Source organism: Acomys minous, assembly GCF_964271855.1.
Source record: "Acomys minous genome assembly, chromosome: 1".
Taxonomy (NCBI): domain Eukaryota; kingdom Metazoa; phylum Chordata; class Mammalia; order Rodentia; family Muridae; genus Acomys; species Acomys minous.
The window spans coordinates 96,297,031-96,368,838 of NC_140483.1; the positions used below are offsets into that span (position 1 = coordinate 96,297,031).

The window sequence follows — 71,808 nt, forward strand, 5'->3', positions numbered from 1 at the left end:
AAAGCCATGGGTATTTGATAGAGGCATCCAATCAGTTTCTTGAGGCAGCATTCCTCAGAAGGGCAGAGATAGGTCTGGCTCTGTGTGACAGTTATAAACTCGATTTACCATCTTTGCTACTCACCTCAGGCATGTTGCACATCGCTAATAATTTTTTGTTTTGATTAAATCAGGAGAAGCAATTCTTTCACAAGCAGCAACACAAGGCTAATATGGTCCTCTTGTGGGTAGGTCATCTGTGTGGAGTTTTCCGCTTAAAAGTAACATACCTACCATGATACCTGGCCTACTGTTTCACGTGAGGAAACATTTAAAAGACCATAGACTAGCCTTTGTTGGCTATACAGAGCAACCTGGTTGAGCCATGTACATTCTCTGTATGTGGACTTTGGGGTCAAGGTGTGGTGCTCTTACTGTGTGGGCCTGGGACAAAACCTTTAACTTCTCCAAGGCTCAGTTTCCTTATCTGTACAAGGAGGGGAATCGTCATGAAATTGTTGCAACGCTTACGTTTAAACATGTACAAAGACAATTGCTGCCTGCAGCGGTGGCATACGCCTGTATCCTGAGAACTCTGGAAGGCATGAGGCTACATAATGGGACATTGTTAAAAATCCAGGGCTGGGAAACCCTATCAACCACAGAGTGCTGGTATATTATTTACAAAGCCGTGGCCTTCGTCCTTAGTCCTGATGGGTGGGGGTGGGGAAAACCGACTGCCTTAAGCACACCATCTAAATGAAGAGGGTTGGTGCTGACAGTCAATTATCAAAAATTTTAAAAATCTCTTTTAGGCTTATCTAGTACAGGTTTAGCAAATGAGAGCTGCACAATTAGTCACCACTCCAGTTTATCTGTGACCAAAGAACAGGATGGAACTCAAGGACTGTATGGGCGAGAAGGAAATGGCACAGCAGGAACTAATAATGACGAAAAGTGGAGCAAGATAGTAATTCTTAGAGAAGAAAGGGTATGCAGGAGAACTCCAGAAAACAGCAAATTCAACCAGACCAGGTCTTGCAAAGCCATGGTTGGCCGCGACATCAACACCCGGCAGAGCCGAGACCTGAAGGCTGGGTTTCTAGACCTACAGTCCACGCCCGGAGGCCTTAAGGGGGCGGGACTTCCTGTCGGAGCAACCCCATCCCCACCGCTTCCTTACCTCCGGAAGAGTGGAAGAGCCCAGCCCTCGAATTCCAGCCGTGGAGCTTCGTGGTGTGGTCGCGCGAGGTGAGTTGGTTCTGTCCCTGCATCCCCGCGCGACGTTATTCGGTTGCCGGAGCGCGGGTTCTGGCGGGCTGCAAACGAGCTGCAGCCATGCTGGGCCGGGCCGGAGGCCGGGCGCTCCTCCCTGCGGTGCTCTCCGTTATGCTCCGGATACAGCCAAGAGGCTTGGCCAGGCGGTCATCCTTGATCTCTCAGGTTCTTTGTCGCAGAATCAGCCCGACTTTGCCAAAGTCCCCAGGGATCTATATGGCAAGTCACCAAATCACAGGGTTAAGAGATAGGCAGGTCCAGGTCCGGTGACGTCTTGCGTGATGAGCGGGGACAGGTGACCCAGGAGTAGCCCGGTTGTACAGGATAAAAACTGTTTTGTTCCCAAAGTGAAGGCTGATAGAGTATGACCCTGCGAAAACAAGTCCTGAGGCAAAGAAAAGGGTTTACTGAACCATCTCAGTCTACTAACCCGGAAAAGGACCAAGATTTGGGGCACATTTTGTAAACTGCCAGCAACAAGGCTAAATAAAAAGTGCCTCTGAGATCTATAGCTAACAGTAATTTTGGATTTCAAGGCACGGGCTTTTAAATTCTCCATTCTTGTCCCCACCCCACCCCACCAAAAACAAAACAAAAAACAAACCCCAAACAACTGTTACCAAATTGACTTCACATACCTTTTCCCCTCTTCTGGACCTCTGTAAATTTTAGGGCATCTCAGAAATGTTGATTTATCAGCAACCCCCCCCCCCCCTTTCCTCAAGGAATATTCAGACTGATTGAGAAGATACAGCATGCATACCAATGACTAAGTGCAGTATAGCAACAGCAGTTTTTCTTCAAGTGTCTATTGGTTGATATCTGTTGGGCCAGAGAGAATGCCTTGGAAGATACAATGAATAACTTTTGGAATGGTTTTGGCGAATTGGTAGGTGTTCTGGCCATGTTGTCGTGATGTGGCCTGTGATTGGCTCTAGCAGTTTCTGGTGAGGAAGCAGGCCCAGTCTAAGAGTGTCCAGTTGTGACAAGACAAAAAGAAAGCAATAAGAATAAAGTTTGGGCCGGGCGTGGTAGCGCACGCCTTTGATCCCAGCACTCGGGGAGGCAGAGGCAGGCGGATCACTGTGAGTTCGAGGCCAGCCTGGTCTACAAAGCAAGTCCAGGACAGTCAAGTCCAGGACACAGAGAAACCCTATCTGGCCCCCCCCCAAAAAAAAAGAATTAAGTTTGGAAACCATTCTTGAAGGGCTCTAAGGAGTGTATTCTATAACTGTAGCCTTTTATACAGTTACTTGAATACTTCTGTCCCAAGGAAAGGGCGTTTGAAGACTGAGCCAGGATGGCCAAGAGTTTGAAGCCAACCTTACATCAAGTGAAAAGGAGAAATAAAGCAGCACCCAGCCAAAGAGGGTGCATCTGTTCTGTCTCCCCTGTGCTTCTCTTCCTGTGCAACAGGGTGGAGGTGCCATCTACTCCTAAAGAGGATGCTGGGTTCTCAGTTGTGAAGGAGCAGAGCTAGTGTGGCTTTAAAAAGAAGGCCCCCTTTCCTGGGTGTCACAGCTTCCATGCGTCCCTGTGCTAGGAACCAGTGTCAGTGTGTGGTCAAGCCTGTGAGTGTCTGAGGCCAGCGGAAAGCTGCAGGTCACACGGTTATGCTGCCTTCCCCTCCCTGCTCCCCCCACCCCCACCCCACAGCCAAGGACATCAATGGCACCTTTGCTTTTATAATTGTATTTTTAGACCTGGACTTTTCTTCCTTCAGAATGGTGCATCAGAGAGCAAGGCCCTTTCAAATGAAAGTTAAGTATGCATTCTGTAAAATCTGCCCATATAACATGGGCAAAGCATTTCTAATCTGTGCACCTTAAATTCTTTACAAGCTCATTTTTTAAAAATTCCATGTACAAAGCATTCAACTTTCTGGAGTTCAGTTAACACAGACACCTTTTGTTCCTTTCTCTTTAACAGCACTTTTAGTCCAGACCTCTCAGTGTTCTTTATCTTATTCCTCACCCACGCATACACGTAACCTTCGGACTATTTCTTGGCTTCATCTGATACCTAAGGTTCAGTTGGACCCCACAGCCCCACACAGTGTGATATGGTATGGCTACTCCCCCAAATGTGGTATTGTGCAGATGCTTTGGGAGACAACCTCATAGAACACTTTTGCCATGACAGTACTTCTGTTAAGTTGGGTATAGTGGCACATGCCTGTAATCCTAGCTTGGGAAGTAGAGGCAGGAGATCAGGAGTTCAAGGCCAGCTTTGGCTATTTATCGAGTGTGAGACCAGCCTGGACAGTGAGACATGGACTTAAAACAACAACAGTGACAAAAAGTTTCTGCTATAGAGGTGAAATGTATGATATTTCAAAATGATTTTTACTGGGCCTGCATCTCGTGGGGGGTGGGGGGGAGGAAACATTGAACTGAAAACTAGGGATGGGGTGAGTCAGAAAGAAAGTTGTTGCTAATTGAGATGCTGTGTAAATGAATGCTTGCAGGGCTTGTAACTGTTTTGTGCTGATCTGTTTTCAATATGTGTAGAAGATGGCAGACCCTTGGCAGGAGTGCATGGATTATGCCGTAACCCTCGCAAGACAAGCCGGAGAGGTATGCGCTACGGTGTCAGTGCCATAGTGTGCAGATACTGCAGTGTGGCCTTGTTCACGAAAGCCCGCTTGGATTAGTCTACATTTTCTATGTTACATGTTACTGAACACTTTAAACACAGTGAAAACTGTGTGTTGTGTGTGTGTGTGTGTGTGTGTGTGTGTGTGTGTGTGTGTGTCACCAGGGATGGGACCTAGGGCTGTGCGTGTTAGGCAGGCACTGGCACTGCATGGCATTTCAGTTTGTGTAGTTGAGCTTTTGTGATGAAAGCCGTGAATCTAAAATAAGACATGAAATTATGTAATATTTTACCTAGAAGGTCATAACTCTAAAATGTCTTATTCATGGGTATTTTTGGCAGAAAAAAATTAAGAACACCTAAGACTGATGGAACGCTTTAAGTTGTTTTTATAATTTACCATCTTGTTTGGTTTACAATTACCTACATCTTTTTTACTTGCTTTCCCCAAACCATCCTTTTAGATGATTCGTGAAGCTCTAAAGAGCGAGATGAATGTCATGATTAAAAGCTCTCCAGCTGACTTGGTAACAGTTACCGACCAAAAGGTTGAAAAAATGCTTCTCTCATCTATAAAGGAAAAGTACCCGTCTCACAGGTATTTATTTCTTATACCACTTTAAAGTTACAAAGTTACACATAGATTGGAATTTGGGCATGAGGCAGATGTTGTTTCTAGGTACAGAGTTGTAAGTGAGTTGGCTGAAGCTTGAGAAGGAGCTTAGCTTGAGGGTCTGGGGTGGCTCAGGCCAGGGGTTTAGGAAGGAAAAAGACATGCCTGTGGGTGCCATCTGGGCTGGTGTATGTGGTCTGGATCTTGTCCCATGGCGTTGGCTGTTTCTTTTACCTCAGTAGTTAAGATCCTAAGCAGGGGCGCGAGTGCTGAGCTAGTTTGATTGCCTGTGCTGTGGTTCTGGGGGATACAGAGGAGGGGATCTTTGGCTTCCGTCATGACAGGAGGAATGTTTGGATGGCAGAAGCAATTGTCTGCTCCCCTAGGCACAATGGAAACACTCAGCTAAACTCCCTGCATGGCAGAGTTTCATGTGTGAGAGGAACGCTAGCATCAGGGAGTCTGATGGACAATCCTAACATTCAGAGCTCTTCACAGGCACCTACGTTTGGCAGAAACACTGTTGTCAGCCAGGCAAGGTGGCAGATGCCCCTCGTTCTGGCACCCAGGAGGTGAAGGTGAAAGGCATGCAGATGTGTAGCCAGCTGGGGCTACTCAGGGGGGCCCCGTCTCAGGGAACTGCAGGCTGGAAACGAGGTCAGCAGTAGAGCAGTGCGTGTGCTAGTCCCCGATCTGAGCCAGAACCTTGACAATCTAAAAGTTATCCTTTGAAGGTGTGATGCTGGGGTTGGGGATGAAGTGCAAGGCCCTGGGTTTGCTCCTCAGCTCTGGAAGAAAATAAAAAGGAAAGGAAATGGTATGCTGCAAGGCCATTTTGTCTTCTTCCTTGTGACTGTTCATTGTCAATCTTTTAGCCACTGAGAAGGAAAAATGTTTAAAGTTGTGACAGAACATACTTCCTTCTAATAGAAAGGCTCAGAAGTAGCTGGGCACTGTGGTTCACACCTTAATCCCAACTCTCTAGGAGGCAGAGGCAGGTGGATCTCTGTGAGTTTGAGGCCAACCAAGGCTACACAGAAAAACCCTGTCTCAAAAAAAAAACAAAAACAAAAAACAACAACAACAAAAAAACTTGGAACTAAGAGAAAAAGGAAAAGGAGGACAAAATATTTATTAGGAGAGTTCAGTGTCAAGTGATAAAAAAAAATAGGAAGAAGAAAACCAGTGAATTAGACACTGTTCATAAAATTGGCATATAGTTGTACACAGCCATTTTGGTGGGCAGTTCCGTTCCCATGGCTGTACCGGCTGTTCTTTGTTATCCATTACTCCTTTAAAGTAGTTCTCAGTGACAGACACAGTGCTTCACAGTTTTGCTAGGGTTGGGAGTAACTTGGCTGCGTGACCCTGCCTGGGGTCTCTGGGAGTTTTAGTCAGTGGTCCAGAGGAGCAGTCACCAAGGCTGCTGCAGGTCTGAAGGACCCCTTCACAAGTGTGGTTGCTGTGGGTTGCCTGCTGGCAGCTTCCTCAGCACCTCATGTTTGTGGCGTTCTTCTCAGAGCTATGTGGAAGCTGGCCTCTCCTAGGCTAGGGAGGGAGAGACATGAGCAAGATGGCAGCTGCTGGGCCAGTAATGAAAATGTACAGCTCACTCCTGCTGGGTTCGCTGGATCAGAAGTCAGGCTCACACTCAAGAGGAAGAGCTGTGCGGGTTCTGCATCTTGCTAGGGTCTAGAGAATTTGAGGCCTTTTAGTATGTCTTTCAGTTTGTTTGCTTTTAAGACAAAAAATCTAACTGGAGCAGGCTAGCCAGGCACTCATGAGTCTCTCGCCTGTACCTTCCTGAGTGCTGGTATTGTAGGCACGTGCAACCATACCCTTCCTGTGCTCGGTTAGAATCGCTGTATTTCCTTACTTTCTCCTTTTAAGGATGACCTTTTCAGGTGTATGTGTTTTTCTGTTATGCCAGCATTGCGTTTAGAATTCAGGATTCTGTACTGTTCACATGGCTTTGCTCTGGGGGAAATAGAGCTTCGTCGTGCTTATGATAATCATTTTTTATTTTATTTTTTACTTTTTTTTTTTTTTTTTAGAAACAAGCAACAGTAGAGTAATAGTCTAGACTTGGCTTGTGCTTCATATAGACCCTGTAGCTAAGGAACTGAGGCTGAAAGTCTTGAATCCAGTGTAGAGGCTAGGAGTTTGCATTTCTTGCTAGGAGTTTGCGTTTCTTGCTTTCAGTTTCATTGGTGAAGAATCTGTGGCAGCAGGGGAAAAGACAGTCTTCACGGACGAGCCCACGTGGATCATTGATCCTATTGACGGGACAACTAACTTCGTGCATAGGTATGCCTTTAATTCCAGTGTAATTACCGCTGTGTGTGAACCAGATGGGTCTCTGCTCAAGGCGACACATACTTTAGGAACTGTATAAATTGTTTGTGCTTCTTTATTCTAAGAAACTGTATACTAAATGTAGTGGCGGAGCTAGCTGTTAGGCAGGTCTTTTCTAAGATGTGGATGAAATGAAGGAGTGGGACTGGTTGGACTTGTGATGTGACCGCCTGGGTCACCGTTCTTTTTCTCACTGTGAAGACTATACAAAAATGCGAGGGAGTCACACGGGCAGTTTAGATCAGTGAAGAAATTGGTACATTCACTGATGGGATACTCAGTGTCCAGTGAGCTCACTGTCAGAGAGAAACGGGTACCAAAAGGGGTACACCCACTGGGATCTACACACTGATATTTGAATCCTGCGGTGGCTATGCGACTTTGGGCAGGGTAGTTTTTCTAAGCCTCAGTTTTAAAAATACCTAAGGCCAGGGCTGGAGAGCGGGCTCAGTCGTTAAGAGCACTGGCTGGCTGCTCTTCCATAGGACCCAGGTGAGATTCCTCTCATGGCCATGTATAACTCCAGCCCCAGGGGACCCAACACCCTCTTCTCATCCTCACAGATCCTGCATGAACACACTACATACACATACAAGTAGGTAGTACACCCAAACACACGGAGTAAGAATACATGTTACAACAGTGATTAAAATCCAAATATTCTAGTCCACTTTCTGTTGCTGTGATAAAAACCATGACCGAAAGCAACTTGGGGAGGACAGGGCTTATTTCACCTTGCTCTATACAGCTCAACATGGAGGGAAACCAAGGCAGGAGCTCAGGGCAAAAGCGATGCACAAAGCATGGAGGACTGCTTCCGGCTTGCTTCCTCTTGCTTCTGTAGCCCAAGCCCACCTGCCTAGCATGACACCATCGACCGTGGGCTGGCCTTTCTTAAATCAATCGGTAACTAAGAAGATGCCCCACAGACATTCCCACAGCCAGTTCCTCAGTTGAGGTGCCCTCTTCTCAGATATGTCTAGGAGTGTGTCAAGTTGACAGAAACTGACCCCAGGGGTGAGAGAATAATCCTAGTACTTGGGAGGTGGAGGCAGGAGGATCATGGACTCGAGGCCAGCCTGGGCCACATACTGAATTCCAGGCTAGCCCAAACTACATGGTAGTATCTTATCTTTAAAAAAGAAAGAAAAAGACCTTATAAGATGGCCATAATAATGGCACCTGCTTCATAGAATTGCTTCTTGTCAGGATTGTACACTATCATAGGAACTTAGTATAATACCTAAGGTCAAAGGTATAGACTAAGGATAGGTGGTCTTGTGGCCGTGTGTGTGTGTGTGTGTGTGTGTGTGTGTGTGTGTGTGTGTGTGTGTTACATACATAAAGCTGTAAGGCATAGAATCTACATGTGATAAGGCTCTTTAGGTTTTAAATGTAGAAAGCTGCTTGAGATATATTGAATAAAAAGATTATAGCGTTTTTATTAAAATAAGAACTCCATGTTAAATGCTGACATTTATTTTCAGTTCAATATTTAAGGTTATTCCAGATCTGTTTACACCTATCTTGCTGAATTAAAACAAAAAACAAAAACAGACAAACTGATTCTCTTATGTGTGAGAATGTTTGTGTGCAAACCGGAAGCCATAAACAGCACTGTGGCTAACAGTTTTCTTTCATTTAGCTCCAAGTTTCATGTTAGAATAAGGAAAAACAAGTTTTTCCTAAATGTACCTGTGTTTATTGCTGGTGGAGCAAATGAAAGGAGCCTTTTTTTTAAAGCTATCACTAATGATAAAGAACTTTAAATTTATATTTTGAAAAAGTGCTTGTACATAGTTGCTTTTTTCACACTGTTTGACATTAAGAGCTAGGATGGTGTGCAGTGTCACTGCTGTCTCCTGGGCACTGAGGGTTCATTTCTGGAAGTGACACTGTCGCCACTTTCCTATGATGACCCCTTCATTCATGTTAATATCTGTAGAAGCATCCAGAGAGGGTGGGGTGTGGTGGGGTGTGGTGGGGTGTGGTGGGGTGTGGTGGGGTGTGAGGGAGAAGGAGCATGTTAGTGTTCTCCGTGCCTCGACCTCCCATCCCTGGTCCATCTTACTTCAGGAGTTAGGAGAATTAATTTAAAAGCAATCCTTTAAGTACTTGTTGAAATTAAATTCTGTCTTGGTTACTTTGTGGATTTTGTTTCTTTTTTTAAGGTTTCCTTTTGTAGCTGTTTCAATTGGCTTCGTTGTAAATAAACAGGTAAGTCTTAAATGTGTGGGTCACAAACACCTTGCTTTCCTTTTCTGAGAAAAAGTAAATCTGTCTTGTGCTTGTGCCACCTGCAAAAGTGAGCTCCAAGGCTGGAGGCGGCTTCACATACATTTCCAGGGGATAAGGCTTGGTTCCTGAGAAGCCAGAATCGGAAAGACAAAGTGAGAGGAGCAAAGGGAACACAAATCACCATTGCGCCTCTGACCGAAGCAGCTGCAGCAGGAGTTGATGTGATGTTGAAATGCCTCAGAGTTGATGTGGGGCATTGCTAAGCATGGCTTCATGGGTCAGGGGCCAAAGGATGGCTGGAAGTGAGGGGTGCACTTAGGAACATAAGACATAATTGGATACTTACATACAAAACCCAGTAGAGTGAAACCCAGAGGCATTGTGGTCCCTTTTGTTCAATTCCTGCTGTTCGGCAGTTTGGCTGCTGTCTGCAGGGAGCTTGTGCACTGCATTTGATCAACAAGGGGGATCTGCTCAAACTGTTGCACTAGCCAAGGACAATACAATAGTAAACACCGAACCCCTACTCTGATCTAGCCAATGGACAGAACATTCTCCACAGGTATGTGGAGAGCAGGGACTAACTCTGACATGAGCTCTGGTGCCCCATATTTGACAGCTTCTCCTTCGTGGGGAGCCATGGTGGCACTCAAAGAAAGAATAGGCAGACTATCAAGATGAGACTTGTTAGCCTGCGACCATAAAGTCGGGGAGGAGGTCCCCCTTTGACATGGACCTAAGAGAGGGTAATAGGGTGGCGTGGGAAGGTAAGAGGAACAGAAGGCTACGAGCGATGGGAGAACAATTGAGTTGTAATCTGAGTAAATTAATTAAAAAAAAAAGAGCATAGAACAGTCAAGACATTTCTGAAATAAAAGCCCAAGGCCAGGTCGTAGAGTATACACACACACACACACACACACACACACACACACACACACACCACACACACACACACACCCCTCTTAGAATATCACATAATCTAAATAAGCCTTTAGCATAGACTCAGCCTGAGCAGTACAGTGCTCTCTGCATTTGGATCCTCTCTGCGGTAGCCGCAGCTGGGTGTCTTATCAGGTAAAGACCGTGTGTAGCAGAAGACAAAAGACTGAGCAGCCCTGCTGGAATGGGAGGCTCTTCATAACAGACGGCATCTGAGAAATTGGCTATATGAGTTGGTACTTAAAAAGTTAGGAATTAGAGGCAGACAGTGGTGGCTCATGCCTTCAATCCCAGCAGGGGCAGGGGCAGGGGCAGGGGTAGGGGGATCGGGATCTTGGTGAGTTCAAAGCCAGCCTAGTCTGTAAAAGTTAGTCCAGGACAGCAAAGACTACACAGAAAAACCCCATCTTGAAAAGCTAACTAACTAACTAACTAACTAACTAAATAAATAAATAAATAAATTAAGTAACTAAGTTATGAATTTGCCTGCTAAAAATAAGAAAAAAGGGCTTCATCAGAAAGAACAGTGTGGCAAAGTTGAAATGATTTTGATCTCTTTGGAAGAAGATTTTGTAAGGCAGTTAGAAAGCATAGATTCCCGCCTGGGATGGGGTTTATGGGAGCTGACGTCATTGGGAGTAGGTGAATCTGCAGACTTGAAAGTGCCGTAAGAATTTATGTGCTAAAAGGGAAATGGAGGCAATGCAAGACGGGTAGAAAGCCTGAGGTGTCGACTTGTAAGGCTCAGGCGGCAGAGAAGGGTCTAGAACAGCGGCTCTCAAGTTCTGGATCCTGCTCACGTGTCTGGGTCACGTGTCAGATCTCCTGCCTATCCGGTATTTACATCGTGATCCGAATCAGTAGGAAAATGACAGTTCTGAAGTAGCAGTGAAGTGACTTCCTAGCTGGGGCTCACCACAGCCTGAGGGCCGTGTGGAAGGGTTGCAGCGTGAGGAAGGGTGATTGAGAACCACTGCTGGCTGAGTGCAGTCAGAGTGAAAACACTCGGGAAACGTGGGGCTGTAGAGTCGGAGAGCCCTGAGGATGGCCACGGCTCTCCAGTTCTTTAGATAAAGCATCTGGGGTCAGTCAGTGTTACTACAGCTGCAGCAGGGTGGCTGGCCAGTGTGGACCTCACACTGTAGGGTCTCATCTGGACACAGCCCCCTAATGCAGAAAGGACAGAACATCGTTTTGTTCTTTGATAGTGAAGGGGGAAGGTGTTGTTAGTGATGCTGGCCTTTGCTGCTTCAATAGAACCCGGGAGACGGTGTCGATAAGTAGAGATATGTTGGCGCACAGCTGTGGGGGCTGGGCTTAAGGTTAGCGTCCAGTGAGGCCATTCTCCCTGGTCTGGCCTGCTGTGAGCTGACTCCTCACAGACAGCGACGTGGACGGCAGGCGCTTCTAAAGGCCACACCTCTCAGTCCCTTCGGTTAACAGTTAGATCCCAACATGAATTTGCAGGGGGAGAGATTTCAAATGAACATCAAGGAAGGAAGCGACTTATTGAGAAGGTACCAGAAGAGAAGAAAGATCAAGGGGGGGATGGCGAGCAGGAATGCTGAGGAGGGAGGACGCAGTGGTCACTGTAGAAAGCACAGAAGGCTGTGTCTGCCTGAGCTAGGACAGGGGCAACATTCTCTGCATCTGGACTTGAGTGGGGAAGGGTTGAAGTCTGATGACTTGTGTGGGGCTGCCCCTTCCCACGGCTCAGCTGTTTGAACATATCTCATCAATGTATTCCCTTGCTGCTTTATTCATAAAATGATACCAGTTGACTGAAAAATACCCAGCCTTGCTAAGAGAGACTTGGTTTCCTATGCAGATGGAGTTCGGAGTTGTGTATAGCTGCGTGGAAGATAAGATGTATATGGGCAGGAGAGGAAAGGGCGCCTTCTGTAACGGCCAGAAGCTTCGGGTTTCACAACAGGAAGGTAGGTTCGTCCTGGGGTGCTCACGGTCTCGGCGAAGGGTGCTTGCACTTTACGTATTTGTATATTGACCTGTGGGTAATCGAGCGTCAGCTGACTCAGGACTGTATCACTTTTCTTCCCCTTCTGACCTCAGTTCTTAGCGTGATAGCTGGGCAGAACAGCGGGCATCACTGAGCATGCACACTCGGGATGTCAGTGCCGTGTGCCTGCGGGCGTCAGGGCTTCTGTTCCGAGCCTTCACAACTTAGTGCTTCAGTTAGTTACACTGTCTCATTCTTCCTAGGGCTTCTTGATTTGACGTCACCCGATTATTGGTCAGTAAATCATAAGTAACACATGTTCAAGCTGAGATCAATTGGGCGTCTTTCTGGAATGCCAACACTCAGCAGGCGGAGGCAAGAGGATCAGGAGTTTGGGGCCAGCCTGGGCAAAGCAAGTTCTAGGGCAAAACTCTATCACAGGGAAAAAAATGTACCTTTTCCCAACAACAAAACCACATGAGAACCCTTAAGGATGAGACAAAGTAGTTTCTCAGTCTCTATCTGAGGGCCAAGTCCCCCAGATAAAATGATGGGTTTGCATATAAGCTGCCCACACGCTCTTGCTTCCTTTGTCTCTAGATTAGTTACGGGTAATACATGCTGTATAAATTGTTGCTATACTCTATGGCCTAGGGAGATAATGGGGACCTCTCAGTATTCAGTAAAGATGCGAGGTTTCTTTTTTTGGGGGCGGGGAGGGTGCCATCTGAGAGCAGTTAAGTCTGTGAATATGGCCCTGGTCTGTGTGAAGCTGGTTTATGTGTGTGTGTGTGTGTGTGTGTGTGTGTGTGTGTGTGTGTGTGTGCGCGCGCACAATGAAGTAGACATTAGAGGTGAACTGTTTCAGTGTGATAGTTGACTGGCATTTTGAGTTACCTATCTATTTTCTAGTTTGTACCTTTAGGGTCCTTTCCATGTAGTAAGAACTTTAAATCTGCAAACAGTCTTGATTTTGGAATCTTTGCAGACTTCATAAACTATTGTCCCTTCCTTCCTTCTTCCCCTCCTCCCCTCTTTTCTACCCTCTCTCTTTCTGGTTTTGTTTGATTTTTAATCAAGGTTTCACTGTAGCTCTTACCAGGAACTCACTATGTAGAGCAGCTTGGTCTTGAACTGAGAAATCCCCCTGTAGTGGGTGCTTGGATTAAAATGGGCAGCACATGACCAGCCCTCACCTTTCTCTTAAAAGCTTAATTTGGGGGAGATTTTTCTTCATTTCCTTTGCTGTTTTTTTTTTTTTAATATTTTTATTTTTTAATTACAGGCTGTGTCAAGCACTATACCTAATTTATAAGTATTTTTAATATTTGAAGCTTGGAAAAAAATAAACTAGGGGAAAAAGGATGTAAATGTCCTACAGACATTGTGTCAGATCTGTTGTAGAGTTCTGGTTATTGAGATCTAGTGGTCATTTGAAATCGCTTCCTTTTGCAGACATTACCAAATCACTCCTGGTGACGGAATTGGGCTCGTCCAGAAAGCCAGAGACATTACGGACTGTTCTTTCCAACATGGAGAGGCTGTGTTCCATTCCCATCCACGGGTAAGGCCAGCTTGTTCCCACCCAGGCATCCAGATAACTGTAAAGGAGTGTGTGTGTGTGTGTGTGCGTGTGTGTGTGTGTGTGTGTGTGTGTGCGTGTGTGTGTGTGTGTGTGTGTGTGTGTGTGTGTGTGTGTGTGCGTGTGTGTGTGTGTGTGTGTGTGTGTGTGTGTGTGTGTGCGTGTGTGTGTGTGTGTGTGCGTGTGTGTGTGTGTGTGTGTGTGTGTGTGTGTGTGTGTGCGTGTGTGTGTGTGTGTGTGTGCGTGTGTGTGTGTGTGTGTGTGTGTGTGTGTGTGTGTGTGTGCGTGTGTGTGTGTGTGTGTGTGTGCGTGCGTGTGTGCGTGTGTGTGTGTGTGTGCGTGTGCGTGTGTGTGTGTGTGTGTGTGTGTGTGTGTGTGCGTGTGTGTGTGTGTGTGTGTGTGCGTGTGTGTGTGTGTGTGTGTGTGTGTGACCAACCATATTCTTTGTGCTTGTGTGGAGGCTAGAGTTGACCTTGGTTGTCTTTCTCATGGTTTTCGATGATTTGGTTGTGTTTCTGGTCTTCCCAGCAGGGTTTTGCTGTGTATCTCAGGCATGCCTTGAGTTCATAGTCCTGTTGTTTTGGCCTTCCCCGTGCCTCAGTTTCCCCTGCCTCAGCCTCCTCAATGCTGGGCTTAGAGGTGTGAGCCACAGTGCCTAGCCTTGGCTATCCAGATGTGTCCCTCCACTGTAAGTTTGTCTCTTGTATAAAGCATACAATGGAGTTTCAATTTGTAAGTCAATTTGTAACCATTTTTTAATAGACAAGATTATTAATGTATTGATACTGTTATTCCACCTTCATTCTGTATTGTCTTGTGATTACTGTCAGTATTATTTGGAGTTACTGTGTTTATTTCATGAGTTCTTGGTTTGTTTAAAAATTTTTGTGTTTATAAATGCTTATATTTTTAGCAGATTTCTTTTTTATTAAATCTTTCTAGAATGTTCTTAATATAATTTTGGGTCTCCTTCTTCTTCTCCTCCTCCTCCTCTTCTTCCTCCTCCTCCTTCTTCTTCTTCCTCTTTGTTTTGTGGAGATGGGCTGTTACTGTGTTTCACGGGCTGTCCTGGAACTTGAGTCCCTCCTGCCTCAGCTTCCTGAAGGCTAGGGTTATATGTCTTAGACTCATGTGAACATTGCTCTCCAGCTTCAGAGTCCTTCATAGGCTATGTCTGTGGAGAAGCCAAAGTGAATATTGCTGGGAGTGATGGCTTATATTAATACTACTGGCTTCTTAGGAGACTGAGGCAGGAGGATTGCATGATTTCAGAAGTTAGGGTTTAGTCTGGAAAACATAGTAAGACCCCAGCTGAAACAGGCTTGTTTCTTTATTTTTGAAGCAAGCACTTATCCTAGAGGTTTTAAGGAAAAGCTGCTGGCTTTATATCCTTAAATTTAATACAGGTATTGGTGTTATGTAAGTAGCATGTCTCTGACCACTAAAAAAGCCAGTGAAGCGAGGCATGGTAGAGCATACCTGTAAGCTTGCCTCTAGGAAGCTGAGACAGGAGGATTGCAGAGAATAGTTCAAGGACAACCTGAGCTACACAGGAAGGGGCTGTCTCACGTGAACGAGGAGTCAGAAGCAGCCAGGCTCTGTACCAGTCGTCTGTCCTTCCAGGCGCTGAGCACGCTGAGACGGGGAGACTGGGTGTGTGGGCCAGCCTGGGCTACATAGCCTCAACGTACATAGTCTTAACATAGCCTTGTTTTCTAGATGAGTTCAGAGGTTCAGGCGCATGAGGTGGCTGCAGGAGATGACTCAGCTCGATGGAGATACAAGTAGAGCCCTGGCTTCCAGATCATTCTTGTTCTTAAATAATTAACTTCTCTCTTAGGAGTTAAGATGGTCCAAGTATGTTTTGACCATGTACAAGCTATGATTTGAGGCTGTAAATCTGTGGTGTGCAGTAAGGAAAATGAGAGGACTGTCACCTAGCTATTGAACCTCCCAGAACGCGGAGCTCTTGAGGCCCATTGAATAATGTCCTTGAGGCAAGAACACTGTGCTTCTTAAAAGCTGCTGCTACAGGTGGCTGTTTTCAAATATGGACTTTAACCATGGCAGTGGAATAGCTGTAAGACAGCTCCAAAGGTTTGTTTCTTTGTTTCTTTTTTCTTTTTTACTAATTTACTCAGATTGCAACTCAATTTTTATCCCATCACTTGTATCCTCCCGTTCCTCCCTTGTTCCTGCTTTCACCCTATTCCCCTCCCCTAGGTCTATGACCGAGGGGGACTTCCTCCCCCTCTATATGGTCATAGGCTATCAAGTCTCTTCTTGGTAGCCTACTTATTCTTTCTTTGAATACCCTCAGGCCTCCCCACCCAGAGGAGGTGGTCAAATATGGAGCACCAGAGTTGATGTCAGAGTTAGTCCCCGCTTTCCACATAACTGTGGAGAATGTCCTGACCATTGGGTAGTCAGAGTAGAGGTTCGATGTTTACTGTTGCATTGTCCTTGGTTAGTGCAATAGTTTGAGCAGACCCCCCTGGGCTCCGATCCACCTATCATAATGTTCTTCTAGTAGGTTTCTAGGACCCTCTGGGTTCTTCTAGGACGTCCCAGTGGGTTGTCCTCACATCTATCCCAATCTCCTGGTAAGTGAAGTTTTTCATGGGACATGCCTTTTGGGCTAGTGTCCAACTATAAGTGAGTATATACCATGTGAGTCTTTCTGCTTCTGGGTTAACTCACTCAGTCTGATCATTTCTAGTTCTATCCATTTGTCTACAAATTTTAGGAATTCCTTGTTTTTAATAGCTGAGTAGTATTCCATCATGTAAATGTACCAGTTTCTTTATCCATTCTTCAACTGAGGGACATTTAGACTGTTTCCAGGTTTGGCTATTTTGAATAAGGCTGCTATGAACATGGGTGAGCATATGTCCTTGTTGTGTGGTGGAGCATTTTCTGGGTAAATTCCAAGGAGTGGAATAGCTGGGTCTTGAAGAAGCTTATTCCTAGTTTTCTGAGAAAGCGTCAGATAAATTTCCAAAGTGGTCGTACAAGTTTGCATTCCCACCAGCAATGAAGGAGTGTTCCTTTCTCTCCACATCCTCGCTAGCATGTGATGTCACTTGAATTTTTGATCTTAGCCATTCTGATGGGTGTAAGATGGAATCTCAGAGTGGATCTCAACATCTCATGACTAAAGATGTTGAGCATTTCTTTAAGTGTTTCTCAGCCATTCGATATTCCTCTGTTGAGAATTCTCTGTTTAATTCTGAGCCCCATTTCTCAATTGGGTTATTTGGTTTGGTGGTGTTTAATTTCTTGCGTTCTTTATATATTTTCGATATTAGACCTTTGTCAGATGAAGGGTTGGTGAAGATCTTTTCCCAGTCTGTAGGCTGTCGCTTTGTTCTGTTGACAGTATCTCCTGCCTTACAGAAGCTTCACAGCCTCATGAGGTCCCATTTATTAATTGTTGACCTTAAGGCCTGGGCTGTTGGTGTTCTATTCAGGAAGTTGTCTCCTGTGCCAATATGTTCCAGGCTCTTCCCCACTTTTTCTCCTAACAGATTTAGCATCTCTGGTTTTATGTTGAAGCCTTTAATACACTTGGGCTTGAGTTTTGTGCATGGTGACAAATATTGTATTTTTCTACATGTAGACATCCAGTTAGACCACAAAGGCTTGTTTCTTTAGCTTTTTATTTTGCTATTGACTGAAGGTAAAAATACTTTTTAGGGTTTTTCCCCAGTGGTTGAACCAGGAAAATGTCAGCAAGGGTAAATGCTGTTGTCTTATTTCTTTTTGTGCTGTTGTATTCAACCAGTTCTTTAAGTTTTCACTGTCATTTCAGAATTGCTCATACAAAACACAGTGAGATAAAAAAAAAAAAGTCATGATTTGTCTGTCTGACTGAGATGGGTAAAGTATCTAGCTGCTTCCCAAGTAGTTGACAACAGGCATGAGACAAAGGGAATAATGATGAATTAGTTGCTTATTTTGTGGGAATTAATGCAGAGGTGTTCAACATTTTGAGATTGGCATAGCATTGTCATCTTCAGGGTTCCTACCTGAGAACTGCACAATCAAGTTATAAAAATAATCATATATAGTATCATAATGTCTTGTGTTAAGTCCACAATTTTGTGTCCACAATTTCAAATTGGAAAGGCCTACTAAAGAATAGATTCATAATAGACATGGTCTTTTTTTTACTAATATATTATTTGTAATCATTGCATCTGTAGTGTAAGGTAAATTGCTCCCACTTTAGTGACAGAGTGAAAGTTTGAAGAAATTCAGAAGCAGCTGAGCAGAGAGCAGACCCAGATCTTTAGATGGAGTGCAAGCTCCCTTCACTCTCTGGCATACTAGGTCTCTAGAAGGATGCATGAAGAGCCAGTGCAAGACCTGGAGTGCAGAATCTCCAGTGCAGGACCTAGAGTGCAGAATCTCCAGTGCAGGACCTCCAGTGCAGGGCCTCCAGTGCACGACCTCCAGTGCATGACCTCTAGTGTAGGACCTCCAGTGCAGGGTATCCAGTGCATAGCCTCCAGTGCAGGACCTCCAGTATAGGGTCTCCAGTGTACGGCCTCCAGTGCAGGACCTCCAGTGCAGGGCCTCTAGTGCAGGACCTCCAGTGCAGGGCCTCCAGTGTAGGGCCTCCAGTGCAGGACCTCCAGTGCAGGGCCTCCAGTGCACGACCTCCAGTGTAGGACCTCCAGTGCAGGGCATCCAGTGCATGGCCTCCAGTGCATGGCCTCCAGTGCACGACCTCTAGTGTAGGACCTCCAGTGCAGGGCATCCAGTGCATAGCCTCCAGTGCAGGACCTCCAGTATAGGACCTCCAGTGCAGGACCTCCAGTGCATAGCCTCTAGTGCAAGACCTCCAGTGCAGGACCTCCAGTGCAGGGCCTCCAGTGCAGGACCTCCAGTGCAAGACCTCCAGTGCAGGGCCTCCAGTGCAGGACCTCCAGTGTAGGACCTGGAGTGCAGAATCTCCAGTGCAGAACCTCCAGTGCAGGACCTCCAGTGCAGGACCTCCAGGGCAGGGCCTCCAGTGCAGGACCTCCAGGGCAGAACCACCAGTGCAGGGCCTCCAGTGCAGGGTCTCCAGTGCAGGGTCTCCAGTGCAGAACCTCCAGTGCAGGACCTCCAGTGCAGGGCCTCCAGTGCAGGACCTCCAGTGCAGGGCCTCCAGTGCAAGACCTGGGCACCTGTCTCCAGGCGTGCTAGCAGAGTGACGTCTTGGGTGGTCCTTTGGAAGTTATGTTTAGAACAAGCTCCTACTGACTGAGAAGCCCTGCCTGAGAGCTCCCAGCGCTCACCAGTGCTCAGCAGAAGTTTCCCTTAGTGATGACTGTTAATCTTCTCATTTAGGAGTCTCCAGCAGTTTTTGTATATTCTTTCTAGAACTTGAGCTCTCAAGTACCCAGTGTCCTGGATCTCCCATAAGAAGAGCTTCCTAGGTTTGGTTTCAGCTTGTTTCCTTTCGGGCAGAGTCTTGCTATATAGTCCCGGCTAGCATCAGATTTACAGTACTTCTTGAGCCTCCTAAATCCTGGTGAGCATCGCAGCCATGCTCACCTCTCCTTTCTTTATACGCTAAAACTTGGAGTTAATTAGATTGGCCTGCTAATTGTTCATTAAATTTGGTATGAAACAGACATGTAAGTTGTAAAACACACTCGAGATCAAAGATGTTTTATTCAGGGGGGTACAGCAGTAAAGAAACTGCTGGCGTGACTGCTCCATTGTTTGGTTAAGGTTTTCACTGTAAAGAACTTCCAAGGGCACTTGGAGGATTCCAGGATGGAGAGAAAAAGAAGTAGACTGAGCATGGCCAGGGCTGGTAAATGGGAACAAATAGTGGAGATAGCAAGAGACGGAGAACAGAGCATATTGAGAGCAAGAGGACAGTAGGAGAGCAGGAGGGTGGCCAGAGATAGAGAGCACACAGTAGGCATAGTTAGAAGAAGGGGGAGGGAAGGGCCAGGAGACTGGTATGGAGCCTTTGTAATGTATATAAAACCAGTACTTTGGTTAGGGACCACGGGAGCCTGGAAACTAGTGTGGGCGTTGATGCACAGCCACAGGTGTATGTCAGTGGAGCATTATGTCCCTTCTGCCAGAGGTAAGGGACATTACTCCTTTTGGCAGATAGGTACCAGTTTTACAAGTTCCTAAGGAGTGCTGGCTTTTGCCTAAGGAGCAGAAATCCTCTTACGGTCCAGGTTGGGCTGGGCCTGGAGTTTGGAGTCAGTGGGTTTGCTCTGGAGGGAACATTTGAACCTGACAGGTGTCATGTTCATCCTTATTTTAAAATTGGGATGTCGGTGTAGTCTTTGGTTTTGTTTTTTAGATACAGGAAAAAACATACGATTCATCAATTTTCCATTATTTTTAAAAATATACTTTAAAGGAATGAGTCTCTGCCTTTCCCCCTGAGGTTTAAATATTTGAAGCAGATGTGGTGCTACCCACCTGTAACCCCAGCTAAGGAGGCTGATGAAGGAAGATGGCAAGTACCAGACTAACACAGAGCAATTAGTGAGATGCTGCCTCAAAACCAACAACAAACACCTTCTCCTCAAAACCCAAGTAAACAAAAATTAGAAGGGAAATTGGTGAAAAAATTTGAAAGTAACTTACACATGTTATGTTCCTTTGCCACCTGGCTCCTTTTTGTTGAGGTTGTTTGTATTGTTTGTGTTTGAGACGAGGTGTCATTCTGGCCAGCCTCGTGGTCCTTTCCTTACCTCGTGGTCCTCTGGCTAGCCTTCCAAGGCTGGGCTTGCAGCTGTGAACTGCTCCTCCTAGCCTCTGCCCTCTACAGTGCTTATCTCTCAGTAAAGAGGCATTCATTGGCGTCACCACATCAAACACAGGTGCTCAGGGGTTCTGCATAGGCTACAGTTCACCATAAAGGTCACAGGGCGGCTGTCAGGAGGCAGCCCTCCCCCTCAGCTGTGAGTTGCAGGGATTAAACGCAGGCCATTGAACTTGGCTGCAGTCACCTTGACTCGCTAAGCCATCTTGACAGCCCTGTTTGGGTTTTGAGGTTAGGTCTCACTTTGCAGTCCTTGTTGGCCTTGACCTTAATATGCAGAGACCAATACTTGACCACCAATTTTAGCATTTATAGATGCTTTTTTGTGAATTCATGCTTCTCCTGCCTTGGCCTCCTGAGTGCTGAGATTAAGGCACATATGTACCAGCTTGACTGTCATGGCTTGCCCATACCCTTTAAAGTGGATCCATACTCTTACCATTTTGTTATGAGCTTGACATTTTTGAGCATTTTAAAGCTCCTATGAATTGTAGAAAACAACAACACTTTCAAAAATTAAAGACTGAATGTCCAAGAAGAGCCCAGGTAGCCTGTTGTGGCTTGTCACAAGCATGAGGCCTCGCCAGTTGGCGGTGAGCAGTAGTGTGGTGTTTTACACACCCTGGAGACTAGTCACGCTGAACTATATGTGAAATAAATACACGGAAGTGCTGGGGACTAGGCACAAGAATGCACACAAATGTCTTTAGTCCTCAGTGCTTGTCTGTGTTTGTTTGTTTGTTTGTTTTTGAGATAAAATGATACAGTGTACTCTAGGCTGGCCTCGAACTCACCATCCCTGTGCTTCAGCCTCCCAAGTACTGTGGAAACAGGTGTGTGCTTCCACATCTATGCTGCCACATCTGTGCTACCACATCTGTGCTGCCACATCTGTGCTGCCACATCTGTACTGCCACATCTGTGCTTCCACATCTGTGCTTCCACATCTGTACTGCCACATCTGTACTGCCACTTCTGTGCATCCACATCTGTGCTACCACATCTGTGCTGCCACATCTGTGCTGCCACATCTGTACTGCCACTTCTGTGCGTCCACATCTGTGCTGCCACATCTGTACTGCCACTTCTGTGCGTCCACATCTGTGCTGCCACATCTGTGCTACCACATCTGGCTCACTATGGTGTGGTTTGGTTTTGTTTTCTCTGAAAGTCTTTGTTGTCATGTGTCTCTTATGAAATGATTGCTTTGTAAAATATTCATGATTTATGCAGTACATAATGATTATATTAAAAAAAGATTTATTTGTATTTTATGTGTATGTGTGTTTGCCTGCATATATGGGTGTGTGCCACCTAAGCACAGTGACTGCAGAAGCTTTAAGAGGCCATCAGATCCCCCTGGAGCTAGGTTCCAGGTGGCTGTGAACCATCATGTCTTTGCAAGAGGAGCAAGTATTCTTAATCACTAACTCGTTCCCCAGCCCTGATAATTAAATTTTATACATTTTATTTTAAAACCACAGAACACTTTATCCACAGTTATTCTCATGATTAGGGCGCGCAGTCTTAGCTGGTGCTGAAAATGAAAATGACCTCAAAGAGGGAGGGATAGCTTTTTTTGAGAGACTTTTTCCCTCCACTCTGTTTTCATATTAGGATCCGCAGTGTTGGGACAGCTGCTGTCAATATGTGCCTTGTGGCAACTGGAGGAGCAGATGCCTATTATGAAATGGGGATCCACTGCTGGGACATGGCAGGTGCCGGCATCATCGTCACCGAAGCAGGTGGAGTGCTGATGGATGTAACAGGTGACGTCACAGCACCGCAAAGCTCATGTCCCTCCATGTTAGACTTTTCTTTCTGTGTGGGTTCTAAAGAAAATGGTCACTACTTGTCCTAATAGGAAACTAAGCTGTGTAAGTCTCTGGAAAATCAAACTTTAGGAGATAGAGACAGTGATGGTAGCTAATGGTAATACATAATGAGACGTGCTTGAGACGCTTCACGTGGGACTAGCCAGGCTTCCTAGGAGGCCTGGGGAGGGTCTCCTCCCCCTCTGAGGCTGGGACCGTGAACTCTGCACAGGACACAGTGATAGTGGATACCAGGATTTGTCCACCATCTCTTTTGCTCTGGCCTAGGTCAGTTAAATATTAGCTCTGAGCAGGAGCAGAGGTGAAATTGGAGAGACTAAGCCTGGTTCACAGAATTTACCTGTGGCCAAGGAGATACAGCACGGGGAGACAGGAGGTGGGGAGAAAGTGGGGAGTGCATCGGAGTAAAAGTGCCCATCCGTAGACCTCGGACAGTGAAGGTGGGGAAGAATCCCAACAGGGAGACGCAGAAAGAGGAGGTGGCAGTTTCAGTATGAATTCCCTCTGACTGGTATTCATGCAGGAACGATGCCTAGAAATTTCCATCCTGTCAAGGCTGAAACACTGTCATTGGGTGATGATTTTTTTTTTTTAAAGAAAATTGAGCATATCAAAATATTAGCATTGCCGTAGGATATAGCTGTGTACTTGCTTTTCTCCTAATTTTTTAATTTTTATTTTGTACAGGGTATAACTTTTCCATATTTGATTTGATTTCAGGTGGACCATTTGATTTGATGTCTCGGAGAATAATTGCCGCAAATAATAAAGCACTAGCCGAAAGAATAGCCAAAGAAATCGAGATAATACCTTTACAAAGAGACGACGAAAGTTAGTCACACAGAGCAGTGTCCAGCTCCATCACACTTGCTGTCCCTGGGATGTTTATATGTGTGATGTCACTGATTTACATTTATCTTTGAGGTCCTGATTTTAAAATGGTAACTTTTTTTCTTTTTTTACAGATGATGTATTCAAAATAGAATGGAATATTTGATTCTTAAAAAATTTTTGCATGTAATAATATCTTGGGGAAAATATACAGGAAGTGTAATTAATGAACTAGGCATTGAAATAGTCCCCAGTCCTCATGGTCCCCTTAAACTTTAATGTACTGTTTATATGCACCATTCTCAATTAGAACGTTGTCTTTTTGTGAAAGGTTTTCTCTTTGTTCCAGAAGCCATATTTAATTAAGTCTGTAAAGCTATAACAAGCATGCTCTCTCCTTGCAGAGAGCCTTTTTGTTTTACTAATCACTGTAACAGAGCACCTAGCACAGTACTTGTCAACCAACAGGCCACCTGAAATCGCCACCTTACAATGAGGACTTGAAGCTGCAGTTCCTGCTTATCATGGGCCGTAATAAGATAACCATTCTACTTTTGCTTCCTGTTTTGAATGAAGTAAAAGTCGCCTCGTGGTCCTTTTTATATTTCATATTGCCATGCTGTTTCGTAGGGCCAGCATACTGCCAGATGAGGGCAGTTCTTCAGTTAGTATGCCACTGTGTGTTGTAGATGCTGCTGAAAGCCCTGGGCTAGAGAGGACTAGTCATTTTGTGTGTCTGCTGTAGTTACAGTGTAACACTTTACTAAATGCAGTATTCACATTCAGATACTTAACGCTGGTTTTGGCTGTGCTGACAGATGTATTATGGCGATAATGGTGAACTACTTGATTTCTTTCCAAACTTCTTGCTTTAATTTCATCACTGCTATGTCTGTATATTCTAAATGGGTCTTGGACCTCTCCAACTCAAGAAGAAAATTTGATAACTCCTATTCTTTTTTAAAGGATTAATTTTTTGTCTAGCCTTGACCCTTGGTATATGAACGGATGTTTTGTTGCTAGTACATTTGAACCTAGCATTTGGTAAAATGAAGTGTTCTTGTACGTTTCAAGCTACATATCTTATTGTTGAGTCATTTAATATATTAAATGTATATGGTATTCTGATTTGGATGCTGTAACTACTGTATTTATGCTGTTAATTACATGCATTTAAGATGTCACATACCATGTAAATTTTATTATAAGACAGGTTGCTTTTGCACTTAAATTTATTTTAATTAAGAGTATTACAGATTGTATTGTATTTATGTGACCCAGGCTGGCCTCAGAATTGTTAAGGAGCTGAGAATGAGCTTGAGATTCTGGTGGTGCTGCCTTATTGTCTTACGTTCTAAGACACAGAGAAGATGGCCAAATGCCATCACACCCAGTTTGTGGTGCTGGTAACTGAGCACAGAGCCTCATGCTTGCTAGATTAATGCAACCCAGCCCATGAATAAAATTCAAATCAAAAGTGAAATTAATGGTATTTTTATCAAACTTTATAGTCTCAGGTCTTTTTAGGAGTTTTGAGTTGTTAAAGATATTTGAAACAAATATATATATGTATTCAGTTTTTCATATAGTGTTTCCCAATATAGGTAAACACTTGGTATTTTTTTTCCTATGGCTAGATACATAATTTTATTCTAAGTGCAATTGAATATTATCTGGCTGAACATTACTTAGATAGTGAAAAAATATGATCAGAAAGTAAATTACCCCAAAATAATTGGAACATCTTTTTTATGTAACATAACTTTTTATACTTAACATATTACTTATTCCAGAATTTACCTTCTCATGCTTCTCTTTTCAGGGGGTTTCTTTTCTTGATCTCTTCACTTTTGGGTACCTTCAACTCTCAGACGGATGCTCCTTTGTTTTGGAAATATATTAAAGCTTGTGTGATGCAGCTTGAAGCTGTACACAGGGAGATCTGTAACCTAAAATGCGAGGCAAAGACACATGAGTTGATAGGACTAAGTCTAATTCACTGTTTTTATGATTAGAAACCACAAAAGAATCTACAGAAGCATTGTTCAAATTAGTGGTCTCGCTGGAGAGACGGGTGATGGAGGTCAGTATACCGCTTGTGTAAGCAGCAATGTGCAGGATAGCAGCAGTGCAGGCAGGAGCATAAGAAGGAATCAGGTACCCAGATCCTGCCAGTGGAAGCTGTGCAAAACCCGCACAGAACAGCTCTACAGTGTCACTGAGAAAAAACCTTAAAGACCCCTTTAAAATTTATATTCATTTGTGTTGGCTCTGTTTCTTAACAATTAAACTTTATTATACAACCCAACTAGCATACACAAGAAGGAAAAAAAGGTTAAAGGGACAAAAGAGTGACCCTTCCGGTATCCGTTCCACGGGACGGGTCCTTAGGTGTCCCTCTGGCCCGCGTGCTGGTCCGGCCTGGTCGCTGCTCTCCACGCGCTCTCGCCTGGGCTGAACTTGTTGTTCTCTCCTCCCCGCCTCCCTCAGTCACATGCAAAGGGCGGTCTCCTTCTCCCGTTGAGGGTCAATTAGGAAAACAGTAGCCCAGGTTGGGTTCCCAGGTCTGTTTCCTGAATTCCAAGCCCAGGATGGCTCCACTCGGTCTATTACAAGGTATTCATGGGGTGCCCCAAGGGTAAAGCCCGCCAAGACTGCTTCCACCTGTGACAAAGCTTAATCTTTCCCACACATTTGTGTGTACATGAGCACCAGTGTGCCTGTGGCTGTCAGAGGACGATCGGAGCAGCGGATCATCAGACTTGGACAAGCCCCTCTCCCCACCAAGCCGTGTCGCCAGCCTGAAGATCTAAACGCAGTGTATATACATGCTTTGGAGCCCTCAGTGTTGCTCAGTTGTGAGTCCTCCCAGGTGGCTGGCTGGTTACAGATCATCCTGACCAAAACCCTGATGGTATTTGAGGAAGGAGAGTGCAAGCTTTCTGTCACTTTAACCAAATGCCTGAGATTAGCTTAGAAGAAGGTTGCTGTGGCTCACCTTGGATTTCAGCCCATGATTGGTTGGCCTTGTGGCTTTGTTCCTGTGGCTTATATTTTACAAAAGTACTGCTCACTCATGGTCTGGAAGAAAAGGGAGAAGGGACTACTAGGTCCCACAGTTGTCCTTGAGGGTCTTTCACCTAGGCCTCACTTTTTCACTATCTCCACAAACTTATCACCCTGGGAAACAAGCCGCTTTGAATATTTATTTTATTTTATTTTTATTATTATTATTTTTTAGTCAAGTTTTTGCTATGAGTCCAGGCTGGCCTAGAATTCAAAAATGTCCTATATCTGCCTCCCTAATGCTAACATTATAGAAGTGTACCACCACATCCTTGCTATGGACTCCCAAGTCTTGGCATCAGCCTCTAGAAGGTCCTCTGTCTCAGCTGCTCTTTGCGGGTCAAACTGCTGATGTTCTTTGAATTTCATGCTATGCTATATGTCCCCCCCTCCCCCTGCCTTTTCTAGTTGGAATCAGTTTACTTGGTCTTTACTTTCCTCAAGTCTCCTACATTCCATTTGTCATGGGCAGGTATTCATAGCAGGAGTCCATGAAACTTTCTACCGGAAATTGCAGCCACGCAAAACTAGCACTTAGTAGCTGCAGTTCCAGCTCTCAATGCACTTGTCCTCACCAGTTGACTCTAAATTGATCTTTTATGATGATAAAGATGCCTATGCATCATAGTGGTTCTTTTAATTTAATTTAATTTATTTTTTCTGGGCCTGCACGAAGTTGTGAGGATAAATATAGTTGTAGGGTAAATATAATTTGCAAGGGAATCGGAAGGTTGGCTGAGTGCAACTAAGTCACAAAGTGTGTATGTCAGCATCCAGTAAGAAGTAACATGCTCAGGTGTGTCCTAGCACTTGGGACACCCAGGCAGGGGGATTTCAAGTTCTGGGCTAGTAGGGGCAATGTAGAAAGACTCAGCTCACCCTACCTGCAAAAGAGAAGTCGCTCCTCGGGAGTCACAGCCCTCATCTTGTGTCTGAGCTTTCAGTCTCACCAGTCAGACTGTTTTAACATGGCCCTCACGCTTCCTGGTGCTGTGACCCTGTAATACAGCTCCTCATCTTGTGGTGACCCCCAAGCATAAAATTACTTTCATTGGCCCACGTCTTTGATCCCTAGCATTTGGGAGACAGAGGCAGGTGTATTTCTGAGTTTGAGGCTGGCTTGGTCTACAGAGTGAGTTCCAGGACAGCCAGGGCTACACAGAGATAGGGCACTTTTCCTGAAGGCAGCTAATTTGGCCATTTCCATGCTCCTGAGAGTGTTACAGGACAGCGTGGTCTATTTCTCCTCCTTGTCTCAGGACTACCATGAAGTCTCAGCCAGGGTAAAGACCCTGGGATGCTGTAGTCAGACAAAACACATCATCTCCCAGTGGCTTATCGGTCATCTTGCCTTTACATTTTCTGTAGTGTCTGGGTGTTCAACATTGAGTGTGATGCTCTTCTCTCTGAGGGTCTTTCTGAATTAAATCTGCATCTTGGCTGCAGTTTCACCTCAAAACGGTGGATGTGGAAGGAAGAACAGGCAGGGCCTTGCAGAACTTCCAGGCCAGAGGCCTTTAAAATAATGGATAATAAACGTTGTTAGTTTTTATTGAAACAAGAGGTTCGTATGTTGAAGGCCATTCTTTGCTTATACTCTAGGCTAGCCTGGGCTTCATGGAGAGAGCCTGTCAGAAAAGTAAAGCTTCGCATTTACACAGCACAATGTATCATGCATTATGCAGAACTCTGGATAGTCAATGTATTTATTACTAATAAAATGCCAGGGATGGAGGTGGCATATACTTGTAATCCCAGCATCTGAGAGCCTGAGGCAGAATTGCCATGAGTTTGAGGCCAGCTTTGGATACATAGTGACTACCCATCCAGCCAACACTATCAGAGTTAGATCCATCTCAATTAATGACAACGGTAACATCCCTTAGGGGACATAGACAGTGTCATAGAAACATAGATGCTTTCAATCAGCAAAGTTTCCCTGCACAGGTTAACCCAGCTAAGCCGTAGGCTCCAGTGGAGACTCCTTGTTGCACATTAGAATCATCTGGGAGCTTTGCACACAGGCCGTTGATGAGAACCTAGCCAGTGAATCTGAGTTTGTAGGCCAGAGTGTTGGGGACCATCTGTATTATCTCTTTCCCAGGTAATGCCATCAGGTAACAGGCATAGAGAAGCACTTTGTTTCCCCAAAATAACCAATTTCTTAGATGTATCCAGGTTACGTATCCATCCACTCTCCCACCTCCACAAACCAAGAGTTTTATGGTACAGTTTGGTACCTTCACATAGAAATGTTGATTGGAGGGGGAAAAAAATTCTAATTAGCTTTTTTAAATTCCAAAAATGGACACTAGGTGGCAAACAACACACAAGGAATCATACTGTTCCAGCATGCTTATTTCCAAAACGTTTTATTTTTCATTCAAATCTTTGATGCTAATAATATTCAAGCCAGTAGTGCTGGCAGCATGGGTACTTAGCAAGTGTGAGGCCCTGGGTGTGATCCTCCAACCTTGTTAAAATAAAATTAAATAAGTAAATAACATGGGAATTCTTTCTGAATTGTGTTGTGGGCCAGCTCATGTTCCCTTACCCAGAGCTAGGGTTATCCGTATATGTGAACCTTTTGTTTGTTTTTGTTTTTTTCCTGAGACAGAGTTTCTCTGTAGCTTTGGCTATCCTCGACTCCCTTTTTGTAGACCAGGCTGGCCTCGAACTCACAGAGATGTGCCTGGCTCTATCTCCCTGAGTGCTGTGCCTCCTCTCCTGGCTGTGAATTATTTTTTAAGGTAGCTAATTTATCATAAATATAGAAAAATACACCTGTCATTTATTGAATTTGAGAATGCTTTTCCTACTGATGTATTTTAATATCCCTCTTAAGTAATTGACCCGTTTAGAAAAACATTGACACCTCTTGCTTTCCTTTCTTGGGCCACTTGTGACAGCCCTAGCAGAATACAGCAGAGGGTGCTAATGTACCACTTTCCATCACTTACCAGAAGCCTGAGACTTGGAGGCAGGATCTGAGAGGAATAAGAAGAATCACACTGATTACATCACAGTTAAGAACACCACCATTGCTGTAGTCTCACAACATGCAGGCACCCTCAGACCCCACACCTCCAGATGGCTGCAGAGTACCCAGCCACAGGTTGGGCAGGGGAGGAACCCCTCTGTTGTCTGTTTCTTTACTGTCTTGTACTTTCAGATGTGGAGCTGTTCTCATGAGGATAGGTGAAGTCCGAGGGATGTAGCGGCTCAGATACCAATGTATAAATGCTCACATTCTCCTAAGATACAGTCTAAATGCATTCCCCTGGATTGCAAGGAAGGCTGTTCAAGATGGCCTAGCAAACACCATGGTGCAAACACCATAGAGGGGCCGGCTGGATACTTTTAAACTTCAGCAATATACCTTATTTTCCGGTCTGATTTTGTTAATTCCAACCCACACTTTCATTGTGAGCCCCACCTGAACTCATATTCAACTGACCTTTCCAAGCCCAACCTCTTTGATCTTAGCTTACCTGTGACTTCCTCCAGGATGCCTTACTTCCTGTCCTGAGGGGTCTGCTTCTCCTCATTCACAAATTTAGTACTTGGCTAGTCCTGAGATCAGTGAGATAATGTGCTAAGCCCTGAACAAGGCCCTGGGTTCAACCCCATACCTGCTGTTAGGAGGTGGAGGCAGGAGGATCAAGGATTGAAGGTTATCTTTTACCATATAGGTTCCAAGTGCGGGGCTACTGCAAGCTATATAAAACCCCATTAAAAAAAAAAAAAAAAAAAAAAAAGGAAAGCCAAGCCCAGTGCTTTCTACACTGTGCTAATAGTTGTCTCTGACTTGTAAAGAGGGGTCTGCACCCACCATCAGGACAATTGCTCATTTGCATCCACTGTATCTAAGTGCAGTACTTGGGAAACACCAACTCTATCAGTGTTTGCTAAAATCACGACTAGAACTTCAGTGCTTGCTGACATCTCCCATGCCTCTTTGTACTCAGATTTGAGCACAGGAACTTTGAGCACACTGGAAACTATAGTTGGTCTAGAAGTCCAAACTGTCCTTCTCCCAGAAGCACTAATGAAGTACTTGATATGTGAAAAAAAAACCGGAGCCAACCAAACTCTATAGAATACTCCAATGCCTTGTGGATCACTTCGGATTCAAAGGGAAAGGCAGGAGATGCTAAAATGTATATGTATCAACTTTCTCTTCTGCTACAAAGTTGAAACTGCGATCCTGTGGCGTTCATAGATAGTGAGATCTTCACTACACTGAGAACTTTGGGTCATTAGACCCATAAAACCAGTCTCCGATCCACCCAGGGAGCGATTTGCATGGCAAGTATAAATCCCCTCCCCTCCCAGCTCCTCTGCCGCCTCCCTCCACTACAACTCAAGGCTTTGAAGCCAAGATTAAACAGGATTACATCCCTGCAAAACCTCCTGAGAGTTCCCAGCTAATCCCCAGTGCTGACAGGGCCCTGAACCCTGGCTGCTTCGCTGACCTATTTACCAAGAGCATCCTCCCTTTCTGTTTGCTATAAAGACAGTCAGGTCCTTCTTACCTCCTAACTCAGGTCAAGCTAACTAAAACCAAGATCCCGGAGACAGAGACTATTATTACGGTTTTGCTTCTCTTTCACTCAGTCTGGACAAAGCCCATAATTGTATGAAAGCCAAACCTGAAGGTCAGTATAGTCAACTATCTGCAGATGCCTGCTCTGCGTGAGTGTCTGTTGTGTTCACAAGTTTCTCTTTGCCACTTCCTAGAACAGAGTCGTGTCTGATTTTAATGTAAAAGCTGTGTTATCCTGAATTTTTATTCTCCCCCCTTCCCCCTCCAGCCCCTGAGCAATCAACATGAATTTATAACTTGGGGCCTTTGTTAGTGTACCGGCGACGCAGCTGGCCTGCCTCCAGGGTCTAAGCAATTGCTTATGTCATCACCTGTGGCCACCAGGTGTGCCAGGTGTTCAGGGCTAACAGGACCTGCCCTTTATTCCTGTCCTCTCTATCTTGCTGTTTTCTAGGGGATAATGACAAATAGACCTATCTATATTGCCTGTGCTTTTTTATATCTTTGGTTTGCCTTTACTCTTTCTTCGACCTCACTTCTAATTTAAATTCTTGTCATATTGCATATCCATATAAGTTAAGTTAAGGCCGGTTTACAGCACGGCAAGGAACAGATAGCAGACAAGTGTGTCAGTAATTATTACGCCCAGCTTCTGTAAAGAAAATAATATTCTTTGCAATATTCTGTCTGCCTGTCTGTGTGTGTGTGTGTGCTTGAAGCTCTTTTTTGTTTGTGTATTTGTTTGTTTTGAGACAGGGTTTCTCTGGGTAGCCTTGGCTGTCCTAGACTCACTTTGTAGACTAGGTTGGCCTCAAACTCACAGCAATCCTGTGCTTGAAGCTCTTGATGCCTGAAGGGGAGGAGGAAATTGTACACGTGAATTTAAAAACTGCTTATTTATTAATTACTTTAAAAATTTTTCATACAAGAACAACTGTACTGACAGGGCAAGAGTTTGAGGTAGGAGCATCTTAAGTTCACAGGCAGCCTGGGCTACATAGAAAGTTCTAGACCAGTCTCAGTTATAGGGCAATATTCTTTCTTAAAACAAAACAAAACAAAACAAAACAAAACTAATTCCCGGGAGCTGGAGAGATGGCTCAGAGGTTAAGAGCACTGACTGCTTCTCCGGAGGTCCTGAGTTCAATTCCCAGAAACCACATGGTGGCTCACAGCCATCTATAATGTGATCTGATGCTGTCTTCTGTCATGAAGGTAGAGAACTGTATACATAGAAATAAATAGATAAATCTTTAAAAAACAAAAACAAACAAAAAACCCAAAAAAACTAATCCCCAAAACAACAGCAGGGGGTGCAATTGTATTTCCCTGTTTCTCATCACTGAGCTAGATCTACATGAGCCATCTGGAGTGAATGCTCTTGGTAGAAACAGGCCTCGGAATGCTTGGGCAGGACAAGTTTCCTCTTTTGTGCCCTTTCTTAGACCCCAAACCTTTTCACCTTGATCCTTGTATTATTGTTCGTCCCTTGGTCACTAATCCCACAAAAGGCATTAATTATGGGTGCTCTCTTGTGCGGCTTTGATAAACTTCCAGAAGAGGATATTCACTCTGCCCCTCCACAGTCAACCTTCGAGAATCCCAGGGAATGGAGCCAAACAAGCCCAGGGTAGTTCCTTACAGAGTCTGTACACTTGATCTGGTGTGTGTGTGTGCATGTGGGCGTGTGTGTGTGTGTGTGTGTGTGTGTGTGTGTGTGTGTGTGTGTGTAATCAGACACAGATATCAGGACTACTAGGAATAAGAAAGTAGGGAAAGGTGCTGGAAGTACCATGAACAACTTGCCATGAAGGTTTGGAGGGAGCTTGGCGAGCTGAGGATGAAAAGGTGCCTAGAGTTCAAGGTCACCTTGGGCTATATAGTGAAACGCTGTCTCAGGCACACACAAGTATAATAAACGAGACATGTTATATATCATATGTCTACACATGTATACAGGGTGGATTGAGAGAGCTCTGCCCTAAAACCCATTCTTTTTTTTTATTTTTTAGTTTTTCGAGACAGGCTCTCTCTGTGTAGCCTTGGCCATCCTGGACTCACTTTGTAGACCAGGCTGGCCTTGAACACACAGTGATCCGCCTACCTCTGCCTCCTGAGTGCTGGGATTAAAGGCGTGCGCCACCACGCCCGGCCTAAAACCCATTCTTAAGCCTAGTCGTTTTCTGGAGGTCCTGTGCTGGTGAAGCTGGCCACACCCTCCTATTCTGGGGCAGAGCTACAGCCTAAGCCAACATTTGTTCCTGCCAGAAGCACTTCAAATGGCAACATGACTCCCTCAGTATCGACACCACGGGCAAATGCAGAGAGAGGTTAATAAATGTGACTGACCCCTGCCGCACTCTTAGGTCACCTGGCTGGCAGCGAGGTAAAACATGATGGGAAAACCACTAGCATACGCCCAACAGGAACAATCATGTGGAGACTGGCCTTACCAGCTCTGGAACCACTCGAATAGGTTTCTGGGTGCCAAGGGTGGGGCAGCCCATGGCACCAATGCCCTGTAAGGGAAACCCAGGGAGTTCAGGAGTGATGGTGAGTGAGTATCTGCTGAAAGATTTTGAAATTTTTTTTTACGTTCATTCTTTGTGTACTGAAAATGGGAGAATCCCACATTTCCAAAATAATGTCTTCGGATAGCTGACCATTCAAAGCCTGCTTCCCGCCTTTTTTTTCTTGGTGTCCTGTGCACCGAGGACTTTGGAGTCAAACACACCTGCGTCTAGCTCTGCATTCATTTACTTTGTTATCTAAGATTACTTGTGTGTGTGTGTGTGTGTGTGTGTGTGTGTGTGTGTGTGTGTGTATGTGTGTGTATTTGGGGGGCATGAGCTTGCAGAGAGGCAGTAGTGCAGGCTTTGGTTGCTGGAGCTGTAGGGAGAACAAGCCAGCCACTCCTCCTCATTTGAATTGGAGGAGACAGTTGTGGAAAAGATGGTGGTGATGCTCAGAATGGGACTCCGAGCTCAGAGCCCTTGGGCAGTCAGTCTCCTTGGCCGAGTGACTTTGTGAGGGAAGCTCTTGATGGGGTCTTGCCCCGTCCTGCCCCGCCCTGACCTACCCATGTGATCTTGGGCACATTCTTGGCTGTTTTCTGCCTAGGGTTGGAGCACTAGCTTCACCAATAACTTCAAATGGTGACATCACAGTGCGGATGTTAGGGAGCACTGGATGTAGGCCTTCAAACAATGACATCATAGTTTGGCTGTTAGGGAGCACAGATTGAAGGCCTTCAGACACAGTCCGGCTATTAGGGAGTACGGGATGTAGACCTTCAGATGGTGATATCACAGCCTGGCTGTTAGGGAGCACGGGTTGAAGGCCTTGTGATGTCTCAGGCTCTTCTCTTGTATCTCTGGTGTGTGCAGACACAAGGCAGAGCTTTATTAGAGACAGAAAGACTTTAATGATGAAGAAAGCTCTTAGAAGAAAGACAATAGTGTGGACAAAATTAAATCACAGAAAATTTGCAATCTGAGAGGACCTCAGAAAAGTAAATGCAACAACGTAACTTTTTTAAGGAAATCAAAACCATGTATCAGGGTCAGTGCTCTGAAATTGCAGTTCTGTCGGGCCGAGAGGGAGCATATTATTTACTTGTCGGCTTTTTGTCAAGTTTGTCTCAGTTTTGAACCTGTGAGAAAAATTCCAGCATCTGGAAAACAGAAGCAGAAGTCATGAGTTCTGGGCCAATCTGGGCTTCAGAGTGAGGCTTTGAAAACCAAGTAGAACCAAAGAACCTAGCCTGCGTATTTTTACTTAGACAGCGTAAAGCATTGGAAGGCGTCAGAACAAAAGAAATTATCCAGATGTGACACCTGCGGTCACTAAATTTTGTAACACAAGACTCAAAAGCCAAGGAATGAATCTATTTGGATTTCATTTAAAAGCGGACGGAATAACACATGCCACGAGAAAGCACCTGTGATTTTAATCCCTTTGCTCTCAGACGAACTCCTAAAAACCACATAGACATGTTTACGCTTCGCCGCCGCCGTGGAAATCTGGAGCTAGCCATTCTGTTCTGCTCATGATCCCGCCCGTGGAACCCAGTACATGGCTTTTCATTCAAGCTTACTTCTCGCAAAGTCTCATGGTTTGTAGAGTATATTCGGTCACAGTGAGAGCGGGATGGGGCACATGTTGGGATGGTGAAGGAGGCAGGAGGCAGGAGCAAGAACAGTGATCCTCTTACAGAGTGTGGAAATCCTCTAACCCTGGGGCGTCTGGGCCGAGGCTGCCTCTGTCTGCACCCTGGGCAGCTGGAACCCAATGGCCTTCATCTGGAGATTGTGTGGGCGTGTTATTTTATCACAGTGAGAACAATTTTAGAAATGCCTGCTAAGCTGATTATATAAAAATGGCAGAGCAGGTATGGTAGCACAGGCCTGTAGCCAACACTTGGGAGGCTGAAGTGGTAGGAGCTTTAGTTGGAGGCTAGCCTGTGCTACACAGCAAGCTACTGTCTACAAAATGATACAAAAGAATGATAGTCTACAAAAAAAAAAAAAAAAAAAAAAAAAAAGAAAGAAAGAAAAGGAAAGAAAGCAAGAAGAGAGAAAGGGGAGTAAAGCTGGGTATGGTGCCCCCACAACTGTGATCCCAGCACTCGGGAGACAGAGACAGGCAGATCTCTGTGAGTTTGAGGCCAGCCTGGTCTATAAAGCGAGTCCAGGACCGCCAAGGCTACACAGAGAAACCCTGTCTCCAGAAATCAAAAAATAAGGAACAAAACAAACCAGAAAGGGGAGTAAAGAGTGGGAGAAGAAGGAAGAGGAAAAGAGAAAGAGAGAAGGTTGTGTTGAATCTAGTTTTTCAGATTGTTTGAAATTCTAGAGACTAAAAATTCTCCCAGAGCCATGCTGTGGGTCAAATGGAAGGCACCACACTCACAAGTGCTAGGGTTACACCAAATGCACATGACAACTTTGAAACAAATGAGTGCTTTTTTTTTTCTAGTATAACATTTCCATTTGTGTGTGAGTGTCTATGTTTTCATAGTTCATTGTTATTATGTATACTGTATTTAAGATTACTATGAAGTGTGCCACATAGAAGGAAATCTAAGCTGGGCCACCGTAAGACATCCGTTTTGACATCCTTTTCCTTGAACATATGGATCAAGTATTCTGAGACTTGCCCTTAACCCTGACCTCTGACCTCCCTTTGGGCTTTTCTCGCTGCTTGTCTGGCCCCCTCTAATAGAATGGTTTGGGGCGCCCCCACCACCAGCCCCAGTTAACACACGCAATAAATGTGTTTCATGTTCTACATGTTTTCAGGAGACTCCTTTTGAACCAACCACTCTGAGGTTCATCAAAACAAGGATTTGCTGTGTATGCCCCTCGTCTTTTGGCTTCTTTCAGCTACTTAGTCCTCCAACTGTATACACCGCTTCCCTTTCCTCTAAGCTCCTTTGTGTGCTAATTTTTCTCAGATCTCAATGGAGTGTGTGTGTATGTGTGTGTGTGTGTGTGTGTGTGTGTGTGTGTGTGTGTGTATGTGTGTGTGTGTGTCTTTAATAAACATTAGGTAATCTTAGTGACTTGTGACTCCTGTAGCAAATTCTAGTAAACTGTTGGACTGAACAACAGAGATTTCCTCTTGTGTAGTTCTGGAGACCAGAAATTTGAACTCCAGTATCATTAGACCCTACACTAAAATACCAGTTTGGGTGGTCGCATTCTCTGTGGTGGTTCCATAGGAAATGTCATGGGGGTTTCCGGTGGCCTCTGCCTGTCCTCCTTGGCTTTAGGTTCGTGAGCCCAACCTGTGTTCACATGCTCTTCTCTGTCCTGTGAAACTCTCCCTCTGTCTATCTCTTAAGGAGCTTGTGATGATCTTCAACACAGCTCAGAAAACCCAGGAGTGACATCACCTCACTTTACTAACACTTTAAACTTAGTAACATCTGTAGGGACATATTCTCCTGAACCCCATGGTGTATGTGTGTGTGTGTGTGTGTGTGTGTGTGTGTGTGTGTCTGTGTATGTCTGTGTCTATCTGTGTCTGTGTGTGTGTGTGGCTCCATCTCTGTGAGTGTGTATGTCTGTGTTGTATCTCTGTGTCTGTCTGTGTTATGAGTATCTGTGTTGTGTGTGTCTGCATCATCTGTGTGTGTGTGTGTGTGTTTTAATGTGTGTCTGTGTTGTGTGCCTCTGCCTAGAGAAAAATCTTTTGCCTTTAGTAAAGGTCCTGTTGATTTTGTCTTGAGTTTGCTTATGCACTGCAGTGGTTGCTGACCTTTTGTGTGCTCAGTTCACCACAGCAGGCTTCTGGACAGATCCCGCACGTCTCTTCCCCTGAGTGGCTATTTCCTTTGTGACCCTGAGCTCACCATGCGTTTCATTGTTGTGTTGATTACTGTTGTGCTATTTGGCAAAGATACGTGACAGAACCAACATAAGGGAGGAAAGATTTATTTTTTAAATCTCCATTTTCATCCACTGTGGCAAGGAAGACATGGTGGGGTTTGTGGTGGTGGAATGTCCTCACATGATGGTGGAGGAGGAGGGCGCAGGATGTAACCTTCATGGTCCACCCATAGTGACTTGATTCTCCTGCAGGCCCTGCCTCCTGAAAGTTCTACTGCCTCCAAAACCAGTGACACCAGATAAGGAATAGTTTAAACCAGGAGCCTGTGGAGGAGGTTTCTGATCTAAACCACAACAGCTGCTTATTCTCAAATCAGAAAACAAAACAAAACAAAACAAAACAAAAGATTGGTTGGGAAAATTTAAAGAGAGCCTGCTTCAAGTGCCCCTTCATGTAGTGAGTGGACCTTTCCAGGTGCCGGACCCCTCGACCTGTGAGGTTCTCTACTGCAAAACATCTACCCTGGCAGGCTCGTGGGAGCACTCACTCAGGAGTTGAACCTCCTCCTTGAGTAAACAACCTTTCTTATCTTTCAGGGAATGCCTGCCTATCAAGCAGGATTTCACTTACCTCACTCAGAGGGAGACCAGGTAAAAAGCGCTGTATTAAAATGGCAGGAATAGGCCCAGTATGGTGGAGCATGTCTGTAATCCCAGCACATGGAAAACCGAGGCAAGGGAACTGCGCACTGCTGTCCAGGCTGGGCCACAGAGTGAAACCTTGCTTCAGAATGCTGTAAAAACCAAGAGCCAAGAACCTTGCAGTTTGACTTTGGGCGTATTGTGACAATAAAAGACTCTGCTTCCACCAAAGGCAACTGTAGAATGAGAGCCAAAATAAACAGGCGCTCAGCCTAAAAGTCCAGGCTATCTGTAAGTGGGATGTCCTTCTGTGGTGAGCCTGAACACATGCCCTTCCAAAGCCCCAAGGGGGAATAAATACAAGTAAGATATACTTTACCACCAAGAGCTACGGAGAGGATGTGAAGAGGCCCAGGACACAGATGGACCCAGAAACTACCTCTTCTCAAGGTCATGGACCTGTAAATGACCTTGTAAGTGTATGGATCGTATAACTGACTCACGAGGCTTCCACGAGGTTTCTAGTTCATTCCACTAGCTCACAGGCAACCTTCTTCCCTCTGTTGTGCGGTGTGATGGGGCAGACTCAGCAGGGAACCAGCAGTAAAGTCACATGTTCTACTCCAGTGTCCTCCGGACAGTAATTCCTCATCCCTTTCCTGGTTCTAACAAGTTTACAATTTTTGTTTTCTGTTTTTATTCTTTCAAGACATGGCTTCTCTATGTAGTCCCAGAACTTGCTCTGTAAACCAGGCTGGCCTTGAACTCAGAAATCCATATCTGTGTTTTAAAGTCTCTTTTGCAAAAGGAGAAAATCATGGCTACACATAGGCATAAAACACTCTGCTTTAAGGAAGTGAAAGTTTATTCTGAGCATGGCCTGTGGACGTGGATTCATATCACGTGGTCTGGCACGTTCCCTCATTGCAAAGGGAGCGCAAGCTCTGTAGGCACAGAACGGGAAGTGAGAAACCAGTGTGCTTATGCAACACATGCGTGGCCATCACAGGTGTTCGAATCAGGGTGGAAATCTCTGGGATTAGAGGTCCTCTCTGTCACCTTCTGCAGGGTTGGTGAAAGCTAGATGAGTCACGTTTAGGGACACCTTCCAAGAAAGGGAAGCTAAGAGGACATTGGCTTAGATACACAGGTTAATAACAAATAGCTCTTCAAAGTATTACTACTATCCCACAGAGATCACCTACCAGCTGCTGATATAAAAGCTGTTTAATAAAGGCAGTATATATTCTAAATAAAACAGTAAGACTAGCATTGCGCTCTCACTGTAAGCATACTGCAATGCTTATGAGAAAAAGAAAACATTAGAACATTAAACCTCTTCTAAATCACTAAAACAATATTTAAAAAATTTTTTGTAAAGATTTCTTCCTAAGTCTAGCCATTTGTTTATATTAGGAAAATGAGTTTGTCTTCGATATTGACAGTTGAACTATTTTAGTTCCTAGCGAGTATAAAGAGCAAGAGGTGTTTGTTGGATTCCAGGTGAGGCAGTGGAGAGCTGTAATCCTAGTGTGAAGGAGGCAGAGGCAGAAGGGTCAGCCTGATTTTACAGGACCTTGGAAAGTTGTTTAAAGCTTTTCTGGACTTCGGTGTCTTTATATACAATGTGCACAGTAACAAGAAAGATCCTATACAGTTACGGTGCACATAACTGTTTGAGTCACAAAAGCTCCCACTAAGTCTTTGTAACACTTCTTTTAGTTCATGACGGTTTTCCTTGAGCTAGAAGAATTATGTCCTTTTCATTTAATTAATTAATCAAAAGTTTTGAGATACAAGTCTCTCTCTGTAGGCCAGGATATACCCTTCTGTTTTGCTTGCTAGGCACTTGGATGTATGCTTTAGCACACAACACTCCCATTTGGAATCTTCAAGGTGATTCTTGGCCTTGGTATCTACCTCTGTATCTGTCTCTGTACATGGTGGACACCTAAGAGGGGTCTGTAGGGTGAAACTGTCATGGGGTTCAAGGCCACTGGGAAGGCCCTCAGATGCTCTTTAGATTATAATTAGGCAAATTCTAACAGGGCTGCTAACAGGGCCACAGCCTCTCACCCAAATCAGGAGCAGATGAAGAAAGAACTTTTAAAGGCAAAACCCACAAGATCTATTTAGCTCTGCCAAGATTAGATGGTCAAGGCAACCCCTAAATAGTCCTCGGTTATCAGCATAAGCAAGTTACAGAGGACAAAACCAGGGTCGACTGTAGCATAAGAAGCAGATGATCAAGCTGTACATTTCTGTTTGGGGTCCAAGGGGCCAGGGATGCCAGGAGCAGGGGCTTGAGTGAGAGACAGATTCAGTATCAAGATGGATGCGAAGCACAAAATGGAGTTCCTTTAGCCATCACAAAACAGTCTCAGGCATTTGAAATGTCTGTGAATGTAACCTTTTGAAGTGTCAAATAAAATCACAAGGGGACCTTTATTATGGACCAAAATCCTTGGGGGAGGTCCTGACACACCAGGTCAAACCTCAAGCCAAGCTAGTCACATTAAAGTTGTGAGCCATCAGCCTGAAACTAAAATGCTTGTCAGAGTTCCGAGTTCAGAGAAGTCAGTTTTAGAGGACTAGAAACCAAATTTCCTAAGCAGACCAGTTCCTGATCACATTAAGAGTCCCCAGTGTTTTCAGCTACAAGGTGCAGTTAGGCAGCGGTCATTTCCCCACAGGCCACTTCCTTGTCCCCAAAGTTACAAGAAAGTAACATTGAAATGACAACTTTGCTTCTTTTTTGGTGTTTCTCTGCTTATTTGTTTCTTCCTTCCTTCTTTCATTTCTTTTTTGTTTTCCTTCGAGACAGGATTTCTCTGTGTAGCCTCGGCTTTCCTGGACTCACTTGGTAGATCAGGCTAGCCTTGAACTCACAGCGACTTGCCTATCTCTGCCTCCCAAGTGCTGGGATTACAGGTGTGTGTGTGCCACCACGCCTGGCTTGCTTTTTCTTTCTTTTTTCCCCCCATCTGTTTTTGCTTTCTTCTCTGTTTATACTCTTCTCTACTCATCCTGTTAGAATGCTTATTTGAGTTCATAATGTGAAATCTTGTCTGATCCTACAGCTGAAAATAAAATCAACCAAGATCTTTAAAATAAATTGATGTAATTTTGTTTTTTGTCAGAGATGTCAGGACTAAACAACAATTTAGTATATTGTCTAAGACTGTGAGAAAGGGGTGGATATCACCTAGAAACCTAGAGTTGAATTATGTCCTTTCCCTACCACTCACAAAGGTGGTACTAGTTGAAACTCAACCTTATTGCATCTAGAGTTGAGGATTTGATGTGCAGATGCCACCTGTCCCATTAGAACTTTGGACGGAGAAGCTGATTATCCTTAGAGCATCGGCCCTGTCACGATTACCTGCCATTCCATGTGTTTATGGGATATTCCAAACCAGCCCTCTGCTTTGATCCACATAGGTAAGGCAGTGTGATCACAGCATTGTTATATTGTCTTGAAATTTCTTTCTTTCTTTCTTTTTCTTTTTCTTTTTGCAGTACAAAACTGAAAGGTCTTCTAGCCCAGCAGACTTTATTTTTCTTCTAACTCTATATCTTTAGGCCAACCCTAGTACTTTATTTAAAGTGAAGTTCAATTTTTTTCATTACAGATTACATCATAATTTTATCTTTTACAATCAATAGAATATTTAAAAATCAACAAAGCAAGAAAACTAACAAAGAAATACAAACAGATCTGTATAACCTACAAGAAGGCATATAGCAAAATTCAATCCATTTCCAAGCAATGGTCAGCATGACCTAATTATTATTTATTAAACAATACTCAGCAAAGTTTAATAATAAATTTTCCTGGGTTTTAAGCCATTGTGTTTACATGATTATCATAGCAACATAGCTTGAAACTAATTTTGTTTTTGTTTTTTCAAGACAGGGTTTCTCTGTGTAACCTTGGCTGTCCTGGACTCACTTTGTAGACAAGGCTGGCCTCAAACTCACAGAAATCTACCTGCCTCTGCCTCCCAGGTGCTGGGATTAAAGGCATGCACCACCACACCCAGCCTGAATATTCTTAACACAAAAAACCTTGACTACTTCCAATCCCATATCGACAGGTGTGCTATCCAGCTTTATCTAACTGCCAAGGGGTCCTCTATGGTAAAATATCTGTAAAGCATGACCTTCCAAACCCACCTTCTATTGCTCTCAAAGCAGATTACAAAGAAACTTTTAATTTGTTATACGAACAAGCTTTACTTTTCTAGAGCTAACAATATCTAACCAGGTACTGTTATGTCAAAGTCCTAATTTTCTTTTCTAGCAGTTTCTGCTTGGCTAGTCACAATAGTTTGAGCCAAAACTCTCTCATTGTCTCATACCTTTGTCCAGATGCCTTCTTTCAATATTCCCTGTGGGAAAAAGTTTTCCAGTGTAAATTTCATTAGGGCTGAAGAGAGAAAAAGGCAATTTTAGGAGAAAAATCAGATTTCAAGGTAGTGTTTAGGCAAAATTATTCCATATGTGGACATGGGCCATAGATAATACTTACGGACAGTGCTGATTAGCTGGAAATCTTTGGAACTTTGTCAAACAAAGCCTCAACAGCTGTTCTGGATGTCAAAAGATCATGCTGGCCAGTGGGAGATCTTTGGAACTTCCTTAAGCAAACCCTCTATGATTTGTCCTCATGTCTCTGACATTCTTCTTTAATTACGTTTTGTTTTCTTAGAATTTCTCTCCAGTATGAATTCTTTCATTATGATGAAAACTATAGAAATGTGCAAAGTCTTCACCATTTTGCATACATTCATAAGGTTCCTCTCCAGTATTAACTCTTTCATGCCTTTGAAGATGAGTGTGATGTGAAAAGGCTTTACCACACTGATTACATTCATAGAGTGTCTCTCCAGTATGTGTTCTTTCATGTATTTGAAGATGACCATGATTCGAAATGGCTTTACCACACTAATGATATTCTCCAGTGTTTGGGGGGGGGAGGAGGGAGTTGTTTTTTTGAGACAGGGTTTGTCTTGTAGTCTTGGCTTTCCTGGACTCACTTTGTAGACAAGGCTGGCCATGAACTCACAGAGATCTGTCTGCCTCTGCCTACCAAGTTCTGGGACTAAAGTTCTGTGTTCTTTTATGTATTTGGAAATCACTGTGATTTGCAAAGGCTTTACCACATTGCTGACATTCATAGGGTTTCTCTCCAGCATGTGTTCTTTAATGTATTTGGAGGCTACTATGACACACAAAGGCTTTACCACATTGATCATATTGAAAGGTTGTCTTTCAAGTGTGTTTGCTTTGATATATTAGATTACTTTGTTGTGAAAAGTTTCTATCACATTGATTACATTTGCAGGGTTTCTCTCCAGTATGTGTTCTTTTATGTATTTTAAGATGACTGTGACGTGCAAAAGCTTTACCACATTGATTACATTCATAAGGTTTCTCTCCAGTATGAATTCTTTTATGCCTTTGAAGATGACTGTGTAGTGCAAAGGCTTTACCACATTGATTACATTCATAAGGTTTCCCTCCAGTATGTGTTCTTTTATGTACTATGAGACTACTATGTTGTGAAAACTCTTTATCACATTGATTACATTTGTAGGGCTTCTCTCCAGTATGTGTTCTTCTATGTATTTGGAGATGACTCTGACTTGCAAAGGATTTACCGCACTGATCACATTCAAAGATTTCTCTCCAGTATGTGTTCTTTTATGTATTTGAAGATGACTGAGACATGCAAAAGCTTTACCACATTGATTACATTCATAAGGTTTCTCTCCAGTATGCGTTCTTTCATACCTATATCCATGAGGTTCCTGTAGGTCTCCAGAATCACATCTTTGTAGAGACTCTTCTGGGAAGGATCCAGCAAAGCCCACTCTTCCTGGGTGAAGTTCACGTGCACATCATCATAGGTCACTGCACCCATGTCCAGACTTCTGAGCCTGCCTGAACTCCTCTCACAGGACCCCAACAAATTAGTCCATTATTTCTGAATTTAGCATTTTTCAGTTTCCAGGACACAGCCATAAGTTTGACTAGGGTATAATATTAAGGGGCCACCTGGAGTTCCAATAAAATACTCGTTCCCCTTTGAAACCTTGTGAGCACAGCCCACACTGTACATGCCCACACTTGTATCACCATTTTTGGTCACCTTCATTTCAATCATAAGTGCCCATTAAGCCCTGCCTATAAGATCCCAGGGGTGTTTTCAGCTCACTGTTCTGAAGTCTTACTCATTTTTTCCATAAACTCACTCCAAACTCTTGCAGACTTATTTAGGATTATCCCAGTGAGAAACCCCTTCCCTAACTGACTTTTTCCTATTTTTGTATTAGTTAGAGTTGATATTGCTGTGATGAAACACCAGGTCCGAAAACAAGCCAGGGAGCAAAGGGGCCATTTGGCTTACATTTCCACATCATGGGGTCATCATTGGAAGAAGTCAAGACAGAGATTGAAAGAGGGCAGGAGCCTGGAGACAGGAGCTGATACAGAGGCCATGGATGGGTGTTGCTCACTGGCCTGCTCCCATGGCTCGCTCAGCCTGCCTTTTCATAGAATTCAGGACCACCAGCCCAGGGGTGGCACTGCCTACCAAGAGATGGGCCCTCCTTCATCAATCCCAATGAAGAAAATGCCCTACAGGCTGTGTATAGCCCAAACGTATGGAGGCATTTTGTACTATAACTGCTCAGGAACTTTATTATTATTGTTTATGTTGTATATGAAGACACTGAAGTCTTTGAAAAAAATATGGCCCTAGGTTTTTTGTTTGTTTGTTTGTTTTGTTTTGTTTTGTTTGCTTGGGGGAGACTTTTAATGACTGCTTCGATTTCATGAGGGGTTATAGGTCTATTTGAATTGTTCATCTGTTCTTCATTTAACTTTGGTATATATTGAGAAAATTATTCATTTCCTATACATTGTAAAATTTTATGGGATACAGAAGTTTAAAGTAAGACCTGGTGATTCTTTGGATGGCCTTGGTGTCTGTTCTTATGTCCCCCTTTTGTCTCTGACTTTGTTAATTTGTATATTCTTTCTCTGCCTTTTAGTTATCTTGGATAAGAGTTTATCTTTTCGATTTTCTCAACGAACTAGCTCTTAGCTTCATTGTTTCTTTGTATTGTTCTCTTTGTTTCTATTTTAGTGATTACAGCCCTGTACCCATCTTGAGTGTGATTAGTTATTTTTGTTCTAGAGCTTTCAGTTGTGCTGTGAAGTTCCTAGTATAAAATAACTCAATTTTTATTTTTAATTATATGCATTTAGTGCTATGAACTTTCTTCTCCGCACTGCTTTCTTTATGTCTCATAAGTTTGGGTATGCTGTGCATTCATTTTCATTGAATTCTAAAAAGTTTCTTTCTTAATTTCTGTCTTGACCCAATTTCCATTCAGTAGAGTTGTTCAGCTCCCATCAGTTTGTAAGCTTTTCATTTTGTCTGTTGCTATTGACATACAGCTTTAATCCAGGGTGGCCTGATAGGACCCAAGAAGGTACTTCATTTTTTTGTGTTTGTGTTGAGACTTGCTATATGTCTGAGTATGTGGTCAATTTTATAGAAATTTCCACAAGGTGCTGAAAAAAAAAAGGTATATTCTTTTGCATTTGAGTGAATTTTTTGTAAATTCTATTTGACTTATAACACTTGTTAGTATTTCTCTGTTTAGATTTTTGTCTGGATGACTTGTCCATTAGTGACAGTGGGGAGCTGAAGTTTTTCACTGTCAGTGTGTGAGAGTCAGTATGTGACTTAGGCTGTAGTACTGTCTCTTTTACAAAAGTGGTTGCCCTTTCATTTGGGGTACAGATGTCAAGAACTGAAAGATCATCTTGATGGGTTTTTCCTTTGGTGAATATGTAGTGTCATTCCCCATCATTTTTTAAAATTAATTTTGGTTAGGAGTCTATTTTGTTAGATATTAAAATGGCTCCAGCTTCTGAGGTCCATTTGCTTAGAATATCTTTTCCTGACCATTTATTCTGAGTCAATGTCTATCACTGATGTTAAGTGTGTTTCTTGTACCCAGCAGAAAGGAGATTCTGTTTTTGCACCCATTCTGTTAGTCTGCATCTTTTTATTGGGGGAACTGAGACTGTTGATATTGAGAGATATCAAAACCAGTGAGAGTTGATTTATGCTATTTTGTTGTTGTCATTGGTAATAGCAGTAGTGATGGTGGTGGTGATGCAGCTAGTGAGTGTGTGTGTGTGTGTGTGTGTGTATGTGTGTGTGTGTGTGTGTGTGTGTGTGTGTGTGTGTATTTCCCTTCTTTAGGTTTTGTTGGTGTGAGATTATTTATTTTCTGTATTTTCTGTATTTCATAACCCGAGTTAGCCTACTCGGGTTGTTGTGTTTCTTGGTGCAGTTAACCAACTTGGGTTGTAATTTTTCTTCTAGAAACTTCTGTATGGCTGAATCTGTAGAGAGGGATGGTTTCAACTAGACTTTATTATGGAATATAATTTTTTCTATCTATGGTGATTGAAAGTTTTGCTGGGTATAGGAATTTGGTCTGGCATCTGTAGTCTCTTATAGTGTGCAGTACATCTGTCCAGGCCCTTCTGGCTTTTTATTTATTTATTTATTTATTTATATTTTATTTTTTATATTATAATAAATTTTATTTATTTATTTATTTATTTATTTATTTATTTATTTATTCTTGTTACATCTCAATGGTTATCCCATCCCTTGTATCCTCCCATTCTCCTTCTGGCCTTTAAAATCTCTATTGAAAAGTCAGGTGTAATTCGAATAAGTCTACCATTATATGTAATTTTCTTTTTTCTCTTATAACTTTTTAATATTCTTTTTTTGTTCTATATGTTTAGGGATTTGATTAATATATAGTGAGGGGACTTTCTTTTACAGTCCAGTCTAATTGGTGTTCTGTATGCTTCTTGTACACTTAAAGGCATCTCCTTCTTTAGGTTAGGGATTTTTTTTTTGTATGATATTGTTGAAAATAATTTCTGGGTCTTTGAGCTGGGATTCTTCTGTATTCTCTATTTTTAGAATTCCTAGGTTTGGTATTTGCATAATGTTCCAGATTTCCTGTATGTTTGGTGTTAGGAACTTTTTTAGGATGAACATTTCCTTTGATTGATGTATTCATTTCTTCTACAGTATCTTCAATGCCTAAGATTCTTTCTTCCATCTCTTGTATGCTATTGTTAAAGCTTACTCTGTAGTTCTTGTTGAACTTCCTAAAATTTTCATTACTTGAATTCCCATAGTTTGTGGTTTCCTTATTACTTTTTGTTTTTGGTTTTTTAAAGACAGGGTTTCTCTGTGTAGCCTTGGCTGTCCTAGATTCACTTTGTAGACCAGGCTGGCTTCGAACTCACAGTGATCCACCACACCACAGTGTGCCACCACCACCTGGCTATTACTTTTATTTCCATTTTTTTCAGGTCTTGAGCAGTTTTGTTTCTTCCAGCTGTTTGTTTGTGTTTTCCTGGCTTTCTTTAATGCAATGGTTCTCCTTCATAATGCTGCTGTTCTTTATTACAGTTCCTCATGCTATGGTGACTGCTGACCATAAAATTATTTCATTGCACATTCATAACTGCAGTTTTGGTATTGTTATGGATTATAATTTAAAGATCAGATGTGCAGGACATCTGCTATGTGACCTCAAAAGGCATGTGAACCACAGGTTGAGAGCTGCTGCTTTAAGGAATTCATTCATCTTCTGTTTAAGAACCTCCATCGTCTTCATATAGTTGGGATTAAGGTCTTCTCCCTTGTGCTTGAGCTCTGTTGGAATATTCAGGACCTGCTGTAGTAGGATATGTGGGCTCTGGTGACATATTGCTCTGATTGCTATTGGTTGTGTAATTACCCTGGCATCTAGTCATCTGGATTTGGGGTGATTATAGGTCTAGGTGCCCATTTCTTGCTTTGTCTTTGTTGGGTAGGTGTTTTGGTTCTTGGTTTCTACTTCCTCTCTGATTTTCAGAAAGTGTGATTTTCAGGCCATGTGTTGCCTGTTTTACTGAACTACTTGCATGGCGTGTTCCCAGGGAATGCTGGCTGGTGTTGGAGGCTGGGATGCAGCCATGAGTGGGTGAGGGTCCCGCCACTCAGGTGACTTTAACTTGTGTCAAGTTGACATAAAACTATCCAGCACAGCACTTGTTACTATTTTCATCATGTGACAGAATATCTGACTGAAACAACTTCAGGGAAGAAAGACTCATTTTGTGCCATGGCTTAGATGACACAGTCTACCATGGAGGTGAAGGCATGCCTGTGGGAGTTGCCTGTGCTTTGCTCCAGCAGAGGGAGTGAGAAGTGATTAGTTACATCCGATGGGCAGTTAGTAAGCAAATGGCCTGGGCCAAGCCTCGCCGAATCTATGGCTGCATGTCTGCCAGAATGATCCCTTGTACAGAAGGTTCCATAACCTTCCCCCACACATGAACCTTTGAGGACACCACCCTGAGGCCATACCAGCTGCAAAACGCTTTGGGTTACAAGTGCTTTGTAACCACATCTCATTCGTGCCAACGAAATACCTCAGAGGTAGAGATCTTTCTCAGCATGTCTCCAGAAGCAAGAACAAAAAGAGTGGGTTTTGCTTAGCCTGATGGTTCACAATCTAATTAGCTCATAGAATCTATTGTAGTATAACAAAGAAAAAATTCCCAAGAGACTATTGGCAAAATTAATAAAACTACATAATGAGAGAGAGAGAGAGAGAGAGAGAGAGAGAGAGAGAGAGACAGACAGACAGACAGACAGACAAATCTCTCTGATACCAGCCCTCCACTGCAACATCCAGGACTGTGATTCTGATTTGATGCAATTTAAAAATAATTTTAAATAATGTAAAAAATAATTGGACTGAGAACTAAAGTAAAAATGTGGCGACCACTCCTAGTGCTTGGCCTATCTTAGAGGATGAATCAACTTTATCTTTCACAGGTTGGAGGGAAGTTCTTGTGCAGTGTGTAAAGGTTATCCTTGTATTATTTAAATGATGATTTCTGTCTGTGCAGATCTGAATACAGGATGAACTTCAGCATTGCCATTTTATGAAGTGTCTCCTGTCTTAATGTTTTATAAACATTGCTCTCCATCATCTTCTGATTAGCTTTAATAAAAATATGATGGCCAGTAAGCTGAGGCAGGATTAGGAGGTGTGACTTCTGGGGAGAGAGAGAGAGAGAGAGAGAGAGAGAGAGAGAGAGAGAGACAGAGAGAGAGACAGAGAGAGAGACAGAGAGAGAGAGAGAAAAGGGTTTCAGGTGGGGATGAGAGAGGGAGTCACCATTGTGACACTGATAAAGAAAAAGGTGCCAGGGTGAGACTAAGATGACAGGTAATGGGCCATGTGGTAAGATATAAGCCGGGCCATTATTGTCAGGTTAGAATAGCTGAGTATCTTTCCAGATATAGCGCCTGAAGCTTTTTTTTTTTTTGCTATTTTTTAATTAATTTATTCTGAAGCTTTTAATAAACACAAAGGTCTCCGCGTCATTATTCAGAGCAAGAGCATGCATACAAAGCCATATGGTTACACTCACAGACTTCTAAAAGACAATGGCTGATGGCCAAGAACATGTAGAATTCACATAGTCAAATCAAAATTACACAGACATTACTACTTGAGACCCTGTCTCCAAAAAGCCAGACTGAACCAGACAACATTAGATTAAGTATGATGGCACACATCTGTAGTGCTAACTAGTGAAAGACAGACATACAGGGATCACTGGTCAATGGCCAGCCTGGGCTACACAGGGAGACATCTACTCAATCAAAACAAAGCAAAAATGAGCAAAAAAATTAGCATCACATTGAGATTCCCCCCCCCCCAAATTATAATAGTAAGCAGATTTTGAAAATACATTATGATAGACTTGAGAATTGCTGGTCAATAAAAGGAAGTAAGCTTTCAAGTTGAGGGACCTTCTATAAAGCCTACAGCAAATTACCCACATTGCCTTGAGTTTGTTGGTTGTTTCTCTGCATACAAAGCAATGACTGGAATGACCCTGAGTTTTTGATGGTATTTTCAAGAGCCTGAGCCTTGGAAAAAAATGTCTGGCATCATTAGCCTCTGCACATTTCTAGCTATGTGGCTTTTCTTCTTTGAAACTAAGCTTCTTTATTCCTTAAGAAGTAAAATAGGCTCTTTGAAGACAGTTTGTAATGGTAAATTAAAAGCTTATTAGTATCCAGAGAGAATTTTTCTGAGACTAACAATGGGCTGTAGCATTTTAAAATCAAGGATTAAAATAACCCACTTATGGTTTCTGCTGAGAAGTCAGGTGTGGTCAGCCTGCAGACTGGAAAAAGATCCTTACCAGCCCTACATCTGACAAAGGGCTAATACCCAAAATATATAAAGAACTCAAAAATTTAAACACCACCAAACCAAATAACCCAATTAAGAAATGGGATTCAGAGCTAAACAGAGAATTCTCAACAGAGGAATATTGAATGGCTGAGAAACACTTAAAGAAATGCTCAACGTTCTTAGTCATCAGAGAAATGCAAATCAAAATGACTCTGAGATTCCATCTTACACTCATCAGAATGGCTAAGATAAAAAACTCAAGTGATAGTACATGCTGGCGAGGATGTGGAGAAAGGGGGACACTCCTTCATTGCTGGTGGGAGTGCAAACTTGTACAACCACTTTGGAAATCAATCTGGGAACAGGGCTACCTCAAGACCTAGCTATACCACTCCTGGGCATATACCCAAAAGATGCTCCACCATACAACAAGGCCATTTGCTCAACTATGTTCACAGCAGCCTTATTCTTAATAGCCAGAATCTGGAAACAACCTAGATGTCCTTTAGTTGAAGATAAAGAAACTATGGTATATTTACATTATAGAATACTACTCAACTATTAAAAACAAGGAAATCTTGAAATTTGCAGACAAATGGATGGAACTAGAAATGATCATCCTGAGTGAGGTAACCCAAACCCAGAAAGATACACATGGTATATACTCATTCATAATTGGATACTAGCCCAACATGGATGTCCTCTAAGAGTCATCACTCAGAGGGAGATTGGGACAGATGCTGCGACTTGCTGTTGGGACTCCAGGTGAGAGTGGTATGGGAGAATGGGGAGATAGAAGGACCCAGACGGTCCAGGAACCTTACAAGAAGGCCATCATGATTGGTGGATCTGGACCCAGGAGGGCCTGCACAAACTGCTGTACTACCCAAGGACAATGCATGCAGTAAGCCAAGACCCCCTCCCCCTCGATTCAGATATAGCCAATTGACAGCACAGTCTCCACAGTAGTGTGGAGAGTGGGGAGTACCTCTGACATGAACTCTGGTGGCTCCTATTTGAGCACTTCCCCTTGATAGGGAGGTCTGGTGGCACTCAGAGGAAGAGGAAGCAGGCTCTCCGGATTAGGCTGTGATCATATGGTGGGGGAGGAGGTCCCCTTCTGTCACAGGTCTAGGGAGGGGAATAGGGTGAGAGAGGGAGCGGGGGGATGGGAAGATGCAAGTGAGGGGATAACAGTAAGGATGTAATCCGAATAATAAAATTTAATAAATAAAAACAACTAAAAACAAACAACAACAACAACAAAAAAACAACCCCAAAAAGAACCAACTTAGTTTCCAGAACTCCTTGGAATAAGCATGTTGGTGCATTCCCGTTATCCTAGGACTTGAAAGGTGGAGGCAGGAGGATCTGGAATTCAAGCTTGTCCTTGCCCACATAGAAAGATTGGATCCCACCGGCCTGGGATACGCAAAACTGTCTCTAAACACTAGGACTCCCAAATAAGAAAAAGTTAAAGTGAACACAGCCCTGAGTGAGTCGGGGGTCTAGACCTGCTTGCCCAGAAAGCTAAAGAGCCTGCTGGGTTCCTCCAGCCTTGCGCTGCTGAGACGCAGATAGGAGGCGGTAGCCTCGCTTCAGTCTTCTCGTTTTCACAACCAAGAGGAAGTGAAGGCAGAATTGCCCTGTGACCGGGCCCGGCCCACTCCAGAACAAGGCAGAGTCACACAGCTCCTCCTGTGAGTGTCAGCTCCTGTGCCACCAGGCTTAAAACTCCATTGACCTCACAACTGTTGACTCTGGCTGCACTACAGAACATCACCATAAACCGCAGGGGGACCCCCCTCCCCCTGCTTGACAGCCATCTTAGATTCTACTCAGAGCTTTTTGTTGTTGTTGTTGTTAAATCAGCATTTTAAGTACCAGTCCTAGAAGCCTACAAGAAGGACATTATGATGGGCAGATCTGGGCCCAGGGGTCCTGCTCAAACTATGACACCAGCCAAGGACAATACAGGAAGTAAACTTCGAACCCCTACCCAGATCTAGCTGATGGACAGGACATTCTCCACCATTGAGTGGAGAGTGAGGACTGACTTTCATGCGAACTCTGGTGCCCCATATTTGACCACGTCCCCTGGATGGGGAGGCCTGGTGGCACTCAGAGGAAGGATAGTAGGCTACCAAGAAGAGACTTGACTTGATAGCCTATGAGCATATACAGGGGGAGGAGGTCCCCCTCAGTCACAGTCATAGGGGAGGGGAGTAGGGGGAAAGTGGGAGGGAGGGAAGAATGGGAGGATACAAGAGATGGGCTAACAATTGAGATGTAATATGAATGAATTAATACAATATTAAAACATAAAAAAATTAAAAAAGAAATAAATACAATCTTACCTACAGTAAGTGCTAGTGGAGGAAAAGATCCATTTCTCTAATTTTGTCCTTTTGTCAGTAGCTTCATCAAACTCGAAGCCTAGGCTAGAGCCGAACACTGGTTATTTGCCCAGCCATGGTCACTTCTAGAGACACCACCATTTTTTCATTTCTCAGAAAGAGAAATAATCACTCTACTTTAGAGCTCAGGAATTCAGAACAATTACGATTTGCCAAAGACAGATGGTGAAAATGGATTGGGACCTGTGGGGGAGGGGCAAAATCTGTCAAATTTCTACTAAACTTCATGGCTTGCAGAGTCTGGAGAAAGATAATGGAGTGTCCGCAGAAAAGACACGGGGCCCTAACACAGAGTGGGGTGAGCAGCCCTTTGTGATGGGAAGTGTGGCCATCCCATTTGCCACCTTAGCCCAGTGACACCCCAGAGGAATTTGGCTCCACCAGGCCATGGAAATACCCTGGAGGGTTACGGTCGCATAGAACAATTCAGGGACATGAGCGTGGACTTGAATGTCACAGTGCCCTGCCTTGCACCCTCATCGCTTTCCCAGCCAGGTGCTCTTGTGGAAACCGACCCAATGCAAGTCGGGGTTTCTGTACAATGGAGACAATAATTCTTTTGTTGTTAGTTCGTTGAGGCTAACTGAGATCATGACCTTCAAACATGGTGCAGGGCCTCCCGTGGAGCTTCGGAGGAACAAGGAAGAGATAGGAAGTGGGATGGTTCAGACTTGAACAGCTCTGAGTGAAGAATACTACCCACACACAGATGTGTTTTGTTTGGCTGACAGAGGGATGACCCAGAAAGTCTGTAAAATAACTTTCCTGAGAGCCTTGGATAAGATGCAAGGGTGGTGCCTTTCATTTTTTTCTTAGAATTTCTAAGATGGAGGCTTTGTTTCAGCATCTTCTTATGAATGTAGATATGGGATGAGTCTTCCCAAACCCTGATCCTAAACCTGAGTGAGGCACACACTGAGCAGAGGGCCACCAAGGGACAAAACAGCGGGGGGTGTTTTCAGTCTTTATTTGATTATTCCAACAGACCATGGCTTCAGGCATATATAAATACAGCTGAGGATGTGGCAAGAAACAATATTGCTGGGAAAATAGCTTTCGCGATCTTTTTCTCAAAATGAGTTGAGGAAAAAAATAGATATGGTTTGGCTAGGAATGAAGACTGAGGGAGGAAAAAAAAACACAAACAAGCATATTATTTCCCAAACAGTAATGTCTGAGCTTTGCATTCCAACAAAGAATTGTTTGAACTCAGCAGGATTCCTTTTTGCTCAGTTACTCTTGAGTAATTCCTTTTTCCTCAATTACTGTTGGGCCATTTAGAAATGAAATGCTTCCTCCTTGAGTGGCCTTTTGGAACATCTTTCTCCTTTCCCACTCTAGGGAGCAGTAATGGCCTCACTCCACAGGCCTCTCTCGAACTCCCCACAATACAGCAGCAGACACTGCACAGGCTATAGGAGGAGAGACTCTGTCAGGAGGAAGGACTTCTCTGTGTCAATGCAGGAAAGGTTGCCTAAGGGTCCCTCAACCCACACCCTCTGCACTTTCAGAAATCAAGATACCCGGCAAGACAGAAAGAGGTTCATGGGAGGCGTAAGGTGAAAGTCCAACTGCGCATGTTCCCTAGGTGTGTGCAAGACTCACTCGGACTTGTATTCCTACCTGTGTGTGAGGGGACTTGGAGCAACGTGTCCTCCTGTAACTTATGGCTTAGATTTTTTTTAATTGCATTACCTGCCTTCTTTCTGGGGAATAATCTAGCATTTCCCCTCCTTTCAGAACCGAAGACAGCGTAGAAAGGAGCCTGTCGTGGAAAACCAAGCCAAGAATAACATTTGTGCAATTCTCATGTCCACTTGGCCCAGAGGGAAGATTGGGCAACCTCATCCTCCTGTGCTCCAGGGTCTCCTGACCTAACTGGCTTCTCAGCCTCCTCTTGCAACTGTGCTGACCTCAGCCTCCACAGGCCTCCTGCCCAGGAAGGCCCAAGGCTGCGGGGTGCTAGGGGGCGTGTATCTGCTCCATACTAATCAAGATTTTTAAGAGCAAGTTAAATAATACTAAGACACAGCTTTTTTTTTTAACTTATAATCAATGCTTCATTTTCTATCTTTCTGATGATTAAGCATAGAGGCTTCCTACAGAAAACAAAGTTAAAAAAATCTGTAATTTTATTTAAAAATTTCTTTTACTTAAAAAAAATGTGTTCACTTTACATCCCGACCGTATCCCCCTCTGTAACATAATCAACCCAGAAGAGACAAAAACCCCCAGTGGTTTAAATCTTCTGGGTCGTTTCAGTGGGATTTCCTGAACGATAGTCTAACTTTACAGCAAAGGTGCCATGTGACTTCTGTCTGGAGGGATCTGCTTAGTTCAGGGCATAAAACCTGGGGGAGAAGAGTGGTGAGAATGGTGCGAATAACCCAGGGAAGAGAAAACCAAGTGACAGGTAGGAGGTTCGCGTCTTAACATTTCCTTCCACCTGGGAAAACAAACCCAGATCCCACACACTTGAAGTACATGTATTGGCTGTATCTTGTTCACAGCAATACAATGCCCAGTAAATGGAGAGTTAGGAAAAGGCTGAATCTCCTAAGCATGGGAGGTGTCTGAGGGAGCAGTGGATTTCTTTTCCTTGAAGTCCTGTGAGCCACTAAATATTGGTTGCATATGTCAACTGGAGGCCGTGTCATTAGTAGGAAGATACAGGAGGCTTAAAGTGGAGAAAAGCCATCTCAGTAGTCACGCGCTGAGATGTTTTTAGAAATCCTTGGCTCTGAAGAGGCAAGTTGTATTATTTCCCTGTGGTTTTTGTCATTCTAGAAGTTTTTATAATTACATAAAAAAATTTAAATATAATTATAATTGCTCTGAAAAAAAAAATCAAGATTGGTCTTATGAGAGAGGGTGACACTATGTAGCCCAAGGTGGCTTTGAGTAGAGGATCCCCATGCCACAGTGTTCCAAGTCCTGGGAATACAGGTGGATGTCAGTCACATCTGGTTTTAATCAGGCATTTTAAAGCTAAATTTCCTTTCAAACACCTTGGGTTTTGCTTCACTTTCTGTACATCTGTACATTTATTTATTTTAATTAATGAAACAAAGTGACATGGTGATTTCAAAGGGACACACACACATACACACACACACACACACACACACACAGAGAGAGAGAGAGAGAGAGAGAGAGAGAGAGAGAGAGAGAGAGAGAGAGAGAGAGAGAGAGAGAGAGAGAGAATGATGGATGAAGAGTCTGCAGGGTACATTCCATTGACACCTTGTTGGCCTTACATGCTCCCAACCAGGATCACACTGAACATTACATGTGAAAATTAAACTGAGGACTCATGGGTCCCTAACCCAGATACTGCTTATGAGTTATCTCCAGCAACATTTCATTTCCACCGAGATGTTTAAGAAGCATATGAAGTAAAGTATAGCAGTTAGCGCCTTGCTCTCTTGCTTCCTGTCTCCACAAGCCACTCAGATTCCCGAGACTAAGCCCCGCTAACTTTTGTTTTATTTTGTTTGTTTGTTTTTCAGAATAAGGTTTCTCTGTGGAGGCCTGGCTGTCCCAGACTCATTTTGTGGCCTAGGCTGGCTTTGAACTCTTCAAAGCACACTTGTGTACTGGTCTTCTCATTCTCCTGCTGACTGACCTCTTACAATGTTCTTCCAACTGCCCTGAAGGGCACGGACTACTCTCCCTCCCACCTGGAGCTGCGATGGTCACTTTCTGACCAGAATAGGCTTGTCTCACTCTCTGGGTAGCCATGGAAGTGTCAGTTTCTTATGGAAGCCTTTTCTAAGTACCAGAGATGGGCAAGGCTGCTGTGTATCAATCACGGCACCATATGGCAGACCTCTTCTTGCCTTTGTCACGTATTACTGGGATGGTGCATTTGCTTGTCTGAGCTTCAGAGAGTACAAAAAGGGATGCCACAGGGCGCTTGTTTGCCTTGTTTTCTGCTATATCGTAAGACACAGCACAGTGTAGGACATGCAGTGCTGAAGGAAGGCACATGGACAAGAACACATGGGTGAGGCAAACGCCTGCAGGAGCAGTATCCACACGCCACGCACATGAGCATGAACACATGGGTGAGGCAAACGCCTGCAGGAGCAGTAGCCACACGCCACAGTGGAAGTAGAAGCTTTGAAGACAGTGGAAGGAAATGCCCTTTCCCCTCCTCCTTACAAATTAATGAAACCGCGGGACCAGAAAATAGGTAATTTACCTGCATAATGCGTGGTTTAGCTATGTAGTTCCTACAATATCCATGATAAATTAATATTCCCCTCTTATTGGAAGAGATTTTCTTTAACTTAGTGGCTTTTAAAAATTTTAAATTACATTTATCTTTTGTGTGTGCATGTGGGTATGTATGCACATGCGTGTCCACACATGCATGTAGAGGCCAGAGGACAACTTGCAGGGGTAGCTTTTCTCCTTTCACACATAGGTTCCTAGAACTAAACTCTGGTCAGTCAGGCTTGGTGGTCTCCTAGCAATGTTTCAACTTTACTTTCTGATTCCCAAATGCTGGGTATCTCCAAGAGAACAACTAGAGAACACACAGACTGTTAAGAGCTGAATCATTTCCCTCCCAACATTCATGTTGAATCCCTATGCTCAGGGCCTGATGGTACCCAAGGCCTTTAAAAGGGTAAAGGATGCTCAGTGAGGTCATTCTATGGGTCTTAATCCGATATGTATCATTATAAGAGGAGTTGGGGGGATATTAGGAATATGCTGCCTGACCATGTAAAGACACAGTGGAAAAGACAGGCCTCAGGGAAAACCAGATTTGATGTTGAACTTTTGCCCTCTTGTACCATGAGAAAGAAATATCTCTCGGTTAGTTAAGCTAGCCAGTGTAAGGCCTTTTGTTATAGAGCATTAGCAAACTAATATGTAAAATCACAGTGGGTCAGTCTATAACTTGAAAGTCTCCAAACTGAGCTGTGGGATGGAATAGTATTGTATCTGTCATGAGTTTCTTTCCCTGGGGGGAAGTACTTGTCCTACTAGTTTATAGTATCTATGGAAAACTCGCTGTGACATGGTGAATGCACAGATGCGTCTAGATCTTTCCACAGGAACAACTGCTAGAATTGGTTATTTATTATGTCCCTGTTGCAACATGGGCCCCAGGATCCTAGCATCTCCCACAAGGTTTCTCAAGTTTTCACATTTTCTAAATCCCCCGGGCTTACAGCCCAGGAATAACTTTGACTCATATTTTTATTCTTTACCACCTACATAATAAGTAGATGATGACAAGTTCCTGTACATCCTTATTTCAAAATGCCTCTTTCACACATACATCCCATTGTTCCCCTTTGCGCTGTCATCAGGTACTGGTCTTTTAAGCTTCAGGTGAGTTGTGAAACTTTGTCCACTTCTCGAAGATTCTATCTTTCCCTTCTGTCTTGCATCTACCAAGAAACAGAGCTTCACAAATCACTCCTTTCAGTACCCGACACTGAGGCACTTAGTGTTTTCCTGAGTCTAGAAATTAAGACACACTCTTTTACTTGCAATTGAAGCATTTCCTGGTGTGAGGAAGAGAGTGGATTATCTTGTGTGAGTGGGTTGATGACATCCAAGGTTGTCAGGGTAACGAACAGATCCCACTGTATCAGTCCAGAATGCTTTACCGAGACCCCACACTATCACTCTTAAATTCCAGCTGGCTAGCTTCCTTGGTATTTCTTAAACCTTTCTGCTCACTGCCAACTCTACAGCAGTTTCCTCACACTCTTTCTCCACCCTCCTTCTGCCTTCTCCTTCTCTGTGCTCTTCTCGCTAAAGGCACTGAGTTCTGTGTGCTTGCTGTGGCCCAGCCTGACCTCTGTCCCCATACAGCCTTTAACACCATCACATTCATGTCTCTCTCAGATCAGATCACCCGCTTATATAATTAGGAGTGTTCATTTATTCCCATCCTCGGTGTTTCTAAGGCCTTTTGTATGTCATGAAATACAAATAACAACTTCAGGTTTTTCAAGTTTTGGCCATCCTACTGATGATCACGCACCCCGATGGACCACAACTGCAGCTCATTAAAGCTGAGTTTGGGTAGAATCTTAAATTTTCAACATTATAGTCTCAAATTTGTAGTCAAGGCGACTACACACTTTTTTGTTCTCTGTCTGTTGGGCTAACCACGCTTCCTTTACAACACCAGACTGAGCTGGAAGATTTGGGCTCTCGGTCCATTCAAAACCCAATCCCAGAATTTAATTGTACATTCCAGACTTTCCCCCTCAGTACATTTAGAAAAGTAGTAATCCTTGAAATACACATAGCTAGTCATGGTTTAAAAAAAAACAAAAAACAAAAACAAAACAAAGAAGCAAACAAACAAACAAAGCACGCTTGTTATAAAGAGCCTCAGATTAGAGAAAGCTGGGATCACTCTTGGCATAATCCAATTTGTAAAGTACACACCTCCAGAAGAACAGGTAATGCAACTCCAAACATCAAAGCTGTGGCTCAGGTCAGATGTGAAACCAGAGTGGTCTTTCTCAAAGTACCCCTGCCTGAGGCCTCCTGTCATCGCTACCCATGAAAGTCACCAGAGTATTTCAAACAACAAATGAACCAGATTCTCTTGGATTGGGACTTAGGATCAGTATTTACGTATGCTACTGATCCCCACAGGAGCCTCTGCTGCAGCCATTAAGACAACCTCATGGCATACATAGCCAATCAGCAACAGGTAGTCTGAGGCAGGTTCCACAGAGAGGGAAGATAAGCTCTTCTCATAAGCACTAAGTAGTGAGCCCACACATATAGGAAAGTCAGCCACTCTTGGGGAAGGGGAGAGCAGACAGTCTATGAAGCATCTTGGAGCGAGAATCCCAATGTTTCTAATATTGGCTGAGGCTGGTTAAGTGCATGACTTTCTGTAAATGGAGTAAAGGTACTTGCATTTCGTGCCTCCCTGGAGTCTCCAAATTTTGTGATACTCTCTCTCTCTCTGTCTCTCTCTGTCTCTGTCTGTCTCTCTCTGTCTCTGTCTCTCTGTCTCTGTCTCTGTCTCTCTGTCTCTCTCTGTCTCTGTCTCTCTGTCTCTCTGTCTCTCTCTCTCTCTCTCTCTCTCTCTCTCTCTCTCTCTCTCTCTCTGTGTGTGTGTGTTTGTGTGTGTATATTTGTGTGGTTCTTATGTCTTTACTATACAGTCAACTGTAAGAGTACACATGCTCTGATCTCACTGATTTCATTTATATTCCGCCCTTAAGTACACCTGAAATACAAATGTACTTGTTAAGTGGAAAAGAGGGGAAAGTGAAGAATTGAGGAGAGGGGAGCTCTGAATTATTTCACATGGCATGTCTCCCGTGAAACTATTGTGTCTGTAAAAATCTCCACTCCTCACTGCTCCATAAACAGGACATCAATATCAGCAGACCATCTCTCCAGTGCCGAGGGGCCATCTTGGAAGAAGGGGAGGAGCCTGAGGTGAAGGAGGTTTGGAGTGAAACTGTCTTCTGTGCTTGACAGGACTGCGCATGGCAGCTGGGGTTGCCTGCAGAAGCTGTGTGCAAGATTACGTCAGTCAACATAGCCCCATCCCTAACTGCTGTGGACGGGCTGTGGCTTCTGAGAGACAGGGAGTTGGTTTTCTTTGGGATTGTGGTTCCCAGTAAGTTGACCATGCTCCAGTGGATGGCCTCATACCCAGAGTGAATGGGCAGCACACATTGGAGGTTGTCAAAAAAAAAAAAAAAAAAAAAAAAAGAAAGAAAGAAAGAAAAGAAAAGACAAAGTTAGGGAAAGTGTGAGGGGAGGGTAAATCTTCATGAAATTCTTAAAATGTTTTATAAAATCTATACTCATGAAAGTTCTACCCCTCCATGAAATTTCTAGAAGTCGTCAGTTAACACAGACACTCGAAGTGTGTTAGCCAGGCCAATGCAGTCCCATCAGATGTTGGGTCAGTAGTCTCTGGACCGTCTGTTCTTATTAACCCTTTTCCCTGTACTTCAGGCATCACCAAATGATAACAACAAGATTCTATCTTTTGCTCACCATTGCATTCCAGACACCGCTACTGAAAAAGTGCTAAGAGGAGAACGGAAGTGATATCTCAGCAGAAGGAAGAGCATAGGGAAGAAAACTGACTGCTGGCAAATGCGGAAGGAAAGCAAGATGCCTCTAACACAGAGATAACTTGCTGTCAGCAGCAGCAAACATGTGCGGTAAACATGTGTCACTGCAAAACAACTTTTGAAACAAATCTTTGGTCCGCAGCTTTCCCGTCCTCTGGTAGCATCTGAGCAATTGCTCAGCCAGTCTCAGCCAGTCTCAGAGTGGCTCAGCTGTAGGAGCAGAGTCTTTGAAACCCAACTTAAGATTTCAGGTTATACTAAGAATGTAACCTTTATATAATTCCCGATTGTGTCACGGTTCTTCTGGCTATAAGTAGTTTATTGTATATATGTGTAATTATATAAATGTATATATAAAAATTGCTTTAAAAAAAGAAAAATATGTTGCTAATGTAAAATGGATCCAGGTACAAATAAAAACTTCAAAATGATTTAAAAGCTAAAAAAAAAAAAAAAAAAAAAAAAAAAGAAAGAAAGAAGGAAAGAAAGAAAAAAAAAGATTGTAGGTTATTAGATAGTCCCTCTTCTTTCTTCCTCCTCCTTCCCCTCCACCCCATCTTCTAAATCTTTTTAGAATTAGAATCTCTAGCATACAGCCTTTCAGCCTTAGCATCCTGTGCTGGAATTGCAGGCATCATGCTTAGCTTGATGTTTAACCCATTATTATTATTATTATTATTATTATTATTATTATTATTATTATTATTATTACTGTTGTTGTTAAACACCACTATTATTGGTTGTTATTTTATTTATATAGATTTCATCTTATTAAACTTTGGATTAGCATACAAAGTAATAGGTTTCATTATGGTATTTTCACACACACACACACACACACACACACACACACACACACACAATCATCATCACATTTTATTTTCATTTTTCCCTCTTCCTCATTGACTTCTTTTACTCCGTAGCTGGTTCCCGTCAGTGCCCCAGATAGTCTTCCCTCTGCTTTCATATCACATCTATTCTGTTACTGTTTCTCTGCTTGCATTCTGCTATAAAGAATTATTTAGATAGTGTTTTCATCTGAATGAGTAGGTGCCTGTATGAGTTTATGTGTACCGTATTCATTCAGGAGTTCCTGCAGGGTGAAGTGCAGTTACAGGCAGTTGTATGCCACCGTGTAGATGCTGGGAACCAAACCCCAGTCCTCTGCAAGAGCAGCCAGAGCTCTAAGACACTGATTCACATGTCCAGCCTCACCATTCTGTCTTAACCCATAAATCTACCTCGTGTTAGCTTTTAAAACGGCAGGGGGATTTTTCATGGTTATTATGTCAGAAGAAGACAGGTCAAAATTCCAATAAAATTTCAGAACATGAAGGTTGAAGGATTCCAACCCACGCTGGAATCCATGGCATCATTGTTTCACCTTTGCTTGGTCTTCATGCCAGGATAATCTGACGGTCACCACACTTAGGCACACTTCCAATTCCAACAAGCTGCATGCTCCTCACGAGCTGCTTCTTGGGACAGGGAGTCCCAGCTTAAAGGGGAAAGGACAGTAGGGAGCACTCCCACCACACACTGCTGCTATGTGGGGTGTCCAAGGTTAAGCTCATGTTCTGAAGAGAGACACCTGGTTCATCTGAAAGCATGTACGGTGCCAGCTAGGTGGTGGCTGAGTGCATTAGCCTTCCCATCATGTCTCCTGTCAGTGGCTTTGGTCCATTTTCTGACTCTTCTTTCCCTGTTATTTGGATTTCTCTATATTAAAAAGACCAGAAGAGTGGAGGGTGTGTAGGGGCGTGAGACTCTGAGAAAAGTTCACTCACAGAATTGGGGATGTGTAAGACTAAAATTTAGAGGGTCAAGTCAGCAAGCTGGAAACTCAAACTAAACCAAAACAACAAAACAAAAAACTCAGCAGTCGCAGCAACAGCAACAATGAAAGCCTGCCTCTGAGACAAGAAGGTTCTTGATGCCCAGAATTCCTCCTTGCTCGGGGGAGGCCAGTGTTATTCCCTTGGTCCATGAACTTATTAGATGGGGTCCAGGAAAAGTACTCTGACTTGTACGAAGTCTGTCCATTTAATTACTAATGCCATCAAAGAATGCTTTCATTCTCTCTGACATGCACACAGTGAAGCAAAGTGCTCGGTACAGTGTAATTTAGTGTGGGGACATATTCCTGGGTGCTCTATGCCATGATTGTGAACCTTCAGAGAGGAAACCTCACACTCAGGCTTGCTGTCCCATCTGAATTGCCATGGTGGATAATGGTCGTTTGTGTGTTTGAAAAGTTCTTCAGGTGATTCTAGCATGTTCTATACCAGGGCTACAGATTGGGTTCACAGAGAAAGAAATGGAAGGAAGCCTGTAGCCTCTTACTGTATCATGGCATTGTCCAGGTCTTGAATGAGCACTTGGCATGTAGACGATCCACACGTATCTGAATGCATCAAATATTTCACAACTTTTGGCCCTCTGACTTCTTAGAGGATTCATTTCCTTCACTAATCTAGTTTTTCTATATTCATAAAACAGGATAACAATAAATCTAACCAATGTGGATAGTTCTGAATAATATGTGAAATGAAAAAAAAAAAGTGATTTGGCACACAGATGCCCATAAAAGTAAAAACCATCCCTTTCCGAAAGCCATCTTCTCAGTCTATTTCTGACGCTAGTAAGAGTGCTAGGGTAGCTGCACAAAACTCAAAGTGTATGTAAAACGTGTCTCAAGTGAATATGTGATTTATGGAGCATTAAACAATGAACACATGGTGAGTGAACGCAATGGGTGGACGCTCACTTTCTACCGTAACCATTGGCTTTAGAGGTCCATTCTGGGGCACAGGTAAAACAGTAAATGTTAATTGCAGGATGTGTTGTAATCGGTTTTGTTAAAACGTTTCTGCCAGAACCTGCTGGATTAAACAAGAACAGAGACCTTTCCTATTAAAATAAATGTGTAGTAATTAAGAAGCCGGAACAGGTCAGATGAACTAGTTTGTTTTAAGCCTTGCTTGCAAGAGCATGCTTGATTTTCATCGACATCCGTGCACGTGTAAGGCAAGGACGAAATGGGAGGGGAAGAGAAAGATACACACAAATAGTCCTTTAATCTATCTACGGAGTGTGACATCCATATTTGTCTATGGAGTGCGTGTGTTCTACACACTAACTTTTGTGACACGCTCTGTCACACTTGTGATGTTAAAGACAATCTGCTCCACATGTCAGACTCTTAGAAAGAGAAAGGCTACTTTTATTTCTAGATTATTCTAAGTGTTCAATTTTAGCATTCTCCTGTCTGACTAAGAAACACCAAAAACCCTGATAACCTCCTTTTATTCTTCCTCATGGTATTCAGAAAATAAACACAAAAGGAGCAGGTGAGTCTCTGTGAGGAACACGTAACACAGCTGTTTGAACAAGCAATAAGACCCCCCCAGAGGGAAAACGCTGTGCTCTGGGGCCTTGCTTGAAAAGAAGCCTGCGTGTTCCGTGACTCAAGGAGGGCATGTGCAGACAGGCAGCTGTCCGTACTGGAGGAGTTCATTCAACAGCTAAGAAGCGGGAACATAACTCAGGAGGCTCTGTGGTTGCGATTTTCTCAGAGGTGTCCACGTGAGTGAAAACTACTGTCAGGCAGTCTGGCGGTATAACCGTTAACATTCTAGAACTTTGGCAGCTTGCCTTCCCGAGGGCGTTGTCTAAACATGCACAAGTGAGCTGGCTGCTCTCTCTGAGGAGAGCTGGTGTCTGGGTGGTTTTAACCTTGCCTTTCAGCCTGCCCTCTAGAGACATTATTCAGGGGCACTGAACGAGTCTTTGCCGTGCCTGTGCTCTGTGCCCACAGATAGCTCCTTTTCATCCTCACCTCAAGTGCAGTTCTGTGGGAAAGATTAAGCTTTGTCACAGGTTTTGGAAGCAATCTTGACGGGCTTTACCCTTGGGCACCCCATGAATACCTTGTGACAGACTGAGTGGAGCCATCTTGGGCCTGGAATTCAGGAAACAGACCTGGGGACTTCACCTGGACTATTGTTTTTTTAATTGACCCTCAACCGGGGAAGGAGACCGCCTTTCCCACGTGACTCAGGCAGGTGGGGAGGAGAAAACAACAGGTTCAGCCTGGGCTTGAGCAAGTGTGGAGCAGCGGCGAACAGGCTGGACCAGCATGCAGGCCAGAGAGACACCTAAAGACCCGCCCCGTGGAGTGGATACTGGAAAGTTTATTCTTTTGTTTCTTTAACCTTTTTTTTTTTTGTGTGTGTAAGCTAGTTGGGTTGTATAATAAAGTTTAATTGTTAAGAAACAGAGCCAACACAGTTCTCAAACTGAGCTCATGACAGGCCCAAATGCCTTCTCCCAAAAACTGAGAGTAAACTCAGAAAACCCTGATTTTGCACATTTTTTTCCCCATGCCTGAGAAAGGTAACTGAAGCATATGCCATGTGTTGTGGTTGTGCCTGGATTTCTGCTTTTGGTCTTTAAAAGATTAAAAAAAAAACCTTCATTTTATTTTAGAGACAGGGTCTTCCTATGTAGAGACAGGGTCTTTGCGTTATCCATGCTAGCCTGTACCTGTTGCCCCCCACCCGGACTCCGACCGCCGGGTAACAGGCATGAATCACCACGCCCTGCTTGGGAAAACATCTTGTAGTCAATCTCAGAGGACTGTGAGATTCAGACTCATCTTTACACTGTTATGTGTTCAGAGATGTTCAGACCTGAAATTATAAGTTGGGGATGGGGAAGCTGGCCTGCTCCCTTTGGCCCCCATCTCTGTGCGTCACTCCTGATTCGTTCTCCCGAGTGACAGCGAGGGGGCATCTTTGCCTCTTTGCTCTCTCAGTGCCTGTTCCTATGTTCCAAATACTGTCCATATCCAAACCCTCCCCTGCTCTGTGCACATCCGGTCTGACACCTCTCCCCATTTCTGGTCCGTGTTCTAAATGGACTCCCCTTCCCCCACCTCCTACTATGAGCTCAGTTTGAAAGTTCCATTTGAGGTGCACAAAAGAAATGGAACTAGATGCACACAAAGCAAAGGTGTGGGGGACTAGAATAGTGTCTGCACACTCCCCCCCCCCCATCCTCTGCTCATGGTGGATCAGTCTCAGTTCCTAGAGGCTTAAGTGAGTTCTTGAATCTGACAGCGCTGAACGACAACAGAATTATTTTTCTAAAACCTTGCTGTTTTTGATTTGTGAACATGTCACATCTGAGCTTTTCCGTGCATGGCTTCTGCTGGCTGAGCTGATATCTCATTACCCCAGACACCTGAAAGACAGACGTGGCTGTGGTGATTGTCTATTACCCTCCCCCAAGCAATTATGACAAATACCAGATAGCTTAGCATTAACTATTCTGCTGATTAATGTAATTTACAAGCTTTTCTTAGAGTGCTCCTTGGGGGTACAATCCATTCTTTTACATCTATGTTTCCAAAATCCATGCAGTAAATGATCCAAGTTCAGTGAACTTGACTGTTTCATTTTAAATATGAAATAATTAATATACTTATTCCTTATAATAGTGGGTCACATATTTTTTCAAAAGGCAGCAGTAACTGAACTAGTTTCTCCAGTGTGGACACTGAGTCATGATTATGTGCAGTTCCACACCCAGCCCAGGACCAGCACTCTGTATGTTCAAAGATACCCAGTAAATATCTTCAGACTAAGTAAGATGTGGTCCTAAATGTGAAACTATCTTCAAATATTTCAAAGGGCTGGGCCTTGTGGCATATATTGCATTTCTGCCATACTCGGAAGCAGAATCAGGAAGATTACATGTTTGTGCCTAATCTGGACTAATCTACTGAATTCCAGGCTACCTCAAGCTACATAGTGAAACCCTGCCCCCCACCCACAAAAATAAATCAGAGGAATACCAAGTGAAATGATTGATCAGACTTTTCTTTTCCATTTTATAATATTGCAGACAAAAACTAAAGAGGAGAAAGTTGAGGACTATAAATATGGATTTTATAAGTTTGATTTAGTTGTCATCGCTTGACCAGAGTATGCTATGGCTGTAGAAAAGTAAGAAGTCAAATTTTATCACATTGTTCAATATTTTCCTTTCTAGATGGGGTCTTCCTATGTAGCCCAGGCTGTCCTAGGAATCCTTATGTAGTCCATGCTGGCCCAGAATTCTTTATGTATCCCAGGTTAGTGTGGAACTCATGATTTTCCTGTTTTAGTTTCCTGAATGGTGTGATTATAGGTGTGTGTCACTATACCTGGCTAACAAATATTGTGTGAGTACCTGCAACCTGCTAGGTGTGAATATTGATTTCTGTGATCCTTCACAGCATAGTCAGTCATTTCATAGAGGCTATGCCCTCAGTAAGTCAGCAAACCTTAGCATGGTGTGCCAAGAACATAAAATCATGCAGTGTTTTAGAAAGTGACGATGGGCAGGGGCAGGGGGCTAACTCTTGAACTGTCACCTGAACTTACTGAGGGGAAAAAGGTTCTAGGCAGCTGGCTGGCACTTCCAAAGTCCTTGAAGCCTTAAAGAGGAAGAGTGTAGTAAAATCAGGAAACAAAATCAACGCAAACCTGCCCTCCTCCCTACTCTCACCCCCTCAAGACTGAGATTTCCCGAGATTATTCTCAAGATGTTTTAAGAGCTCGGCAACATTAGTTGGATACATCTGCAAAGTTAAACTGCATGTTCTAAACCTGTAGCACAGTAGTCAACACTCACATAATGTGTTTAATGTGATAATTTTACAAGTATACACATCAGTTTTACAAGTACCACTTTTGTTTACTATCCATCTTTTCTATTTATTCTTTGAAAATTTCATAAATGTAGATGATGCATTTTGCTCATATATGTGCCCCCATAACCTTCTCCTACAATGATTTTTCTTATTTTTTTTCTTTCTTTTTTATTTTATTTTATTTTATTTTATTTTATTTATTTATTTATTTTTACAAAAAATTATCCTTGGAGTTTACTTAGCATTGCTTGCTTGAGCATGAGTGTGGGGTTATTTACTGAAAAATGGGCAACTTACCCAAAAGAAACAGCTCCCCCTTATCAGTAACCATTAACTGCTGATAGCTCTTCAGCTAGAGGTGGGACCTCATGAGTCTCCCCCCCGACCCCTGCACAGCATGCTGGGAATGGCAGGCTCAGCCTTGTGCAAGCTACTGTGAGTTCATGAGTGCGACAGCTGTTTTGTACAGCATCTCACACCATTCCTCTGCGTCTTGCAGCTCTTACATTCTTCCTGGCTTCTCTCCTGTGAGGTTTTCCAAGCATTGTGTGTGTGATGCAGATGCTCTGTTTACAACTGAGAACTCAACACTCGTAGCCTCAATGCTTTGGCCAGTTATGAGCCTCTGCGTTTATTGATGCGACTGGAAAAACAAGCTTTTTTGACCCAGGTGAAGCAACACTGATCTGTGGATATAAGCACAGCCATCGAGAAGGAAGTTTGACAACATAGTCAACGAGCAAGACAGCTGTAGAAAGTTCCTCCCTATCTCTTTCTTCAGAGGTTTAAAGTTTTTTTTCAAATAAATCCTTCACTTGCTTGGTTAGGGTTATTCCTAGATATTTTATATTGCTTGTGGCTATCGTGAAGGGAGTAATTTTTCTAATTTCTTCCTCTGCCTGTTTGTCATTTGTATATAGGAAAGCTACTGACTTTTTTGAGTTTATTTTGTATCCTGCCAGTTTGCTGAAGGTGTTTATCAGCTGTAGGAGTTCTCTGGTGGAATTTTGGGGGTCACTTATATACCATATTTGACCATGTCTCTTGGATGGAGATGCCTGGTGGCACTCAGAGGAAAGATAATAGGTCACCAAGGAGAGACTTGATACCGTATGAGCATATACAGGGGGAGGAGGTCCCCCTCAGACACAGACATAGGGGAGGGGAGTAGGGGGGAAGTGGGAGGAAGGGAGGAATGGGAGGATACATAGGATGGGCTAACAACTGAGATGTAATATGAATAAATTAATTTAAAAAAATAAATAAATAAACAAATGAATTAAAAAAAAAAAAGAAAGTTCCTCCCTAGAGCCTACGACCTCGTGAGCCATGAGCATCTGACCAGTTTTACAGTGCCAGGAATGGATAGGATAGCCTGTGTAATGGGCCTCAAAATCAGCCGGAAATCACTCTGTTGTCTCCACACCCGTCTTGCCACTGTTGCACCAGTGAGAGAGCACATCTTGGAGCACAGAGTCCGCTGATGGCTGGTCCCACTGGTGGCCTACGTAGCACCTTCAGTCACGATGACAGCTAGCCGGCAGGGAGGAGGCTTCCTGTTGGTTTCAGTTTGCTGCATGTTCTGTCGTCAGTGTGTGTGATCGTTTTAGCAACACTCTCTCACCATCTGGTTCTGGTGCCAAGGCAAAGTGATTGCGATAGCTTATTCTGTTTGGCAGCGTAAGGGGCCTCCCTGACCAACAACTCATGAGGAAATAGCCCAAACCAGGAACAAGGATTTTTGGCTTTATAGTCTATGGCTTCTGTGCACACCATCCTAAGCAGGGTGCTTCAATTCAATCTCCTTTTTAAAAATAAAATAAAATAAAAAATTAACTTGCAAAATACTAAGTTTACATATTCTAGTTTATACATCCTCAGTTTGGCTGCACCCCATCCCCAGATAGAGCCCCATCTCCCTCTAAGCTCATTATCGTCCTCCAGGCCCTCTCATGGCCTCGTGGGCCTTTCCACCCGCTGCGCGCTCCCTCTGCTTCCTTGTGACACGCGTTCTTATCCTCCTCAGACCTCTCAATGCTTCGTCTCCTTTCTCCTCTCATGGATCCCTTCTAGCTTCGTAGTCTCACAAGGCACCCCAAATTAAACACACACACACACACACACAACTGAAAGCTTGAAGCTAGGATCCAACTGTGCTGCAGAGCATACGGTGTTTGTCTTTCAGTGCCTGGGTTACGTCACTCAGTGGAGTACTTTTCAGTTTCATCCATTTTCCTGCGAATTCCATGGCTTCAATTTTTGTAGCTGAATGTAATTCTGTCCTGTATATGTACCACGTTTTTAAAAATTACCTACTCTTCAGTTGGTGGACAGCTATACAAATTCCATTGCTCACTATTTTACGCAGAATCTAGATGTGTGGATATCTCCGGAGTAGGATGTAGATTACTTAGAGTATATGCCCTGGAGTTGCACAGCTGGGTCATAGAGTAATTCTATTCCTGATGAAAGCACTGAATCCATCTATCTATCTATCTATCTATCTATCTATCTATCTATCTATCTATCCATCTATCTATCATCTATCATTTGATAGATGGACACAGTGGACTTTTATCACATTCTTTTCCATTCCCCAACATCTTCCAGATCTCCTTTTACCTCCCCTTTACCCAAATTCATATTTTCTTTCCTTAAAAAGAAAAAAAAACATTAACTACCCCTGGAGTGATTTGTGCTAGGCATGCACTAGAGTATAGATGATATACTCAGGGTCACTCTACTGAAGAAAATGGATTTTCCCCTCAGTTGGGATGAGTTTCTTGTGTAGAAGTGTGTGCTGGCTAGTCATGTATAAGAGTCTCCCTGGTGGCACTGGCAGCACTGGTTTTGAAGACCTGAAGGGATCATGGGCAGAAGCTGAGGCTGGCATTATGAGAAGCCAGGAGAGGCGAGGTATAACCTTAGTAGAAGTTGAGGGCTCAAGGTTGAAGGGGTCATGCAAAGAAGCTGAGGCTTGGCACAGAGAAGAAAGCCCGGGAAAGGCTGTTAGTGAAAGTGCTGCCCAGTTGCAGAAGGGACTTTGGCGTTTTGGAGATACCAGTGCCATGGGATGATGACCAAGGGCAGCAGCAGCAACTGTGGAGTAGAGCCAGCCAGAGCCTAGAAGACAAGGTTCATGTGCTATGGGTGGTTATATAAGCCCTTTTAAAAATCCCAGAAGATTTTTAATGAATCCCAGACACTGGACACTAAGTTATTTATACAGTTGGAGTTTGGCTTTGCTTTGTTCAGAGTGTGACTCTACCCTCGTTCTTCCTTCTTGAGGTAAGAAAGTATTTATTTTTATTTCTAAAAACTCCCACATTGGAAAGACCTTGACCTTTTAAAGATATTTATTTTCTAAGAAACTAGATATTCTAAAGAGAGAGAATTTTTATTTTCCTTGAATTCATAAAGACAATGGGACTTTTTAAGTTTGTAATGTGTTTTATATTATGATATTGATGTTAATGTGAGATCTTAGGGAATGAACAAAAAAGGAAGGTTGTGGCTTAATAATTTGTGTGTCAAGTTATCAAGGAGTCAGTTTTGCTGCTAGTTTTATGCCAACTTGACACAAGCTAAAGTCATCAAAGAGCAGGGAGCCTCAATTGAGAAAATGGGCTTTTGGCAAGCCTGTAAGGCATTTTCTTAATTACTGATGTGGGTGGGGTCATTTCTGGGTAGGTAGTTTTGAGTTAAGAAAATACGCTGAGCAAGCCAGTAAATAGCACTCTTCCATGGCTTCTGCATCAGCTCCTGCATCCAGGTTCCTGCCCGGGTGTAGTTCCTGTCTTGGCTTCCCTCAGTGATGAACAGTGATGTGGAAGTCAAATAAATAATTTCTTTCCCAAGTTGCCTTTGGTTATGATGTTTTATGACAGCAATAATAACCCTAACCAAAGTAGGATAGGACATTGTTCCACCTTCTTTTCCCTGACCTGATATTTTGTCTGGTTGACCTTGTGCATGCTGTCACAGGATCTCTGTGTTCTTCTTCTTCTTTTTTTTTTTTTACTTAATAAATTTATTTATATTTCAACTAAATTATTTTCCCCTCACTTGTATCCTCCCATTCCTCCGTACTTCCTACTTTCACCCTATTTCCCACCCCTAGGTCTGTGTCTCCTCCCCCACCATATGGTCATAGACTATCAATTCTCATCTTGGTGCAGTAGTTTGAGCAGATCCCCTGGGTCCACATCTGCTTGTCATGATGTTCTTCTTGTAGGTTTCTAGGACCCTGTGGATACTTCTATTTCCCCATTCTCCCATACTTCTCTGACCTAGGGTCCCAATAGAAAGTCCTTACATCTATCCCAATCTCCTGGTAAGTGAAGACTTTCACTGGACACAATTTTGGGCTAGTATTCAATTATAAGTGAGTATATACCATGTGAGTATTTCTTTTCTTTTTTTTTAAAATTTTTTAAAAGATTTTTTTCTCCTTTATTAATTTATTCTTGTTACATCTCAATGGTTATCCCATCCCTTGTATCCTCCCATTCTTCCCTCCCTCCCATTTTCCCCTTATTCCCCTCCCCTATGACTGTTCCTGAGGGGGATTACCTCCCCCTGTATATGTTCATAGGGTATCAAGTCTCCCTGGAGGGGGAGACCTGGTGGCACTCAGAGGAAGGACAGCAGGTTACCAAGAAGAGACTTGATACCCCATGTGAGTATTTCTGAGTCTGGGTTAACTCACTCAGTAT

General features: G+C 43.5%; 1 protein-coding gene and 1 pseudogene across 2 annotated transcripts; one reads left to right on the forward strand and one right to left on the reverse strand.

Moving 5' to 3' along the window:
• Nucleotides 1–687: 687 nt before the first annotated feature.
• On the forward strand, nt 688–24,475 carry IMPA1 (inositol monophosphatase 1). The gene is made up of 9 exons (XM_084769953.1): nt 688–1,230; nt 3,768–3,833; nt 4,317–4,450; nt 6,668–6,772; nt 8,992–9,037; nt 11,829–11,937; nt 13,413–13,521; nt 21,944–22,095; nt 22,882–24,475. Exons 2-9 carry the CDS (start codon nt 3,771–3,773, stop codon nt 22,995–22,997), a joined length of 834 nt encoding a protein of 277 aa, XP_084626079.1. The 5' UTR covers nt 688–1,230; nt 3,768–3,770; the 3' UTR covers nt 22,998–24,475.
• Nucleotides 24,476–24,836: 361 nt separating this feature from the next.
• LOC311606575 lies at nt 24,837–43,504 on the reverse strand (annotated as a pseudogene). The gene is made up of 5 exons: nt 43,455–43,504; nt 42,522–43,281; nt 33,058–33,123; nt 29,019–29,045; nt 24,837–24,941 (listed from the first exon to the last, which is right to left on the reverse strand). The product of its transcript is annotated as an uncharacterized misc_RNA (transcript).
• Nucleotides 43,505–71,808: the final 28,304 nt, after the last annotated feature.

Coding starts and splice junctions, on each gene's coding strand:
- IMPA1 (XM_084769953.1), top strand. CDS start 3,771: ATGGCAGACCCTTGGCAGGAGTGCATGGATTATGCCGTAACCCTCGCA. Junction 6,773..8,991: donor ACAACTAACTTCGTGCATAG/GTATGCCTTTAA, acceptor TCTTTTTTTAAG/GTTTCCTTTTGTAGCTGTTT. Junction 13,522..21,943: donor TGTTCCATTCCCATCCACGG/GTAAGGCCAGCT, acceptor TTTTCATATTAG/GATCCGCAGTGTTGGGACAG.